At 33.8% G+C, this 65,451-nt stretch overlaps 4 protein-coding genes across 4 annotated transcripts; 3 read left to right on the top strand and 1 right to left on the bottom strand.

The window, feature by feature from the left end:
- The first annotated feature begins 5,349 nt into the window (after nucleotides 1-5,349).
- Nucleotides 5,350-27,164, top strand: LOC133322949 (alanine aminotransferase 2-like). The gene is made up of 6 exons (XM_061531935.1): nucleotides 5,350-5,800; nucleotides 20,012-20,101; nucleotides 22,223-22,482; nucleotides 22,544-23,108; nucleotides 26,667-26,925; nucleotides 26,995-27,164. Exons 1-6 carry the CDS (start codon nucleotides 5,675-5,677, stop codon nucleotides 27,141-27,143), a joined length of 1,449 nt encoding a protein of 482 aa, XP_061387919.1. The 5' UTR covers nucleotides 5,350-5,674; the 3' UTR covers nucleotides 27,144-27,164.
- Nucleotides 27,165-30,087: 2,923 nt separating this feature from the next.
- Nucleotides 30,088-30,698, bottom strand: LOC133322736 (B-cell CLL/lymphoma 7 protein family member A). Its single transcript, XM_061531734.1, has 2 exons — nucleotides 30,384-30,698; nucleotides 30,088-30,206 (listed from the first exon to the last, which is right to left on the bottom strand). Exons 1-2 carry the CDS (start codon nucleotides 30,688-30,690, stop codon nucleotides 30,088-30,090), a joined length of 426 nt encoding a protein of 141 aa, XP_061387718.1. The 5' UTR covers nucleotides 30,691-30,698.
- Nucleotides 30,699-33,866: 3,168 nt separating this feature from the next.
- LOC133323052 (uncharacterized) lies at nucleotides 33,867-34,162 on the top strand. The gene has a single exon (XM_061532045.1). The coding sequence runs from the start codon at nucleotides 33,875-33,877 to the stop codon at nucleotides 34,160-34,162; it is 288 nt and encodes a 95-aa protein (XP_061388029.1). The 5' UTR covers nucleotides 33,867-33,874.
- A 78-nt stretch (nucleotides 34,163-34,240) lies between these two features.
- LOC133322846 (molybdopterin synthase catalytic subunit-like) lies at nucleotides 34,241-42,316 on the top strand (the record flags this gene model as incomplete). The annotated part of the gene is made up of 2 exons (XM_061531832.1): nucleotides 34,241-34,692; nucleotides 41,894-42,316. Coding segments are annotated over exons 1-2 (872 nt in total), but the record flags the coding sequence as incomplete, so codon positions are not given.
- Nucleotides 42,317-65,451: the final 23,135 nt, after the last annotated feature.

The following is a 65,451-nucleotide window of genomic DNA, read 5'->3' as shown; positions in this document are numbered from 1 at the left end:
AAATATCATATTTTTGTTGGATGTTTTGTGAAAGGTATATCAAATCCGTTACGACCGAATAAAATGTCGTGTTTACTTGTTTACAAAAAAAGATTTTTTGGAAAATTTTCGATTTTATGCCAAGTCACTGTGTTATTTTCATACGTGTACCCGCATTTCTTTCTTTTATTTCAAAGTCACCATATGTTCAAACAAATTATAGGATTGTTTGTTATTGCTTTTTGCTAGCAATTACGAAAATAATGACAAAAATTTTACTTTTCTGTTTTGAGTGGTTGCCAAAAATTCGAAATGCCAATACATATACTGTTTATGTATACACAACAAACATTAGGTCTTAACAAATTTTCTATAGCTTTTCTGACTTTTAACATAATACAATAATATATTCAAAACAAAATCTTTTCAGTTTGAACTAATGTATCACCAGTTTTTTGCTACTACCACTTTACACCTTTCGTTTATCTATTTGTTTCTTTTTTGATAAACAACGCTAAAAATGTTCTTGTTATTCTTTATTTATTATCATACCCCGCCCCTCTCAATCAACTTAGAGTTAAGTAGATAAGTTTTGCCATTTGTCATTGATGATCTACCCAAAAACCTAAAAAAAACACACACGCCTCTCTTTTTTGAATAGATATTGGTGAAAATTTTCATTTTGGGGGCAAATCCAACTCATGGAAAAGAATTGTTTGCGGCTAACACGTCAAACAACAAATCTCACTTTTATATACATTTAAAAATGTTCTTGTTGTTCTTTATTTATTATCATACCCCGCCCCTCTCAATCAACTTAGAGTTAAGTAGATAAGTTTTGCCATTTGTCATTGATGATCTACCCAAAAACCTAAAAAAATCACACACGCCTCTCTTTTTTGAATAGATATTGGTGAAAATTTTCATTTTGGGGGCAAATCCAACTCATGCAAAAGAATTGTTTGCGGCTAACACGTCAAACAACAAATCTCACTTTTATATACATTTAGTATTTGCGAAAAAACAAATATTTCCTATTAACTTGTTGTCATAAAACAATAACAACAATGATGGCTGGCTGGCATACTGTGCTAACCAAAATAATAATAAACACGAAATCCCATTACCTTTGTCAGCTGCTTTATTATGCAAAAAAATATATGGAAATGTGCGATTATTATTATAAATGTCTAATATCTAATCAAATCGTTTATTTCTTCACCTATAGTCAAAGGGGTATACGATTTTGTGTGTGACTGATTTAATAAATGATAAGGATTATAATCAGTAGCAGTATCAGAAGAGGACAAGTGTTGATATGTTGCTATATGTATATGTGTGGGAGGGAAGAATAAGAATCTATTATTTTTAGGAGGAAGGTGAGAATAGTTTCGAAGGCTAAGGAAATTGCACAGAAAAATATATTACGTGCTAAGGTTGCTCTTTCCTTACCATTTTAGGTTTCTAATGATGTAGTAGATTAACCCTAACCAAAAACCCAAAAAAGCATACAACTTCATACCACAGATTGAGCTTCCTCTCAAACGATTGTTGCACCCCCGAGAACCTCATACTGTTTTTAATATAACACGGGTTTTCACACGTTTTGCAATTAAATTGATTGTATTTTTATATGTTGGGTTTTCATTGGATATAAAACGAGGAACAAGTAGTATTGATCCAATCCTCCCATTTATATTTTGTAACAATTTGCTTCAACTTGGTATTTATTTCAGTGTGTTAAAAAAATCTACTTAGAAAGCATGGTCGATATAGCTGCACTTTCTTGCAAAAGTTGTTCGTTTTAAACTTTATACCTTTTGTACTTGTTCTAGTATCAAAACATCATTTATTTTCATCTATATAGCATTCTACGTCATACACTGTTTAGATTTTTTTAATAGAATTGATTTTGTTTGGAATGTATTGAGTTACATACGTACGAGTGTAAATAATCAAATTGTGAACAACACATCTTCCTGATTAAATGTCGTCCATCAGAATATTGCAATTTATTTATTTTGGTTTTCTGTTATCAATTTGCTAGGACGCATTAGATGCAATTGTATTTTCATTCAAACAAAAGCAACAGCAACAAAAAAACAATGGTCAAATTTCAATAGAAATAATGTATTAATGTAATCGATCGTTTTTTTTCAATATTCAATGTCTTATTTTTTCATGTTTTTGTTTTCGTTCCGGTAAACGAAAGCTGTCGTTGTTAAACTTTGGAATTTGTATTTCAATTAATGTTATATTTAAAAAAAAAATTATACAGGCAAGTGCTATTGTAACCTCGACCATGGTCGTTAAGGATTCATTTTAATGAATACCATATACACGAAAAGAAGGATTTTGAGGGATTTTGTATACATATACATGTACATTCGGTAAAGCTCAATGTGAATGTATTCGATTGGGTCATTAAAATACATTTATTTATGAAAAATCAATAGCAATGGTAAATTTTTCAAAGGTTAGGGTTTCGTGGTAACTTATTGAATTTTACAGAAACAAGCAGTAAATAAATAGTTTTCTAAGGTCAACTATTAATAGTTAATAATTTTAAAGTAATTGTCAATGATAACTGCCTTGAGAAATTCCAAATGTTTAATTAGAACTGAAAACAGATGTCGAAAGTATTAGTAGGTATTTCTAATTTTTTAAAATTGTGGTGGTTTGGGGGAAGGTGCCAGATATGATGGATCTATATCGCCGATAGTTGAATTAAAAATTTTGTCCATCTGTTTCGGAAAATAATAAGGTCAGAGAATAGGAAGGATAAGACACAGCAGTATTTTGGCGGAATGCGGAATCCCATATGAGGGATGGAAGAAGTCCGTGAAAATAAATTTAAATAATTTTAATGAAAATAAATTTCCATTTTTACGTTTTCCAACACTGTATTTTTCAACGAGTTAAATTTAAATGTGAGTGCTACTGGGAAAAGGGGTTTGGTCCCACTGTAGAAACAAATGTTGTGGTATGCATTTAAAGGAAAGGAAATCAACAATCCTTCTATGCCAATTTTTTCCTGGTGCTCAACTATTTTTTAGTTTCACAGTTGCCTGACAAATTCCATATAAAGTGAAAATAGGTTAGGTCCCACTGTAGAAAAACGGCGAGACGTACCACTTTGTGGTATGCATTTTCGAAAAGCGCATCGAAAATGCTTCTATTTTCTGCAACTCTAACCTATTTTTTTAGGTCCACAGTGGCCTGACTTAAATTCCAAAAGAAGGGAAAATAGGTTAGGTCCTACTGTAGGAAAACGGCTAGGCCTACAACTTTTTGGTATGAATGTTCGGAAAAAACGCAATGTTTCGAAGGACATTTATAAGATAGTCACGGTTAAAACATCAATCTATATGAGCCCGAAACAAAATAACATTCGTTAAAGTGATGACGGGAATCATCACTGGTCACTGCAACATCAGGGCTTTCACTAGTAAATGGGATCTTGATGCAATTGATTACTGTAGACTCTGTGTTTACAAGGAGGAGACGGAGACAATTGAACATCTCCTGTGTCATTGCCCAGCCCTGGCTTACAGGCGGCACAGACTAGTGGGTGCTCATTTTCTACCGAGTCTCAGCTTCTTCTCAACAACCGAACCTGCTTTTATCTACAGCATAATTAGAAACATAAAGTGGTTAGGAACATACAACCTTGGCACGTAACACATCTTCTGTCTGACTCATAGAACCATCGACCTTCATTCTTCTTTCATTCATCTATGTAAGATTCTCAACTCTCCTTTAATTCACTAATCTTCTCTCCCCTATAGATCTGTCTGTTGTCTCTTCTCTTCACCGTATCTCTTCTTGTGGATGATCACAACGGACCTAAACTTTCTACAAAGCCCAATCCTATACCCCAAACAGTGACCCTAACATCAAATTTCAAGATTCCAGCCCTATAGGTTCACCCCAATCCAAATTTGATACCTTTTAGTACACATTAGTATGAATTTCCAATACGTTCTCTCCAATCCTACACCCCAACAATGATTCTAACTCCAAATTTTAGGATCACAGCTCTATCGGATCATCCAAAATTCAAATTGTACCAAATTTAGTACACAGTAGTACCATTTTCCAAAACCTCCTACATACCCCAAACCCACACCTCCACAGTGATCCAAAATCAAAATTTAAGGGTTTCAACTCTATCGATTCATCCACAAATTAAATTGTATCAAATTTAGTACCATTTAGTACCGATAAGTATTAATTTCTTAAACTGAATCCTGACCCCAATCCTACACCCCTACAGTGATCCTGACTCCAAATTTTATTGTTCCCGCTCTATTGGTTCACACAAATCCAAATTGTACCAATTATAGTACGATTTAGTACTTTTAGTACACATAAGTAACACATTTCCAAACGGTAATGTTGATTTCAAATTTTAGGATTTTAGCTCGATTTGTATCTCCAAATTAAATTTGTACCAAATATAGTACCATATAGTACTTTTCTTACACATGAGTACACGCTTTCAAAAAAATCTCTTTAAATGGACCCTACATCTCAACACCAAATTTCAAGTTTTTAGCTCTATCCATTCACATGCTACGAACTTGTACCAAAGTACATTTTAGTATTTTTCGCATACATATAGTTGAGTGTTCTACACTCCATCATTTAAAAGTTCTAGCTCTACCGGTTCGCCATATTCAAATTGTATCACATTTAGTACTATTTAGTACTTTTCGTACCGTTCTAGTATGAATTACCAAAAACCCAGCCTTATCTGTCACCTTTGGACCAAGAGTGACCCTCACCCAAAATTACAAGATGTTTTTCCTTAAAACACATTAAGCAAAAATCTCCCACTGTCATGGTTTGTGCCTGTGATAAGTTTATTTCTATACAAAAAAGCTTTTTTGATAATATAAGCATTGACTTATTTTAAAAATAAAACTGTTGACACTTTTTATCAAATGAGTTTTGTTCACAAGAATTGACGATGGGTATTAAATCCCAACAATACGAAGACAAATATTGCTGCTGTTAATAAATGGTCAATCACTCACTTTCCGATAAGGTCCAAATCAAATATTTATCTTAGAAAATGTATGTTTGTTATTCTCTTTTAATATTGGTAGAGTCGTATATCAATCGAAAACCAACAACAACAACATCGAAAATCTTATCACCAACAACCAAACAAACATTAACCATACTCACATTTACTCTTTGTTCTCTTTACAGTATTCGACAACAACAAGAATAAACAACAACAACGAACTACCAGACAGCTGTGGAACAATAACAAAGCTTTCCAAGCATATTAAAACCAACCACCATCCCCACCGTCTTTTGTTAAACACTCGTTGCTCGTTATTCCAAACAAACAACAACAATGAGTCGTCTCTTGCTTAGCAATTCCAATGCCGCTATCCAGCGTGCCACTGCTGTCGCTGGCAGCGCTGGTAGTAATGCATTGAGAGCACCAGCTACTACCTCCTCATCGCCGGCAATTTCCAATAGCCAGAATATATCTCGTCGTTGGAAATCATTGTTGATACACACCAACAAACTGCAGCAGTACAAACAACAACGTAGCCAACTCTCCTCATTCAGTCCGGCTCAGACCTTTAGCGCGCGCTGTAGTCGTGTCAGTAATAATTTGTATGTACCGAAATATTGTCGCGCTCTAAGTACCTCCGCCGTAGATTATCAAGCAAAAATGTCGGAAAATACCTCAAAATGTTTACAATTGGATAATATCAATCCAAATTTCATTACTATGGAATATGCTGTGCGTGGTCCATTGGTGATAAGGGCTGGTGAAATTGAAAAAGAACTGAAACAGGTATGTCCATTAGACTTTTTGCGCTTCTTTCTGTGGTTTCGTCTCAAAATGTGTGTATTGAAATTTTGGCGAAAAAGAAGACTACTAAATCAACCCCTCTATCAGTGGCGAAATTATCCCATCTCAATTCTTCTTGGGAGAAGAGTAATTGAGAGAAAACATCCTGATTCTTACATTCATAATAAAACGTAATACGTACGTACATAGTGAGTGACTGGCAGACAGATGTTATTGTTGTGATAGTTTTTTTTTTATACCCTTCACCACACTGTGGTACAGGGTATTATGTCTTTGTGCATATGTTTGTAACAGGCAAAAGGAAACGAGATAGACCCATAGTTCCTTTTGAGAATATGCATAGAATCACTTTCTGAGTCGATTTATGCATGTCCGTCCGTCCGTCCGTCTGTCCGTCTGTTGGTGTTAAATTGTAAACAAAGTACAGGTCGTATTTATAATCCGATTTAGATGAAATTTGGCATAGGTCACTTATTCGGCCCAAGGACGAACCCTATTGAAATTGGGAAAAATCGGTTCAGATTTAGATATAGCTCCCATATATATATTTAACCGATTTAATGTAAACGGTCCCTATATATCTTTCGATATGCACGAAATTTGGTACAGCCTAATCAATTAGGTCTAGAATGATGTCTGCCAAGTTTCGTGAAAATCGGTCCAGATTTAGATATAGCTCCCATATATAGTGTCGTCCGATTTCAGGTAAATGGTGCTCCAAAGTCCCTATATATCTTTCGATTTGCACCAAATTTGGCATGACGTACTGAATTGAGCATAGAATTATGTCTGCCAAGTTTCGAGAAAATCGGTCCAGATTTAGATATAGCTCCCATGTATAGTTTCGTCCGATTTCATGTAAATGGTGCCCCAAAGTCCCTATATATCCTTAGATATGCACGAAATTTGGTACAGCCTAATCAATTAGGTCTAGAATGATGTCTGCCAAGTTTCGTGAAAATCGGTCCAGATTTAGATATAGCTCCCATATATAGTTTCGTCCGATTTCAGGTAAATGGTGCTCCAAAGTCCCTATGTATCTTTCGATTTGCACCAAATTTGGCATGACGTACTGAATTGAGCATAGAATTATGTCTGCCAAGTTTCGAGAAAATCGGTCCAGATTTAGATATAGCTCCCATGTATAGTTTCGTCCTATTTCATGTAAATGGTGCCCCAAAGTCCCTATATATCTTTCGATTTGCAAGAAATTTGGCATAACGTACTGAATTGCGCCTTGAATGATGTCTGCCAAGTTTCGTGAAAATCGGTCCAGATTTAGATATAGCTCCCATATATAGTTTCGTCCGATTTCAGGTAAATGGTGCTCCAAAGTCCCTATATATCTTTCGATTTGCACCAAATTTGGCATGACTTACTGAATTGAGCATAGAATTATGTCTGCCAAGTTTCGAGAAAATCGGTCCAGATTTAGATATAGCTCCCATGTATAGTTTCGTCCGATTTCATGTAAATGGTGCCCCAAAGTCCCTATATATCTTTCGATTTGCACGAAATTTGGCATAACGTACTGAATTGAGCCTTGAATGATGTCTGCCAAGTTTCGAAAAAATCGGTCCAGATTTAGATATAGCTCCCATGTATAGATTCGTCCGATTTCATGTAAATGGTGGACCAAAGTCGCTATATATCTTTCGATTTGCACGAAATTTGGTACAGCCTAATCAATTAGGTCTAGAATGATGTCTGCCAAGTTTCGAGAAAATCGGTTCAGATTTAGATATAGCTCCCATATATAGTTTCGTCCGATTTCATGTAAATGGTGCTCCAAAGTCCCTATATATCTTTCGATTTGCACCAAATTTGGCATAACGTACTGAATTGAGCCTAGAATTATGTCTGCCAAGTTTCGAGAAAATCGGTCCAGATTTAGATATAGCTCCCATGTAAAGTTTCGTCCGATTTCATGTAAATGGTGTCCCAAAGTCCTTATATATCTTTCGATTTGCACGTAATTTGGCATAACGTACTGAATTGAGCCTAGAATGATGTCTGCCAAGTTTCGAGAAAATCGGTCCAGATTTAGATATAGCTCCCATATATAGTTTCGTCCGATTTCATGTAAATGGTGGACCAAAGTCGCTATATATCTTTCGATTTGCACGACATTTGACAGACATAGCCCAACGGATGACCTATTTATATTTGTTTGAAGTCGATTTACATACTTTATGGATAGATCTAGGTAGATTCACATTTAGATAAATATCACATATTTTATTTCATCCAATTTCATGTTAATAGTCCTGTTTAATATACCCATGGTGGTGAAGGGTATCATATAGTCGGCCCCGTCCGACTTTACTACTTTCCTTACTGGTTTTTTTTGAAATCTAGCCTATTCACAATGTGAATCTTAATGAGCACCCTCGAACCATATGTGGAGTATAAAAATTACGTTTGTAGTTTTTTTTTTTGCAAACTGGTTTATTTACGGTACACCACACGCCATAGTTATTAGAAACTTGCCCAAACAAGTTGTAGAAAATTGAGGCAGTTTTGAATGGTATCCAAATAAATAATAATAACAAAATAAACAAAATACGCCAGCAAAACACAACAAATGTCGTGTAGGATAATGTTATTGTTTACATTTATTTTATATAAAAAATCTGCCTCACAAGGTCTAGGGAATTACTAATTTTCGTCAGAATTATATTCATTTACAAGAATTTATCCAATAAAAAATATTTGTCTTTTTTTATTCATCCCCTAAAATAAATGACATTGTTATATCCACAGTCTTAGGGATAATTGGGGTACGAGGGCTACTATCTATATATTTCCAGCCTAATAATTTCAAGTAACAAGTTGCCGACAAATATATACCCTCAGTCTATGGTTTGAAACTATAATTATTGGGGTAGGTACTAGAGATGATGGACCTATACAGCCAATAATTTCATTAAATCTATATTCATTCCAAATATAAAGACCAAGGTATATTTTTTCATCAATGAGCTAACCATATGCGAGGAGGTACCGAAAGAAGTTGCTCTATAGACCCCATTTTTTGGGCTTGATCTAGGCTTGTTAAAAATATTGGAACAAATGTACTTTACGGACACCTCTAAGAACAGTTTGAAATTTTTACAATAGGTACCCCTTCTGTCAGTACTTCTAGAGATATGGGGCTCCATAGTTCCAAAAATACCCCAATTTTTTTTATTAAATTTCTTTAAGAATATCACTCCGACTCCGGGTATTTAGAAATTTTTCTTATGGACAGGAGGAAAAGTTAGCTACTCTAAACTTCACATATGAAGTATAAAATTATCCTCCAAAAAATAATTTGATTTTAATCAGTATCAAAAGGACTATATCTAGTAAAATTCTCAAACGTTTCGGAGTGGAAATCTTAAAAATATTTAATAAATAGTAGTGATATTTTCGGGAAGTAGTGATTTTCACCCGAAAAAACTTTTGTTATCGTAATCATAAATTTCTGATAAAAATTTCATAAAGTTTATGAATTTTTATAATATTATGATATTGCATTAAATTTGAATATTTCCTTCGCTTCATATGAGATTTATAAATTTTCAAATTTTGACCTTTTGCGGGAAAGTTAATAGGAGTGGATCGATGTATCCTGTCTTCGGACCTAACATAGAGTTGCTAAAAATACTACTATGTGCAGAGTTTGGATTAAATCGTTCACTCAATTCGCTTAATATGGGATGAGTGGATCAATGGGTACCTAATTCGAACGTGATATAGGCTTGGTAAAAAATTACAATGTGCAAAGATTGAATGAAATTCGCTTTATAAGAAATTTTAAAATTTTCAAAATATTGAAACTTTTTGTGGGTGATAATAGAAGGAGTGGACCGACTAGTCCCATATTCTAAATTTTGATTCAAAACGCATACTCCGCTTGCATGAACTTCCCAACAAAGCTCCCGAAGTTTCTGGCGAGTCACTGTTGATTTATGTGGCCTAGCGTTGTCCTAGTGGAACACGACATATTTCCTGTTGGCCAATTCTGGCCGTTTCTAGTCAATTGCTATCTGCAAACGGCCCAGTTGTTGGCAGTAGAGATCAGAATTTAGCGTTTGGCCATATGGAAACAACTCATTCTAAATAATCTCCTTCCAGTCCCACCATATGCATATCAGAAACTTCCTGGCCGTTAGTCCTGGTTTGGCCACCGTGCTTCACCGCTCTTTGACCACGATCGTTTTCGCACAGGGTTTATGTGATCCATTTCTCATCTCCAGTCACCATCCGTTTAAGAAATGGGTCTATCTCATTGCGATTGACCAAGGCTTCGCAGATGGAATTTCGATCCATCCTATTGTTTTTCCTGTTAATTGGTGTGACATCCAAACATCGAGCCTCTTTTTGAATCAATTTGTATAAATGGTTTAAAACTGTTCTATGATCGATTTTTAGCTCCTGGGCGATGTTACGACTGCAAACATGCCGGTCAACTTCGATCATTTCTCCTATTTTTCGACATTTTCGACGACCGGCCTAATGGATTTCTTTTTCCCCAACCTAATATTACCATGGATAAAAACGGTTACTGTCTTCGAGTAGTTGTATTATTCTGATCAAAAATATACGGGATGACAAATTTAATACACACTGCACCTTGGAGTACGGTGGAACTATGGGCCTATCTTCTTTCTATTGTTATTTTCTATCACCGTTTTTTTCATATCAACTTACGGGTCACCATATTTTATGGCAGATGAGATTTATATAATTTCAAATTTATCAAAAACAAGTTTTGTATAACATTTTAATTAAGAAGTTTTTAATCTCTAATATTTTTTTTGCAAGTTTGAGTATAAATTTGAATATTAACAAGTATGTGAAGTATGACTTCGAAAATTAAATATTTTGCTAAATTCTCAAAAATCTAACTAATTTCATAGTAGAAACTAGTATATATGTATGAATATATAATTAAATTTTGAATCGTTCCCGTTCAATTTTCTCTTCCATTTTGTTTAGTTTTTTTTTCATTCGTTTGTTTTTATTATAATGTTTTTTTGTTCATTTTTCTTTAGACGTTAAATTGTGCTAATTTAATGTTTATGGCCTAAATAATACATATTTGTTGTTTCTGTGTTTTACAATAATAATTTTACCATGTATATACTTGGTGATACTATGTAGTCGTATTTTTTTCATATTGGCATTTTCGTGTTTTCAAAACAGGCAAAAAAAAAAGATTGTTGTTCATATACTCGATAAGGTCTATTGAATGTTGATTATATAAAGATTAGTTCAATATCTCAAAGAAAATTAATATGTCGTTGACAACTAAAATTATTGTTACTAACCTAGATTCAAATGCCGGACATTTATTTTTGATTTTAACAAAAATATAACTGAACTTAAACCTGTAATTTACATAGTTCGTACACATGCCCTTTTCATGTTTTGCACATGAAGGATATGTGCTGGCCCTGAAGAAATGTGTCTTCAACTTTTAACCTACCCATCAAAAGGTCAAACAGGATATTTATTTTATTGTCGATAACATACAAAATTATCATACGGACTTTTTCAAAATTAAATTAAAATTTAATGTACATGTTAATCCTTAAGCGAAAGAGTGCATCAGCTGTTCTACCATACCGACCATAACACTCATATAATCGTTTTCCATTTAGAAAAACCTTGGTTGTTGTGGTTTTTTACAAATGCATCATGCCTATCGCGTTCTAAAACCAAACATGCAAGTGTTCTAATTTTCATCTCAAATATCATCATCGACGCCCCATAATCACCATACATATTACACATCGTTCCACAACGTTTTCTTCCGTTCTCCCTTCAAAACAGTCAATCTTTATAAGGCTGGCTGGCATCGCATTGCATTTTGAATAGCCAGCTAATTGGTTGGTACAAGTGTTCCCATTTTCAAACGTGTGTCGTCTACACACTTATATGTTAATTAAACATACATACATTTATACAATGCATGGACTATGAGTCCATCGGCATTGACGTTTCGAGAAACAATTTCTAATATTTTTTAAAAAATAAAAGAATGGGAAATGATCTACTATTTTATATACATACATATGTATGTAGACGACACTTATTTGTTTGTTTAATTTTTTTTTATCTCGTCAAATGGTCCACAATTGTGGATAATTCTCCTAATGCCGTGACTGTAGAACTTGTGTTTTTTTTTTAGATTTAAATTTATTCCCACATGCAAGTTTATTTTATTTAAACTATTTGTTACAAAGCCCGACTGTGGTCATTGACCCACTAATGCATTATTGATAAGCAGACACAGCTTGGAAATATCGGACGATTCCGGTCATTAATCACTCGAACTACCTTTTTATAACCTTTACCACACTGTGGTACAGGGTATTATGTCTTTGTGCATATGTTTATAACAGCAAAAGTAAAGAGGTAGACACATGGTTCCTTTTGAGAATATTCATAGAATCACTTTCTGAGTCGATTTTGTGCATCTCCGTCCCTCCGTCTGTCCATGTTAAATGGTAAACAAAGTACAGGTCGCATTTATTATCCGATTTGGATGAAATTTGGCACACTTATTGTGCTCAATGACGAACCCTTTTGAAATTGCAGAAAATTGGTTCAGATTTAGATATAGCTCCCATATATATTTTCGTCCAATTTTATGTAAACTATGCACCAAACTCCCAAAACTTATTCGATTCATACAAAATTTTGCGCAACGTACTAAACTATGACCAATTTGATGTCTGTGAAGTTTTGTTGAAATAGTAGATATACCTCCCATATATAGTTTCGTCCGATTTTAGGTGAATGGTGTACCAAACTCTCAAGGTTTGTCCGATTGAAGCAATATATTGCGCTGCATACTGAGTTAGGTCCAGATAGACGTATGCGAAGTTTTGTTGAAATCGGTTCAGATTTAGATATAGCTCTCATATATGATTTCGTCCGATTTTATGCGAATCATGCACCAAACTCCCAATATTTGTCCGATTGGGACAACATTTTGAACAGGGTACTGAATTAGGTCCAGATTGATATATGTGAAGTTTTGTTGAAATCGGTTTAGATTTAGATATAACTCTCATATATAGTTTCGTCGATTTTTTTGTAAAAACCCGATTCAAACAAAATTTTGCACAGCGTAACGTAAAATTTTTTGAAATCGGTTGATATTTAAATATAGCTCCGATATGTATTTTCGACCCATTTTTTGCAAATGGTGCACCAAGCACCCACTATTTGTCCGATTTAGACAAAAAATTGTACAGCATCCTGAAATAGGTCCATATTGATGTATGCGAAGTTTTGTGGAAATCGGTTTAGAATTAGATATAGCTCCCATATATAGTTTCGTGCGATTTTATCTAAATGGTGCACCAAACTCCCAAGGATTGTCCGAATGAGATAAAATCATGCACAGCATACTGAATTAAGATCAGTTTAATGTCTGTGGAGTTTTTTTGAAATCAGTTTAGATTTAGATAACTCTCACATATAGTTTCGTCCGATTTTTTGTAAATGGTGTACCAAGCTCTCATTATTTGTCCGATAGAGACAAAATCTTGCACCGTGTACGGATAGACGTATGCGAAGTATTGTTGAAATCGGTTCAGATTTAGTTATAGCTCCTATAAATATTTTCGTGCGATTTTATGTAAATGATGCACCAAAGAGCCTATGTTTATTCGATTTACACAAAATTTGACACGAGATAAAATTGTGGACAACGCTTTGTGCTGCAGCATACCAAATGATATAGCCCACGGTTACTTAATTAAGTCCAGATTTACATATAGCTACACATACATTATTTTGCTCGATTTCATACAAAGAATCCGATTAACATGCAATTTGTCATAGATTTCAGAATAGGTTTTTTAATTGGTTCAAATATCTATGTAGATCACACATTTGGTTTCGCCCGATTCCATTTCAATGGTCCACTAAAGATTATATGTCTGTTCTATCTACAGGATATTGAATATTAGTATCTCTTGTAGTATCCAAAGTGGTGAAGGGTATCATATAGTCGGTCCAATCAAACTTTTGAACTTTCTTTACTCGTTTGTACTGCATATGGTCTGAAATGATTATTTTGGGGAGATACAATTGGAATGACAAAATTTTTATAAATTCTATATTGAAGTGAGGGTAATAAAAACTTTTTAAAATTCCGAATACCGATACACTTGTTCTATAAAATTTGTTTTATTCCCTTTTCCTTTCACTTTTCCATTACAAACTCTTAAACATTATGCATGGACATATGTTCTCAATGGCAGGAACAGTCATGTAAACGTACGATTATATAATATATGTACATATATTACATTTTTAGTAAAAAAAAAACTTTTAGTTTGTGGTCACTACTAAAATGATTGATTTGTCAACGTAAACACAACAAAAAACTATGACAAGCCCTCTCATATCAACAACAACAATATTTTTCATTGCTCACTATATATTTTTTTTTAATTTAGTCGTAGTTTTTTTGCTTTATAACTAGCGGCGGAACATTTTATTGAAACAGAGCAGCAGGTTCAATTGTCACGCAGAGACAAAGTTGCAGAACTTTTACTGTGTTTTCATTTCCTCCTAACCACATTTTTAAACATTTTACTGTTCTCCACCATCCATCATCAATGAGACGGCGACGACGAGATGGTGGGAAAAAATGTGGCGCACTCTATTTGCTTGATTTATAAAAAATATATATCCCACCATTACCGCCATCAACATCATCATCATCCACATTGGATGACTACTGAATGAAAATGACTGGAAGTAATGTGTGCACGTAGCACAAAGAATCACATCCTACACCAAACAAAGATGAGGAAGTCGTCGTACCGTCATCGTATTCAGATTGGGTATGTGGAGGTATGTATATCAGAAGCTTCGCAACCACCACCGCCACCACCCGGCTTTGAACTACGACAACAAAACAAACAGTAGTCTCTTCTATTGGAATGTTATGGTGAACTGCGCACGTTGAATGTGTCAGCAGCAGCAGCTCTCTGTGTGACACTCCTCCAAAAAGCCAAAAAATGCAGAGAGAACCAGGAGGAGGCCAAAGTTGAAGTAACTCTCAAAATGTGTTATATTTTGTGCATTTTTTGAGTATGACGTTTGATGTGGTATTCTTCTTCTTCATGGTAATGAAATATTACTAAAAGTGCATTTTGTGCTTGTTTGGTTTTTGTTTTTTAGTTGTCGTGTCTCGATTGGCATTGAAAAGACACACAGAAGAAATAATAAAAAAACAACAAAATGTAGAACATATGGTGTGCGAATGTGTTATAAAGAAACGTATTAAATTGATTACACAGTGGTTCAAAGTAATTTAACACAAATTTAGGAAATTGGGGGAGGTTGAAAAGAATTATATTTCAATGCGTTGTATAGAATTGTGACGTGACAAAACTAGACAAATACGTATATTGTAATTGCGCAGCTATGTAATACAAAGAGTATACACTGCGTAATATAATAAAACAATCTGTTGAATGAGCTTTCAACCCCATTTTGACAAACTTCGCACAGACCATTGACAACTTTAAACGGCGTAGTTAGAATATGGTCGGCATTAAGGATGAAAGGGGGTGTCACAATATGCGTAACGGCTTTTGTGTAGGAATTTGCGTAAAGAATAAAATAAATAGAGAACAATTAAACTACCAGCGATGATTTAAAATGAAGGCACAAGAATGCACCCTTTCCCATTTTTTTAATTTCGTTAAATTATATATTTCATTTATATGATGCACAAAGAAATATTCGTAAAAATTTTATTTTTAAAAAAGTTGAACTTTGTTCGCTTTAACCAATGTATTTTTATTTTAAATGGTTGCTTGTGACAAGTGTGTCGCGCCGTCGTTTCTTTCGGTCATGGTTAATGTTGTCTCTGTTTGACTTTTAATGAATTTTGCATTTACTTTGTCTGCCTTAATGTCTATCTAGTTAGCAATGCATATACATTTCAATAGATATGTATGCATGTATATAATCGAGAACACATTTTGAAGTATACGTTTCAAAACATTCACCAAATTTGTACATTTTCTAAATTCGTACTAACGTTTTTTGAAAGTTTGAGCTTAAATTTTGAAACATAGATAGTTTTGGTAATGGTTTTGTCCAATATTGTATTACTTATTTTTATACTCTTCACCACACAGTGGTACAGGGTATTATGTATTTGTGTATATGTTTGTAACAGGCAAAAGGAATCGAGATAGATACATGGTTCCTTTTGAGAATATGCATAGAATCACTTTCTAAGTCGATTTATGCATGTCCATCCATCGGTCTGCCTGTCCATGTTAAATTGTAAACACAGTACATGTCGCATTTATGATCCGAATTGGATGAAATTTTGCGCAGCTGTTTTATTTGGCCCAAGGACGAACCCTATTGAAATTGGGGAAAATTGTTCTAGATTTAGATAAAGCTCCCATATATATTTTTATCCGATTTAATGCAAATTGTGCACCAAAGTCCCTATATATCTATCGATTTGCCCGAAATTTTGCACAGCGTACTGAATTAATTGTAAAGAGTAACACCCATCTCTTTCGTGAAAATTGGTAAAGATTTAGATATAGCTCACATATATATTTTCGTCCGATTTAAGGTAAATAGTGCACCAAAGTCCCTATATATTTTTCGAATTACACGAAATTTGGCATATTGTTATGTTTCGTGAAAATCGGTTCAGATTTAGGTATAGCTTATATATATATATATATATATATACGTCCGATTTAATGTAAATGGTGCACCAAAGTATCTTTCGATTTGCACAATATTGGGCATGGCGTTCTGAATTAAGTCTGGAATGATGTGTGCTAAGTTTCGTGGAATTCGGTTCAGATTTAGATATAGCTCCTATATATTTTTTCTTCCGATATTATGTAAATTGTGCACTAAAGAACCAAAGTTTGCCACACAATTGTGTATAATGTGCTGATGTTACTATAAATTCATCTCTTGCAAGTGTCCTTAAAATCAGTTCAGATTTATATATAGCTCCCACATATATACTTTCATCCGATTTTAGGTAAATGATGCACCTAATTCCTACTGTTTGTCAGATGGGCACGAAATTTTCGAAGGAAAATTGACATGAAATTGTTAGGATACATATGTAAAATATACCCAAACTGGTGGAGATTATCATATAGTCGGCTCAGTCCGACTTTACCATTTTCGTTACGGTTTTTATTTAGGATTGTGAAACTAACTATACTATTTCATACATACAATTTTTATTCCACATAATTGATTGTAGCGACCCCATAAAATTTCGATACAATTTTTCCTTTGCTTCAAAAAGGCACCAGTTTTGAGGATTTTGGTTTCGTAGATTCCGTTCAGGAATTTTTGAAGTTAAAGATGCACTTCGCAAAGGTAGGCCGTCGTCGAAAATGTCGAAAAAATCGGAGAAATTATCGAAGTTGACCGGCATGTTAGCAGTCGTAACATCGCCCAGGAGCTAAATGTCTACCATAAAACTGTTTTAAACCATTTACAATTGTTGTGTTCCACCAGGACAACGCTAGGCCACACACATCTACAGTGACTCGCCCGAAATTTCGGGAGCTTGGTTGGGAAGTTTTAATGCATCCGCCATTACAGTCCGGACTTGGTACCAAACGATTGTCATATTTTTCTTGCATTGCAAAATTTTTTAATGATAAAAAATTGGTATCTATGTGGGATTGTGAAAATCGACTACTAGAATTTTTTTTCCAAATAGAGAGCAGGATGTGTATGAGAGAGGGATTATGAAATTACCTTTAAAATGGCAACAAATTATAAAACAAAACGGGTCATATTTGGCCCAAATCGGACATTTCGAAGCATGTTAAATAAAGTCCTATAGTTTATATAAAAATAAAGGATTTCTTTTTCCCCAACCTAATATAGAGAATTAGTGGATAGTGCACAAAAAGTATTATATTACATTCTACCATCTCTATTCCAAAGAAGAAACAGTTTTTATATTTATTAAATTATTCTATCCACACACCTACAACAAACAGAAGTACCTGTCAGCTGATAAACCAATAACAATATGGTGTGAATGTCTATTGCAAAAAATACTTATCATATCTTCATATATATACACACAATATATTCTAAATAATATACAAACAATAAAATATACAAGTATGTGCTAAAAATGGGTTATCGCAATTCCGAACAGAACACTGGAAAAAAAAACTTCTACGGTCCAAGTGATTTTCTCATTTTTTTTTCAATGAAATGAGAAAATTACAAAATTGTTGTGTTTGTTCAAATATTTGCAAATATATATATATATAAATGAATGGACAAAAATGAAAAAAAACTAAATATAAACAAATGCTGCTACATCATTCAGTAATTGGATGGATATTAAATTGTACTATTAAATTACTACCATGTCATTCAAATTATTTACTATTCAAAAATTGTTTGTTTTTTTACTGTCATTTGAATATTAAATTTATTAAAGTGACACGCTTTGTGGGTTTACCTGTATTTTGTGGTTATAGATAAATGTCTGGACTAAAATGAAGATTATTTTAAATATAATATATTAGATTTAGAACAAATCCTCATGTTCCGCAATAAAAATGATAATTCAAATTCATATGAAAAACGATAAAATAGCAATGCATTACGTTCATATATATCTACACCTTATAGGCCACCAACAGATCAACATATCAAATAGATTGGCAATTTGTTATATGACGTACTTGTCTTCTAAACTGTATCGATGTATTTACAACAAGTCTACTAAAATACACAGCTCATCTATCAACAATTCCGTTAATTTATAATTGCAAAAGTTTTTTTTTCGAAAATTACCTACAGTGAGTGTAATAAGTATTTTGCCTCAATACAAATTTGACAAAATTCCAATATATACGTATAAAGCCAGCATACTAAAGACGTAAAATGAATTATGTGTGATGGAATATGTTTGTGGATATATTTAGATCGTATTTCTGCAAGAATCATGGCGATAGACCTATTGGTCTCGAAGATATCGGCCGAAATCTATAACAACCCAAAAATTTTTATCACAAAAAAGTATTTTGCTTTTTATTATTATTTTAGAAAAAAATTGTTACATAAAACACGTTTGGTCTTTTTATAGTACAATTGCGGTTAATCACATACTATAAGGGATTTGTCGACGATTCCAATACATCACGGCATTTGTTCGTGGGTATTTTCTCACATTTACATTCAATACATTATCCATTAGTATTTCATTTAATATTTGGTATTTTTTCGTCTTAATCTTAAGATAAGAGTATTAAACATAGTCATTGCGGCTTCAAAACATCCCAAATATGTTTAGAATAATAAAAAAGAGGTTTTAGAAAATATAACGGGAGGATAGGACCTTAAAAACTATTAAAACCAAAATCCGACAAACAAATTATTAAAAAAAAAATCGCGAAACCCAATTTTTCTGACTTTTTGGGTTTTTTGTGATAAACATTTTTGGGTTGTTATAGATTTCGGCCGATATCTTCGAGACCAATAGGTCTATCGCCATGATTCTTGCAGAAATACGATCTAAATATATCCACAAACATATTCCATCACACATAATTCATTTTACGTCTTTAGTATGCTGGCTTTATACGTATATATTGGAATTTTTTCAAATTTTTATTGAGGCAAAATACTTATTACACTCACTGTACAAATATTTGTTCATGTGTTTTGTGATATTTCACAGAATTCGATACAACCACAAGCATATAGTTTTACAAAAAAAAATAACAATTTCACACACTGCTATTGCGATTCATGCATTTGATCTTATTTAGCAATCCATCCGCTTGATTTTCCCATTTAAGGTTGTTTGAATGTTATTTGTTTAGATAATTGCAATTGTTTTTCCCACTCCCCCATTCAAGTGCAACTACAAAATATTTGTAATCGGCAATCAATTATCATGCAGTTTACATAAAATTTATAATTGATATGTATGATTGGGGTTTGAATGCTGGCGTTGTGGGTATCTTAATTAAATATGAATTTACAATATGATAATTTGTTTTGTAATTCAATTTCATTTATAATTTTTATAACTTCAGTTTTCATAGGGGTAAACGATTTGCATTAATTCCAATTCGTTTATGATATTTATATTTAACAGGATATAATTAATTAATTTTATATTTTCTCTTTATTTATTTTCAGGGTGTGAAGAAACCTTTTGACTATGTCATCCGTGCCAATATTGGTGATTGCCATGCTATGGGCCAAAAGCCCATTACTTTCCTCAGACAGGTAAGTGTCTATTACTAAAAATTAATGTTATTTCTTGCTTTTTTATATCCTATACAACTATGTTGTCAGGGTATTATATCTTTGTAACGTCGCGAAATATTGGTCTTGGACCAATCGTCACGAAATTTTGAATGTAGGGTGGGTTCTGGGCCAAGAAGACCCCTACTGTATTGGTAATGATCAATTAATATTTAGGGAAAGAAATGGACCAAGTACTTCTTTATATCATTCACCACACTGTGGTACAGGGTATTATGTCTTTGTGTTTGTAACAGGCAAAAGGAAACGAGATAGACACATGGTTCCTTTTGAGAATATGCATAGAATCACTTTTTAAGTCGATTTATGCATGTCAGTCCATCCCTCTGTCCATGTTAAATTGTAAACAAAGGTCGCATTTATGATCCGATTTGGATGAAATTTGGCACAGCTCATTAATTTGGTCAAAAGACAAACTCTATTGAAATTGGGAAAAATCGGTTCAGATTTACATATAGCTCCTATATATATTTTCGTCCGATTTAAGGTAAATGGTTCACCAAGGTCCCTACATATCTTTCGATTTGCATGAAATTTGGCATAGCGTATTGAATCAGGCCTAGAATGACGTACGTAAAGTTTCGTTCAGATTTAGATGTAGCTCCCATATATATTTTCTGCCGATTTAATGTAAATGGTGCACCAAAGTCCATATATTTATCTTTAGATTTGGCATAGCGTACTGAATTAGGTGTAGAATGACGTGTGCCAAGTTCCGTGAAAATCGAGTCAGATTTGGATATAGCTCACATATATTTTTTCGTCCGATTTTAGGTAAATGGTGCACCAAAGGCACAAAGTTAAGCCGATTGACACAGCGTACTGAAGTTAGTATAGCCTAACGTTTGTCAACGTTTGTTGAAATCAGTTCAGTAGGCCTATTCTGTAACTTTTTAACAAATTTCGACATTGTTTATTTTACAACAATTTCATTTGTTTGTGTTGTTGTTTTTACAATAACAAAAGAAATTTAAACAATATCGAATGTTGTTAAAAGTTACAGAATAGGCCTACAGATTTGGATATAGCTCACATATATATTTTCGTCCGATTTTAAGTAAATGGTGCACCAAAGACTCAACGTAAGGCCAATTGGCACAATATTTTGCTCATTGTTCTGAAGTTAGTAGGGTCGAAAGTGTGCCAAGTTAAACATATTGAAAGATGGTCTAGCATTCATAAACTATTGCATTTCCTGTTATGTCGCTGTATCATGAAGGCCTCTCGAATGTACAGACCCATTACACTAATCACTAAAATTACTTAAAACCGAACTAATACATGAAGGGGTAGTATATACTCGTTCGCGTTCAAAGCAACCTGAGGAGTACATCTAAAACCCAACGTAAACTTGATGCGTGAGTCTTGATAATTTTCCGTACGGAAGTCTCTCCAATGCTTCCGTTGAATACACAGTTTTTCAAATTAAACTCAACCCATTCCACCAGAACATCGATTAAAGTTTGACTGCAATAAATTCTCCAAATTCTTCTCAATGAAACCGTACCTAAATCTGAATCGACTGATTGGGATGAATTTCTTTCCTCGAGGTTTCGAGAATTCGAATGAAGCATTCTCCAATATTTTCCTTTTATAGATCCTAGAAATTATAGAATTTCTTTACAGCTAACATTCTTTTGAGATCAAAATTTATTTCCACTGTTTTGGAAGTTGGACATCCTGGTTCCGATTTCAAAAACGATAATTTACCGCTAACATTCTCACAGAAAATCGAACGATGTGTGGTATTTTGTCCCTCTATTGTACTTAATTAAATTCCCTTTTAACACCATGTAAATCCTCGACACCAACAATGATATTCCGCATTTTAGCTCTATTCGTCCACACAATTTGAATAGTACTACATTTAGTACTTTTTGTACACCACAATCATATCTCAAATGTACACAATCCCAGCTATACCAATATTCGTTTATCCACAGCATTCTTCACTCATTCCAAATTTCAAAGTTTATTTGTTTTTTTGCGTGAATAACATTTCTAGTCGCAACGTTTTTACCATTTTCAAATAAAATTTTAATTTGTTGAAATTCTTCTCCTTCCTATTTATTTTATTTCCAGCTTTTGAATTTGACTTTTGATCCTGAATTGTTGAAATCTCCCAATTATCCCGAGGATGTTAAGGCTCGTGCCAAGGCTGTGCTAGAAGGCTGTCAAGGTTACTCTGTGGGATCTTATACTGATTCTGCTGGTATTGAAGTTATTCGCCGTCAGGTAGCCGACTTCATTGCTGCTCGTGATGGTGTACCCTGTGATTGGCATAACATTTTCTTGACTGCTGGTGCTTCTCCCGGTATCAAGAGTGTGTTGGCTTTGTTGAGGTAAGATGAAATAAATGTATTTCCTAAAATAGAAAAATAATGTTATTTTTCTTTTATGCAGATGCAAAGTTGATGGCAAAGCTCCCGGTATTATGGTGCCCATTCCACAATATCCATTGTATTCAGCCACCATTGCTGAATACGGTATGACCAAAGTCGATTACTATTTGGAAGAAGAGACTGGCTGGAGTTTATCCACCGCCGAATTGCAACGTTCTTATGACGAGGCCAAAAAGACCTGTAATCCACGTGCCATTGTTGTCATTAATCCTGGCAATCCTACCGGTCAAGTGCTGACCAGACAAAACATCGAAGAGATTATTAAATTCGCCCACAAGAACAAATTGGTCATTTTGGCCGATGAAGTATATCAAGATAACATTTACGATAAGGATTCGAAATTCTTCTCGTTCAAGAAAGTGATGACTGAAATGGGTTCACCTTACAGCGAAATGGAATTGGCTAGTTTTATGTCCACATCTAAGGGTTATTTGGGTGAATGTGGTATTCGTGGTGGTTATATGGAAATCATTAATATGTGCCCAAAAGTTATGGCTATGTTGACCAAATCGATTACTGCTTCGTTGTGCGGCACCACTGCTGGTCAGGTGGCTGTTAGTGCTTTGGTAAGTGGGGAATTAAGAGAATTTTAATTTCATATTTTTGAAGAACAATCGTAGACATAGTTTTCATGAATAGTCGTTAATATTTTTCAGAAACAGTTAGTCCATAGGTCTAGATTTTTAAACAGATTTTTTCGAGGATAACACTGTGCTACAAAATAACAAAAAAAATTTTTTCAGGGGTTCTAATGTACCAATTCTGTTTAGTTGGAGTCCCTGGATCACGAAAATACCTTTGGTTTTTCTGGGTCACTTCGAAAATTAATTTTATAACGGTAAATATAGAGAAAAACGTGGTTTCATGGATTTTCCATTTGAAACTTGAATAACTTATTTGCTTTATAACGGATTTATATTATTCTTTTTTTCTTTCGAAGAGTACAATTTTTCCTTTAAAACAAGATATATATTTGGTACATCGGTTGAGTATTGGCTGCGTTACAGCGGTTGAAATGTGAAAAAATACGCATAAAATGACAAAATTTATTTTTCTTCGGACTGTACGATGAAATTATGATATTAAGCCATATAAGTTTTATTATATTACGGGGAAGAAAATTAAGTTAGCTTTCGAAAATGATAAAAATCAAAAAAATCGGTTAAAAAATGGATAACTTATACACATTTTTGTATTGAATCTATGCATATTCTCTAAAGGAAATATGGGTCTGTATCGTTTCCTGTTACAAACTGTTATGTTTGCAACGGGGAAAATGAAACGAGATAGACCCATAGTTCCTTTAGAGAATATGCATAGAATCAATACAAAAATGTGTATAAGTCATACATTTTTTAACCGATTTTTTTGATTTTTATCATTTTCGAAAGCTAATTTAATTTTCTTCGCCGTAATATAATAAAACTTATATGGCTTGATATCATAATTTCATCGTACAGTCCGAAGAAAAATAAATTTTGTCATTTTATGCGTATTTTTTCACATTTCAACCGCTGTAACTCAGCCAATCCTCAACCGATGTACCAAATATATATCTTGTTTGAAAGGAAAAATTGTACTCTTCGAAATAAAAAAAGAATAATATAAATCCGTTATAAAGTAAATAAGTTATTCAAGTTTCAAATGGAAAATCCATGAAACCACGTTTTTCTCTATATTTACCGTTATAAAATTAATTTTCGAAGTGACCCAGAAAAATCAAAGGTACTGTCGTGGTCCAGGGACTCCAACTAAACAGAATTGGTACATTAGAACCCCTGAAAAATTTTCGTGTCGCACAGTGTAATTAGACCATTTAAACATATTTTTGACGGAACAATTAGTCCAATAGGCGTGGATTTTAAACCTATTTTTGGAGGCAACATTAGACCAATAGGCGTGGATTTCTTAAACATATTTTTGCCAGAACAGTTAGGCCAATAGCTGTGGATTTTTGAAACATATTTTTGAAGGCAAAATTAGGCCAAATGGCGTGGATTTTTTAAACATATTTTTTGTGGCAAAATTAGGCCAAAAGACGTGGATTTTGTTAAACATATTTTTGAAGGCCAAATGACGTGGATTTTTTTAAACATATTTTTGGAGGCAAAGTTAGGCCAATAGGCGTGTTTTTTTTTTTAAACATAGTTTTGGAAGCAAAGTTAGACCAATAGACGTGGATTTTTTAAACATAGTTTTGGAGGCAAAGTTAGGTCAATAGACGTGAATTTTTTAAACATTTTTTGCCAGGAAAACATATTTTTGGAGGCAATGTTAGGCTAATAGGCGTGGATTTTTTTAAACATAGTTTTGGAGGCAAAGTTAGACCAATAGACGTGGATTTTTTAAACATAGTTTTGGAGGCAAAGTTAGACCAATAGGCGTGGATTTTTTAAACATATTTTTGGAGGCAAAGTTAGGACAATAGACGTGAATTTTTTAAAAATTTTTTGCCAGGAAAATATATTTTTGGAGGCAAAGTTAGGCTAATAGGCGTGGATTTTTTTTAAACATAGTTTTGGAGGCAAAGTTAGACCAATAGACGTGGATTTTTGAAACATATTTTTGAAGGCAAAATTAGGCCAAATGGCGTGGATTTTTTTAAACATATTTTTGGAGGCAAAGTTAGGCCAATAGGCGTGTATTTTTTTAAACATAGTTTTGGAGGCAAATTTAGACCAATAGACGTGGATTTTTTAAACATAGTTTTGGAGGCAAAGTTAGACCAATTGGCGTGGATCTTTTAAACATATTTTTGGAGGCAAAGTTAGGCCAATAGGCGTGGATTTTTTAAACATAGTTTTGGAGGCAAAGTTAGACCAATAGGCGTGGATTTTTTAAACATAATTTTGGAGGCAATGTTAGGCCAATAGGCGTGGATTTTTAAACATAGTTTTGGAGGCAATGTTAGGCCAATAGGCGTGGATTTTTTAAACATATTTCTGGAGGCAAAGTTAGGCTAATAGGCGTGGATTTTTTTAACATATTTTTGGAGGCAAAGTTAGGCTAATAGGCGTGGATTTTTTAAATATATTTTTGGAGGCAAAGTTAGACTAATAGGCGTGGATTTTTAAACATAGTTTTTGAGGCAATGTTAGGCCAATAGGCGTGGATTTTTAAACATATTTCTGGAGGCAAAGTTAGGCTAATAGGCGTGGATTTTTTTAACATATTTTTGGAGGCAAAGTTAGGCTAATAGGCGTGGATTTTTTAAATATATTTTTGGAGGCAAAGTTAGACTAATAGGCGTGGATTTTTTAAATATATTCTTGGAGGCAAAGTAAGGACAATAGGCGGGAATTTTTAAAACATATTTTTGGAGGCAAAGTTAGGCCAATAGGCGGGAATTTTTAAAACATATTTTTGGAGGCAAAGTTAGGCCAATAGGCGGGAATTTTTAAACATATTTTTGGAGGCAAAGTTAGGCCAATAGGCGTGGATTTTTTAAACATATTTTTGGAGGCAAAGTTAGGCCAATAGGCGTGGATTTTTTAAACATAGTTTTGGAGGCAAAGTTAGACCAATAGGCGTGGATTTTTTAAACATAGTTTTGGAGGCAAAGTTAGGACAATAGGCGTGGCTTTTTTAAACATATTTTTGGAGGCAAAGTTAGGACAATAGACGTGACTTTTTTAAAAATTTTTTGCCAGGAAAGTTAGTCCAATAGGCGTGGATTTTTTAAACATTTTTTGCCAGGACAGTTTGTCGAATAGGCTTGGATTTTTTAAAAATTTTTTGCCAGGACAGTTTGTCGAATAGGCGTGGATTTTTTAAACATTTTTTGCCAGGACAGTTAGTCCAATAGGCGTGGATTTTTTAAACATTTTTTGCCAGGACAGTTAGTCCAATAGGCGTGGATTTTTTAAACATTTTTTGCCAGGACAGTTAGTCCAATAGGCGTGGATTTTTTAAACATTTTTTGCCAGGACAGTTAGTCCAATAGGCGTGGATTTTTTAAACATTTTTTGCCAGGACAGTTAGTCCAATAGGCGTGGATTTTTTAAAAATTTTTTGCCAGGACAGTTAGTCCAATAGGCGTGGATTTTTTAAACATATTTTAAGCATACATACATACATATGTTCTCAAGGAAAGTTTAACCAACATTTTTTATTGCAAATTTCAGGTAAATCCCCCCAAGCCCGGCGAGCCATCCTATGACCTATATATTAAGGAAAGAAATGGAATTTTGGGTGCTTTGAAAGAACGCGCCGAATTGGTACATAAAACTCTTAGCAGCTTTGAAGGCTACAAGGTCAACAAGGTGCAAGGCGCTATGTATGTTTTCCCTCAAGTTGTTATTCCACCCAAAGCCGTTGAAGCTGCCAAGGCTAAGGGCCTGCCCGCCGATGTTTTCTATGCATCTGAACTTTTGGAATCAACTGGTAAATATAGATAATCCTAAAAATTTTATTTATGTATATTATTATTTTTTATAATTATTTCTTTTCTAGGCATTTGCATTGTTGCCGGCAGTGGTTTCGGACAAAAACCCGGTACATATCATTTCCGCAGCACCATTTTGCCCCAGACCGATGTATTGAAGGACATGATGAACAAATTCCAAAAATTCCATGCTGAATTTATGCAAAAATACAAATAAATTACTGCACACTTCCTGCAACCTCCCTCCAACTCCTTACCGCTCCTCGACGTCCCATTTGTGTAATGTAAAAGTCCATGGTATATTCCAAAAATGTCAAATGGATTTCAACACACGGAGATCTTAAATAGTTATTGTCGTTTTAATTAATTTTCTGTTTTCCTCCTTTTTTGTTTGCCCCCCAATTTTAATGTGATCATCGTAATGCATCAAAACAAAAAAGTGTTTGTTATTTATATTTAAACAAAAAAACATATGATCTAATATATTTCATAATATATATACAATTAAATAATTAAATTCTTGTTAAGATATAAAATGCAAGACAAAGTAAAAAACAAAATCACTGAAAAATAATCAACGATATTATATAATTGTTTTATTTCTGTTCGTTCGTTCGATCATTTATTTATTTAATTTATATTTTTTGTAGCAGATTTCTTTAAGATAATGGATATATACCCAAAAGGTTTCGTAGTTGCTTTTTTTAATATTTACTCAAAATTTAAACAAAAAAAATTAGACACATACATCGTGAACATTATCTCTGTTAAAATTAATGTGGACAATAATATTGTATTGTTTTATTGACACTAAAAATAATTTATACAAAAATATAATACATATAACTTTAATTCATAATAAAAAATAATAAAGTTTTAATAACATCTAATTAAACATTTTTTAAAGAACAATTAGGCCATTAGACGTAGATTTTTAAACATATTTTTGCCAGGACAATTAGTCCAATAGGCGAGGATTTTTTAAACATATTTTCTCAATCACAATTAGGCCAATAGGCGTGGATTTTTGAAATTTATTTTCTCAACCACAATTAGGCCAATACGCATGGATTTTTTAAACATATTTTCTCATGGGCAATTAGGCCAATAGGCATGGATTTTTTAAACATATCATTTAAGGACAATTATGTCAATAGGCATGGATTTTTTAAACATATCCTTTTTAAGATATCCTGTTTTGTCTAAGGTATTCTGTCTACGGAAGAAGACAGATGCAGAATGCACAACCATTTCTGGCGAAATGACCCCATCATATATAAAAATTTGTTCAAATTGAAAAGTTGCTGCCCATTGTCTTCACATTTTGTATTCTGTCTAAATAAATCCTTTTGAAGGACTTTTGCATTCAAACCCTCGCTGAAACACTTTAATTTTTGTGTCTGTAGAATAAATTGTGGGGGTCTTCTGTCTATAAAACTTTAATCTGCTACAGATAAAATGTATTCAAAAATTCTTCTAGGGACAGAATATCCAGCAAATACCTTCCATATGTGTCTAGCCGTCAACTTTTCAAAACAATGTAGCTGTTCAAATCGACTATATTGCTTTGACCATAAAAAATTGTCGAAATGTTACATAGCTTTGAACTTTCACATAATGCTAATTTACTCTTAAATATCATTATTTTTTATATGTTTTGTCAGTATGTAATAAAACTTTAGAATTTCCTCTAACGATTTGTGTAAAAATCATGAAAATCGGTTAAGTGGTTGCTGAGTTATTTGCATTTGAAATAAACGATGTTCCGAAATATACCTACTCTGCGGTGCTGCGCACCTATTAGCTGAAAATGAAAAACCACACAAAAATCGAGTTTTTAAAAATGACAATTTTTCGTTCGTGATGGCTGCTGTTGGTTTGTAAAGAAAATCATAGCATACTTTTAGGCAGAAACAGTATCTACAAGTCGGATTACACACTTTTAAGGCCTAAAAATATGCTATAATTTTCTTTACAAACCAGAAGCAGTCATTAGGAACGAAAAATTGCAGTTTTTAAAAATTCGATTTTTGTGTGGTTTTTCTTTTTCAGGTAATAGGTGCCCAGCATCGAACAGTAAGTATATTTCGGATCATCACTGAATTCAAATGCGAATAACTCTGTGAATACGTAACCGATTTTGATAAATTTTACACAAATGAATACATGAAATTCTTAAGTTTTATTACATATTGACTATGTATTTTAAACCTACGACATGTAAGAGAAAATTAGCATTATATGAATGTTCAAAGATATGTGAAATATCGACTAATTTTTTATGAAATTTGCACAGCAGTATAGTCGATTTGGACAGCCTGTGCTATATCCATGGCAATTCAGATATGCACAAATTTTATGAAAAGAATAACATAGTACTATCATGAAAAATCGTCCATAGACAGAATATCTTGAAAATGTTGTTTACTAACAAAAGGCTGAAGACTTCTAAAGTCCGACGACCTTCAAAAGGTCCTCTCTCCAAATACAAACCTTATAAAGGGTCTCCTGTTGATAGAAGATCTTCAAATGGATATCTAAGGAAATAAAAGGGCTTCCAAAGAACTTCTATTAAAAGATCTTCAAAATATTTTTAGGACCTTTATAAAATGGATGTAAAAAACACACCTTGGTTGTAATTTGGCATTTTAGTAGGTCTTTTAAATCCCAAAAAAATGGGAGGCTTTTATCCGCTGGGTCAAGGCTTTCACAAAAACTCACTCATCCTTCAACCTAACATGCCTTGCCTAACATGTTAGAACTTCCTCTGTAAATTTGTATTTTCTCAGCCATGATTAGGCGTAAGCGTGTATTTTTTAAACATATTTTCACAAGGACAATTAGGCGAATAGGCGTGGATTTTTTTAACATATTTTCTCAAGGTCAATTAGGCCAATAGGCATGTCAAAAACACACATCTACTGATGTTTCAAAAAAAATGTATAATTTTTTTTTATGAGAAATGCAAGTCTTATTAATTGTATGTATTCTATTAAATTCAATACAAATTGCAATATAGATCGATCGTTCATCATATTCATACACATATTATTACACTATACAAATTTACATCTAAACATTGACTTAAAAATACAAAAAAAAAAAAAAAATGAATTACATATATGTATATTACGAGTAAATTAAGAATGTACTACTAAAAATTAATCGGATGTTTTAAGTCGCTTAACTGGTCCCTCACTGCCCTGGGAGTTGGAGTCTTCCGAAAATGGCATACTGCTAACAAAATCAGCACCCTGCGAATCACTGACAACGGAGAAGCCTGCAAAAAAAACAATACATTAATTTCAATCTTTACAGAAATAACAACAAAAATATATAAAAAGAATTTATGGACTCTTAATCTCTTAAAATAATTATAAAAACATCAAACATTTTGTTTCGTTGTAATGATTGCTTGCTGTTTCTTTGGGAACTCATATTCGTAGTATTCACTCACAGGTATTGGAATCCTCAGCAGTCAGACCACCTCCATAACTGGAGGTTATTTGCGGTGGCGTCGGTGTACTCTTTTGCGAATTCTCCTTGTCACTTTTGCTACCCAGGCCACCACCAACGGCGCCGTTAACACCAAGTTTCTTTTTATCGTTATTCGATATGGGAACCCATTTGAAGATTTTCATGGTCGTATCATTGATTGTAACCCATTTCTTTTCCCAATGCCTGGGCTTGTCCACTGCGGCCATTACCCGTTTAATATCATCTTTGGCACGGCTACGAGTTTCGGCTCTTACACTTCGCGACATTGTGGGGAATTTATTTGATGTATTTTCTTAATTTATTTAATTTCTTTTATTTTATTTAATAATGAAGTGCTACGTTTTCTCCGGTTGTTGGTGGTTGTTTTCTTTTTTTCGGTCTGTCACTTTCAAGGAACGCTTTGCACCGGCAATGTTTACATCAGGGTTGGAAGTGCGCAATTGCAGAGAAACATTAGTATTCATATGTTGGAACGTTAACAATTTATTAAAATAATTAGAAATATGAAACACTTTTACTTAAATATACCATTTAGCTTTCTAGTTTCTAAAAGTTAAAGAAAATGTGTATTTCTATTCATTTTTTTCAGAGAATTGAGAAACATGCATTAATCCGTCTCTGTCGTAATTACTTTGTGTATGTACCGATTACCGTAACCTTAGTAGTTAGTGAAACACGTAACGTGACGTGGCACATAAACACACATTTACACAACTTTCACATCTCACAAACCTAAAGTTTGGGGAATAAATTTTGAGTAGACAATCAAAAAAATACAAATTTCCAGTAAAGATTGATACAATTAACAATTATGATATTTATAAAAAAAGAATAAAAAATATTTAATATATAAATCCCGAGAAATAATAAAAACAATTCAGTTTATCATTTTTTTTAAATTATTTGCAAAAGCATTAGGTCCAAAAAACAATCATCTCCTCCAACAGGTTACATACCTCAGGTTCGGGTGGATCAGGCTCCAGTGGAAGCCTTCAATGCTGCAGATTATTCCTCCATTTTCTAGTTCTATAAGTTCTATAAGTCAACTTCGTCGTTCAAGAAGAGGTCTGTCATATATCGGTGATAAGCTCCGTCAGGGTCGGCTCGATCAATGATCACAACTCGCAGATCACTAGGCGCCGGGATCGGTCTCTTCGTGACGGCGATTTTGGGTTTCTCCTCCCCCTAACCACTCTTGGTAGAATTATTCTTTGTTGCTCTTCCCAGAACATAATTCTCTCATAACTCCTTCATTAGGTCCCCAGAGTAATATCCAGTACATCCACTTCGTGTTCGCCTGCTTTTGATTTCCAGCTTCAAAAGCTCAATTGTCGTAACGTTGGATTTGTGTTTTGACAATTCAATAGCAGGCGAATTGCTAGGCTTCCAGTTGTGTTTTAGCAGCCTTTTTACGTGCTTTCCTTCGAGCCGGATCCGACATTACCCTGTCCTCTTTCGCAGTGGAGGATGGTGTCAGGGACTTCCCAACATTTAGAGAGCCATTTGATGGTGCTGAGTGACCAGAAGTCCCCGACATAATCTTCCCGTTGTTCAGAAAACGAGCAGACTTCTCTTTCACTGTTCTGAGAGAACTATGTTCTGCATCAACGGTCAGTTGCCTCAAAAGTCTCGCCAGGGATTGCGTCCTTTCTCATCATCTTCGAAAAGTCACTTTATTTTGAAGGAGTCACTAGGATAGTCTTTGTGTTAATATTTTGAAGACTAAGACGAGTCCTTAACATGGTACGGATCCCAACAAAGTCAAGATCCTGACCGCAAATCTTTAACACTGATGCGTACGAAGTCGTCTAACACACCACCATTAGGAAAGCCACTTAGAAAGGAAGTGACCTAAGAAGTGAATATTTTGGAGCTGCCTTCACGACTCGTCGATCCTGGAATCATAGGCACTCGGTCATTTCCTTCGATACGTTGCCCCAGTTCACAACTTTTTATTTAAATTTACCCAATAAAAAAACGATGATGGAACGACTGTTACCAGTTAACCCCGCTCGAACGCAGAATTATCAATTCATCCTTGGAATAGAGATTCATGAGAAAATCTGTTTCCACTTCTATGGCTTCTGTTAATAAATGAGATACTGCTGAAATTCGACAACCTTAAAATAAAGGTTGTGGCGTATTCTGATGATTTCCAATATCATGGAGGGTGCCCTTTTAACCCAGTCCAACTGGGCTCATGCCAATGGTCTTGTCGTAAACCCCACTAAGACAGAAATGGTACTCTTCACTAGGAAACGTAAGATTCCAAATTTCCGCTTGCCATATTTTGGTGGAGTTACCTTAGCCTTTCCTTAGAAACAAAGTGCTTGGTACAATCCTTGACCACAAATTAACATGGAAAAGGAATTTTGATGAACGCACTAAGAAAGGAGTAATAGCACTCCATTCTGGCAAGAACTCTATAGGTAAGAGTTGGGGACCACAACCAGAAATCATACACTGGCTGTATGGATGCCTTGTGTGGTGACAAGGGGACAACAATAATGAATACAGTACAGCGCTCGGTTTCGACCCTGGTAACTGGGCGCTAAGAAGCACACCACAAGCAGTCCTGAATGCATTCGTGAACTTCCAACCACTGGACTCTTTGGTTAAATTCCTGGCTGCTAGATGTGCCCTGAGGCTCCGGGAAACGAATGTCTGGAAGTCGCTGAATTTTGACGAAAGCATCATTCACACGAAGCCATGTTGTGACTGCTCGGAGAGGTGTAAACACATCAGTGACTATATTCCCTCTCATAGAGTGATTTCTTACCTCTAACCGGTTTGTCGATTTTTGCAGACGGGTCGAAGATGAAGGAAGGTACTGGTGCAGGGAACTAGCAATCTAGAACTCATATAAACTTAACGATCTTTGCAGCGTAATTCAAGCAGAAATCCTGGCCATCACAAAATTGGCTGAGGTAGTCAAAACACTTACTATCGGTAACATAGGCCCGGTCACTATATATGACTATTAAAAATATGTTAGAATTCCAGTATCGCTTATTCTATATCAGATTCGATTAATAATAAATCGATCCGTATACCCCTACATGCAGATGATAATAGGATGGATGAGAATTTCCGTAAAGTTGTACTCTTTTAAGTACTATTTTACTTTCAAAAGTACAAAAATAACCCACGTCTTATATCAAACCACTTGCGGATATTTCTAGGCTTTGAGATAAACCAAAAATCAAAGCGATATCAGCAAAAGTTTGGCCATCTTCATTAGATGCTGTAAATTATTTTCTTCAAAAATTCAAATTTTCCCTTTAAAAAAGTACCATTTTGGTACATTCTAATATTATTGATTTTCCATCTCTGACTACAAGTGTTTTGCTTATCATTTCAATATCAGTTTATTTTCACTGGTCACCACTTAAATACTTCGAGGCAATTACAATAACATGTTAAGCTAAATAAAAAATAGAACTAATAACAATGAGTTGTGCGGATTCCGTAACGAAGCAAATCAATATTCGAATATTATTTTTTGCAAAAGCACGTGAATTGGCAGGATTGGATGAAGTGACATATAGCATCGAAACAAATACGATAACATCCCTCAAACTACTGGCAGAATTAAGTGCTGCGTATAATTTGGAATCCATTAAATCTACAATTATATTGGCCGTCAATCAAAACTATTGTAACGTCAGTGAAGAAGAACAACTCTCCTTGAAGGAAGGTGATGAAGTGGCAATTATTCCTCCCTTAAGTGGTGGATAGGCAGATAGACGAACGTAATTTTCCTGCCGCTCTCATATATTTTGTTCAAATAGTGCCTAAGTAGTTAATAAGATAAGCGAAATGAAAAACCACCTGTTGCTCACCCATGATAAACTTGATGTTGGTGCTATCAATGATTTGGTAACTGCCGGCAGCTGTGGAGCCATATCCCTATTTGTTGGTACAACTCGTGATAATTTTGAAGATAAAACTGTGGTATCCTTAGAATATGAAGCCTACGAACCAATGGCCATTAAAGAAATGGAAAGTATATGTCAACAACTTCGCCAAAATTGGCCAGATATTGTCAATATTGCCATATATCATCGTTTGGGTCTGGTTCCGGTGTGTGAAGCAAGTGTTGTTATTGCCGTTTCCTCACCACATCGTAAAACTGCCCTGGATGCTGTGGCCTTAGCCATTGAGGAGCTTAAGAAACGTGTACCAATTTGGAAGAAGGAAAAATACGAAGGCGATGAAGGTGCATGGAAGGAGAACAAAGAATGTCAGTGGTTGAGCAAGGAAAAAATGTAATATTTTAAATATGTTGTATATATTGCCACCTCTTGGATTTTTTATTGCTTCGTTGGAGGAATTGTTAAAAATTTATACATACGTATTTTTTTATAATTGTAGTGCAATAAAACAGAAATTTGTTATTGAATTTGAATACAGATTTGCGATAATTTGCTGTTGCTAACTTTTTGAAACAGCATTCAATACAAAACAAGATAAACAATAGAAGAACCCAAAAATATGTTGCATCAACCAAAACAAAATAATTATAGATATCGTTTTGCTTTAAATCGGGTTTGTCAAGCTAATAGATGACCTTGTATTAAAGTAAAATAAATTATTTTTTATATTAAGCTATGAGGTATCAATGTAGGAAGATGTTTCGATTCAAACATTTTTGGCAGACACATGTCAAACTGAAGCTAATAGCAGACGAAGGCAGGGTTATGGTCATTGCTATTACAACAATACCAACAAGAACATTTTGTTATTTATCCTCATAGTGGAGAAAGAGTGTAGTTATGATAAGTATATGATGACATGCTCGTCCACAAGATTTTCTGGGTTCTATAGAGTATTCTCTTTAAGATAAATATAGTATTACATGTTGTTGTGGAATTATAAATTACTCCCTGGAAGAATATGCCAAGAAAAAAACTGAGACAACTAATGAGGCTTTGTGGCGAAATCCAGAACTGTACCTTTACTTATACCCATCATGGAGGGTTTAAATATTTGGCTTTTCCATTTGCAATTCATCGAAATAAACATTTCCGACCCCATAAAGAATATACATATATTCCTGATTAGCGTAAAATTCTATAACGATCTAACCATGTCCGGCTGTCTGTTATAACCATATATGTTAACAAATCTCCCTACCAAATATTATTAACATTTGTCACTTTTTGGGGTAGTACCCATATGTCCGTTTTTAACCCTCATATAATACCTACGGTATTTCGATATTTTTAACATTTAGCATGAAGTTATCTTTTAGGGTAAAGTTAGTTATATGCGATGCATATTCTAATTCTGCTCATTAATGGGCTCGATGGCGTCGAATTACATGTGAAATACACGATATAAAATGAAAGTTCGGCCCGACCGAGCGTAACGCCTTTTTTACTTGTTAAATTTTAAAACAACCAAACTAGTATGGAAATTTCAAAAGACCATTGACATAGAATCGGATAAATTTAAATATGAGATCTACATAGGCATATGTAACAATTTTAATCAACCCAGCCCAATGTTTCATCTGAATCGAACAAACTTTGAGTATATATAGAAAACAATTTAATGAAATTGAAGATACATCCAAATCTGTATCCAATTAAATGATATTTAATACACTTAATTCTAGACCCATCGGCATTTAAAAATAAATAAGGGGACTTTTTTGCGCCATATATATATATATATATATATATAATTTCTAAATCTAAAACGATTTCTTCAAAATTTAACACACGTTTTTGTAGGCTCAATCAATACGATATGAAAAATTTCTTAATCGGACAAACCTTAAGATGTTGGTGCACAATTTACATGAAATTGGACGAAAATATTTGTGGGAGCTATATCTAAATCTGAACCGATTGCAATGAAACACACACTCTATCCTATACTCAATTCCATACGTTATATCAAAGTGTGTCTCAATAGAACAAAGTATATATTAGGTTGGGGGGAAAATCCATTATTTTTTCGTTATATCAAAGTGTGTTTATGCTCATGCAGTTGTGAGTTACAGGGTGTTAAAAATGGAAGTGAACAAAAAATTCGTATATATCCAGCCAAGCGGCTAAAATTGTGAATGGTGTTTATAGTTGCGATACTGTAACAGCCAATTAAATTTTGGTTTCGTAGATTCCGTTCAGGAATTTTTGATGTTAAAGAAGCACTCGCACTGGTAGGCTGATCGTCGAAAATGTCAATCATATCGGAGAAATGATCGAAGTTGTAACATCTCCCAAGAGTTAAATATCGACCATAAAACAGTTTTAAACCATTTACAATTGACCAGAAACGGCCAGAATTGGAGAACAAGAGAGGTGTCGTGTTCCACCGGGACAACGCTCGCCAGAAACTTCGGGAGCTTGCTTGGGAAGTTTTAATGCATCCGCCATACAGTCCGGACTTGGCACCAAGCGATTATCATATTTTTCTTGTCTTGCAAAATTTCTTTAATGATAAAAAATTGGTATCTAAGGAGGATTGTGAAAATCGACTACTAAAGTTTTTTTTTTCAAATAGAGAGTAGGACTTCTATGAGAGATTCATTATGAAGTTACCTTTCAAATGGCAACAAATCATACATCAAAACGGTGCATATTAGGCCCAAATCGGACATTCCGAAGCATGCATGAATTTCTTTTTCCCCAACCTAATATATGGGAGCAAAATCTAAATTGAAACCGATTTTCATATTAATTTCAATAAGGTATGTCCTTGAACCTAATAAATGAGCTGTGTTAAAATTCATTTCATTCGGATAATAAATGTGACTTGCACTTTGTTTACAATTTAACATCGACAGACATACGGACGAGCAGAAGGACGTTCATAAATATACTCAGAAAGGGATTATATATATATTCTCAAATGGACCCATGTCTATCATGTTTCCTTTTGATGTTACAAACATATGCGCGAAGATATAATGCCCTATACAACAGTGTGGAGAATGAAGGCTACTTTAGGTGCCAAGTGACAAAATATTTTTGGATTCGGTATAGATCCATTTTTAGTTTTTTTCCTTTATATCGAACCCGCACACTCCGTAAAAGTACAAATTCAATGAAGTTTTAATAAATGTTAAAATACGGACTTAGGAGAACTTACCCTATTTGTTTGGTCTCAAATCAACTACTGGATATGTACTTGTTTGGGCGTTTTTTTTTTTTTCTTCTTTCTTGATTTTGTAATGATAGTTCGAATGGACGCTGTACATGATGCGTCGAGTGCTTGTTCATTGTATTCACAATCTGATGAAATTTATCCATTTAGGTAGAATAAGGCTCTTGATACTGCACCCCCACATCGATAGTTTTAAACTAGCAGTTTAATATCTTGCCTCCACTGTCAGTCACTAAAAATTGTATTCGCCTTCTGGATGTCCTGATATTTGGGCCATGGGCCTTTCTGAATTTTGATTTTGAAGAAAGGTTGAAAATTTGTCGTTGAACGATTTCTTTAATAATATGAATCACCCTGTTAAAACACACTGCTTTATAATTTGTTCACTTACCAACACTGTTTTCAACAAAAGGTATGTTTACAGAGCATCATATTTATACTCGTTGTTTGGGTTGTTATTTTGTTTGTATATACGTCAAACAAAGTAAAACATGTTATGGTGTTTTTACACGATTTGTATTTTACATATGTGCTGTCACTTTTTTACATATGGAAATCGAACTCGTCATGTGGAACATACGGAAATTTCAATGTGTCAAAACGATATGCAATTACATATGTATTTTTTTTCCGAATAGGGCGCGCTCTATTTTCGTATGTGAAACATAAGGAAATCAGCTGTTTGAATGAAACACATTGTTGGAAGAAAATATTTCAATTGCAAGTCAAAGAAAAGGATGAATAGGCAACAATTACAAATTTTTATTTCGTTTGTAGGTGCTTAATAAAAAAATGATGTTGATTTAATATATAGGTTATGTCATATGTAAAATACATATGTTTGAACACAAAAATAAATGTTTTGTGTACGCTGCTAATTTTGACACACATAAGGAATTACATATGGATGAAATAAGTGACAGCACATATGTAAAATACATATCGTGTAAAAACGCCATTAGTTGTACATTGGACTATATAGTAAATGAAAATATCGTAAAATATATTTCATGTTAAATAAGGCGACCAGATTTTCAAAATTAAAATAGATGGACAAAAAGGAATAATAAATTTTTAATACAAATAACAGTATGTATATAAAACATACAATTAGATTTACTTATAATTATATACAAAATGAGTTACAAAGTCAATAAGTACGACCGGGCCAAATTTTCCGAAGCGAATAATCTTGGGATCTTCATATAAGGAACATAACAAAGAAGTAGACCTATGTCGACTATGTTTTGCAACACATAGGCCACAAGAAATAGTAAATTGCGGCAAAATTTAAAAAGAAATTAAAAGTTGGGTTTCTTTATATTGGGAAAGAACAAAAATTTATCGAATTAAGCGGTGTACACACTATCATTTTTGACTGTCAGCTTTTTTATCGATTACTGTCCACAAACCAAAAACCAAAATTTAAATATTTTTGTGGTTGCCTGATGAATGACAAACATGTGAGGCCACACTATCAAACAAGCAAAATTTGAGCAAGAGTACCATTCAAAAATGCTAGTATGTACACCGCATTACAGCCAACTCGGTTTTAAAACGTCTGCACAAACCCTAAAAATACCAAAATTTAATCATTAATAATTTTTTTAGCGAAATTTGTTTCCCAATTAGAATTCAAAAAATTAATGTCAATGCCTCTCGAAAAGTCGAATCAAAACTTGCCTTCAACCATTTTATTGATACATACGTCGTATTATAAATAATCTAACCTATGTTTACAGATAGTTGATAGCCATGGTATAATAATAGAAGGTAACAGCAAGTGTTGTTGTACAACAAACGATACAACAACCACATGGAAATTTGTTGTTGTAAGTTATACTAGTGTCAACGTCATTTGACAGAAAAATGTAAACAAACAAATTATATTTATTTTGAAAATGTAATATTTTCGAATCCTCAAAATAAAATTGAAAAACATGAATGAAAATCTATTAAATTTATATTTCTATCGCTTCCACATCATAATTGAGCCATTGCCACTTATATGTGTAACACATTTTTTGACATGCTTTTTGCCAGATCTCTTCAAATTATTAAAATTTGTTGTTATATAGCTCATTTATGAAAAATAATTTACAGCAATCGTAATTTATGGTATTTGTAAATTTATCGGTAGCTTAAACGACGGCTAAATTATGATTTATTATAAAACACGTATAAATATACCCAAACGTCACATACCTGACATTCTATACATCAGATACAGATACAAAATGTACCACCGATATTTAGTTCAATTGAACGATTCACTGCAAAGAGCGATAAACTAAATTTGAGGCTACTCACTGCCAACTGATTACTTATGCGCTATTCATTGCAAAATGACTATGTATTCACTGTAATATGATAACAGACTGTTCATTTTGGAACTACGTACCCCTAACAACTAACTCCAGAATTCAGTGGACGAGCAAACGAACGAAATGGATCGGAGTGTAGCGGATAAAATGAAAATTATTAAGAAATTAAGAAAAATCTATTTGTGAAATTTTTTAGTGGAAATAGTGAAAAAATTAACAAAAATCTAATCAATAGAAGTAACGTGAAATATCGTGAAACCCACAACGGCATAGAGAAAAACGTAGAAAATTATGTTTTTTCTAAGGGCCAAAAGAAAATGAGAAGAAAAAATTGGTGTGTATGAAAAAAGAAGAAAAGAAAAAAAATAAAGTGAAGCCTCTATTTGTGTACGTACGTGTGTTGCAAATGAGTTGATTGCTGCGTGTATGTGTGCAAAAAAAGCAGCAAATAAAAAGTAGAATAAAAGTTAATGAAATTCATTTTGTTGTTGTTGCTGCCTGCGATAAATAAAAGTGAAAATTTGCATGGAATTAAAAAAGGTGGCCTTTGCATCAAAATAGATTTAATTAAACAACAAAACACACATACGTGCGCACAACATCACGTCAAAACAGCAGTGGAAAAGCAGAGAAAATCTAATTGTCAATTGTTTGTTCGATTTTGTTTGTTTTGTGTGCCAGTGTGGTAACACTGAAACCGGTTACCTGAGACATAACAGTGTGTAACGCGAACATGGCAACACTGTTTACATTTTAGTTATTCCCTCATTATCATTTGTTCGTAACAAAAAAATTATAAAATCTGCTTCTAATCTTATTGTACATAAGGAGAGTGTTGTTTTTTGAATAAATAATGAAAAAATGATAAAAGAAAGTGACGTGAAATTAAAAAGTCGCTAACACGCGCCTGGTTTGCTCGGTTGTGCCGAATAACGAAAAAAGCTTGACACTTGTGAAGTTTTCCGTGTGTATCTCTCACTACGCCACCACCTAACGCCACCTAGGGCACCTCGAATGCCTCTCGGCACTTTTTACGGTTTACTATGTGTGTGTTTTGTTGTTTAATTTCATTTTTTTTTGGTATAGTTAATATAGGTAAAATTGTAGATTTTCCTACGAGTTGTCTGGAAAAGAGAGTGAATATTTTCTTTCTCATTTGAAACGGGAGAACAACAACAGTGCAAAATATATGTGTTTTTACAACAAGACAACAACAACAGCAATAGCAAACATAAATAATAACAACAACGATAACATCGTATTTTAATTGGCAACTGGGAGAGTGATAGGCAAATTGTGCAAAGAATGAATGAAAAGCGAGAGTAACAAAAAGAAGAAGCAGTACAGAGTAACAAAAGAAGACGAAACGTCAACGTGAATAAAATGTGGACTTTTTAAGAGTGCATGTGCAAATTCAAACAAGAAAAAAATAGTAGATATCTGTTTTCAAAATTTGGTTTATGTGACAAAAAAAAAAAAAATATATCCCTTGTCCTGGACACTGAATGTGCAACAAAAGTTTTTTTTTTACAAAAATAATAAACAAAACATTTTTTAAAAAAGTTTTAAGTTTTTACTAAAGTGAAACAAAAAAGAAATTGTCGTTCTCTAGTCAGTTTTGTCTGTCTGCTAGCAGACGGCGGAACACATTGCTGGAACATAAAAAAGCTAACGTATTTTTTTGGATACTTTGTTCGCCTACCACCATATTTCCTGCTCTACTAAAATAAAACAAAAACTCATCATCATCCTGTCTGGAGAATAAGACAACATTGTCTCGTCTGGTAGTTGCCTTTGTGCTCCGTCATTGTGTCTGCCAAGAAAGTGAAAAAAGCAAGCAAGGGAAGGAAATAAAAAATTGCAAGCCATCGCCCTCTTAGCACAGAACAATTTACATTAACAACCAAAGCAGACAAAGCTACTGGCAAACAAGAAACGAGGACTCATAACATATGTGTGTGTGTGTGTGAACTCTTTCTTTCGTCGGTTTTTTTAAGAGCTAAACACTTTTACACCTGTGCCCCAGTAGAACAATAAATACCGGCAATATTATTAACATCGGTAGAAAAAATAATTTGCAATCGCCATTTCATTCACATTTACATTCTTCACATCGATTGCCAAAGACGTCGACAAGAGCACAGCCTTGGTGGTCGCCATCATCGTCGTTGTCCTCCACATCACAATCATCGTCAGCATTAACCCCATCGCGGTCGTCGTCATCGTCACCAACAGTTGTATCTTCAGTGACCAAGCAGCACATTAATTCAGCCAGCATTAGCAGCATCAACGATAGCGGCAGCAGCAGCAGTGGCATTGGCGGTAGCAGTCGAGCTAGCAGCAGTACCGACAACAACAAAATGCCCAAATGCGATGTTAAAACACGTTACATTCCTGCGACTTTCGCCTGGATTTTATTATTGACCACAACATTTCTCTTCTTCTTTTATCCGTAAGTATTGCAAAAAACTGTTCTTTTTTGTTTCTTTATAATGTGGAGGATGGACATGCATTTGTTTGCAACAAACTGTTCTTTTTTGTTTCTTTATAATGTGGAGGATGGACATGCAGTTGTTTGCAACAAACTGTTCATTTTTGTTTCTTTATAATGTGGATGGACATGCATTTGTTTGCTTTTTTCATTTATTGTGGGTGATAAATATCAATAAATTTTCTATACTCGTACTCTCTTTCTCTGACTCTCACAAGAGAAGAGATGATAAATTATTACTGGCCTTAATAACTGTTGTAGTAAAGTGTTATTGTTTGTATTGTTGCTGTTTTATTATTAACTGAGGACAGTGTTTGTTTTAAACTTGTTACAAAAAATAAAAACAACAACTAATATAACAACATAAACAGTAACATAGACCAACCAATGAACAACCCATTCTATCGTGCATAACAACGTATGACTGAGTGAAGTGCTATCAAAACAAAACTTGTTTTCAAGTTCACACAATCATTAGTTTGTTTGTTGTTGCAGTAACTGCAGCAGCAGCATGCACAAACACATCACACACATCGTTTAGTGAGAGTAGTGGGTGGGAGTGATACAGGAAATAATATATGTGGGGAGAAGAAGAATAGTATTACTCTTAATGAACATGATTTTTTTGATGATTTAGTGACAATTGTGTTTTCCTGTGTGTGTGTGTCCTTGGTTGTGAATATAATTATGCAGTTATTTCATGCAGAAAGTGAACTCCTCTGTGTAATTTGACATTAAAGAGGGAAAATTAATGATTAAAAGGAAAAAAAATAATGAAATATTGCGTCTATAAGAGGAAATTGCAAAAATTATAGAAATAATCAAAGAAAATAAGGAGATAAAAAACCTTATTGGAGACCCCAAAAGCTTTTGAGACACATTTTTGTTGTGTCGTTCATATAAAGACCTTATCTGCCAAGGTGAAAGTCTTCCCCGCCCCTAAAGTCGTTGGGACATAATTTGGGGTTAGAGGGACTACATAATATATTTATTACATATCTGTGTATATGTATGTATGATATATAATGTAATTTCTATATAAGAACAATGCAACCACAAAAAATGCCATAAAAAGGGCGACGAAATGTTGTTATGACAATGGACGACGAAAATAATAACCACAATAATAATTAATATCTAATATGGCGCGGTGTGGTTGTTTTAATTACTCATCCTAATTTTTTGTTGTTGTTAATAATGACATAATATAAAAACAGAACGTAAAGGTTTTTGTAGTTGGTTTTGATGTTAATGTCATTGACATTGTATGTACCTCAGAAGAATCGGACTATTAATTTTCTTTATGGTCAATGTTTATAATGTTTATGACATCTTTCCGTTGTGCCATTTTATAACTGCAATGAAGTCATCGTCGTCATATGTCAAAATGTCTTAATAGACAAGGGAAATAACAGCAGTCATATAAAATATCTTAATAAACTTTGTGATGATCATGATGATTTCTGGTCATTTTTTTTTGATATCTTTCTCTATCAATATTGGAAGATATGAAGAAGGACTAAAAGTTAGGTATTTTAAGTAAATATTAGAAATGAAATATTCATTTAAAACACATTTTTAATTTTATTTATTCTTTCTAGATTCGTTTCTTTATAAAATTAATATTCCAGATCTGAACTCAATATTGCATTCTGCATCAAAATCAGAGAGAATAGAACAGGACATTTCAAAACAGTTTTCTGAGCCATTTGTGTCACAAAACTAATGTGGATTTCAAAATCCACATTACTTCGATAGACCCATAGGATTGATATTTTTCTACAGATTTGATTTTCATCAAAGGCGATGTGAAGACTGAATTTATTAGATCAGTATTTTAAATAAAACTCTGTTCTGGTGTCAGAATAACATCATTTGATCCTCCTACCCACTGAAATTCGTTTATTTTTCTTATATGCACCCGTAGAAGTTGGTCAGACTTCAATCATATACATAATTTCATTTGCTCCCCTTGGAATATATCCATTGTTGTTGTAACAGCCCTACTGCTGAATACAATTTTGTCAATTGGGTAGGTCACAAAATATCGTTTGGAAAACATTATCGATATAAATCCTACAATCTGGCCCGTTTGTCACTGCACCGTGGATTCAGGTCGATTTTTTTATAGAAAAAAAAATCGAAAGAATCTCAGGTCGATTTTTTTTCAATAGAAAAAAATTCAAAAGAATCTCTGGTCGTTTTTTTTCTATAGAAAAAAATTTGAAAGAGCTTCAGGTCGATTCGAAAGTCCCTCAGGTCGATTCGAAAGTCCCTCAAGTCAATTTTTTTCTATAGAGAAAAATTCGAAAGAATTCAAGTAGATTTTTTTCTATAAAAAAAAATTCAAAAGTAGATTTTTTGTGTATTCAAATCAATATCCAACATCAATACAAATCGCATTTGATAATTAGTTGAAAATCTCTATGGTGGAGGCCTCAGGTCGATTTTTTTATACAGAAAAAAAAAATCACGAGACCCTCAGGTCGTTTTTTTCTATTAAAAAAGTCGAGAAAACCTCAGAGTCGTTTTTTCTATAAAAAAAAATCGAAGGACCCTCAGGTCAATTTTTTTCAATAAAAAAAATCGAAAGGCCCTCAGGTCAATATCTAACATCTTTAGAAATCGCATTTGATAATTAGTTGCAAATCTCTCTGGTGGAGGCTATATTTGATTTGACAATTAATAGTTTTTTTTTGTATTTATTTTTTAATTTGGTGGAAAGGCGTAATGTAAATAACGCCTTTCCACCAAATTCCACATACTAATTTAAAAGTGCCACAAAGTTTTTTTTTTATTATCGTTATGAAAAATCGAAAAGTTTACATACAACAATTTTCTATAAATTTCCATTATTTTTTTCATATCGCTACTTGCGAGTTTTTTGAACCTGTGTAGGAGCAGCAACTCCACTATCATTACTATCAGCTTCATTGCAAAAAAATATCTTCATTTTTTTGTGTTACTTCGTTCCCTTGCATGCCAACAACATTCCATTCATTGTTTGTCTGTTTGTATATTTTTTTCATTTCAATTTATTTGTTTTTTTTTTTGTATGGAAAAAAGATAAAAAAATATTTTTTTTTGGATTTTCTTATTTGTACAAACGAATGATATTTATGTATGAATGAATGAATTTATGTACATAAATATAAGTAATCACAAGCACTACTGTTATTTGTTGTGGGAAGGCAGGCATTCAGTTGGAACCTACAGAAAATTCGCGAAAATAGAAAAAATACCATATAAATAAATAATAAAAAAAATCTTGAAAGACCCTCAGGGTCGATTTTTTTCTATAGAAAAAAATTTGAAAGACCCTCAGGGTCGATTTTTTTCTATAGAAAAAAATTTGAAAGACCATCAGGGTCGATTTTTTTCTATTGAAAAAAATTTGAAAGACCCTCAGGGTCGATTTTTTCTATTGAAAAAAATTTGAAAGACCCTCAGGTCGGTTTTTTTCTATTGAAAAATATTCGAAAGACCCTCAGGGTCGATTTTTTTCTATTGAAAAAAATTCGTGGTGAGACCCTCAGGGTCGATTTTTTTCTATAGAAAAAAATTCGTGGCGAGACCCTCAGGGTCGATTTTTTTCTATAGAAAAAAATTTGAAAGACCCTCAGGGTCGATTTTTTTCTATAGAAAAAAATTTGAAAGACCCTCAGGGTCGATTTTTTTCTATAGAAAAAAATTTGAAAGACCCTCAGGGTCGATTTTTTTCTATAGAAAAAAATTTGAAAGACCCTCAGGGTCGATTTTTTTCTATAGAAAAAAATTTGAAAGACCCTCAGGGTCGATTTTTTTCTATAGAAAAAAATTTGAAAGACCCTCAGGGTCGATTTTTTTCTATAGAAAAAAATTTGAAAGACCCTCAGGGTCGATTTTTTTCTATAGAAAAAAATTCGTGGGACCCTCAGGTCGATTTTTTTCTATAGAAACAATTTTGAAAGACCCTCAGGGTCGATTTTTTTCTACAGAAAAAATTTGAAAGACCCTCAGGGTCGATTTTTTTCTATAGAAAAAAATTAGAAGGACCCTCAGGGTCGATTTTTTCTATGGAAAAAAAATTGAAAGACCCTCAGGTTTTCCAATCCACCCTAACATCCCAAGCATTGAATGTTGGGTTGTGTATACCCCTGTGTGAATAATTCCACCATGCGTTGGTGTTTTCTTTTTTCTTCGTATGTGATGATGATGATTACGATGAGATTCATGCAATTTCTTCGTCAATAACACTTTTGTTGGGTGTTTTCGTTTTCATTTTCTTTTTGTTGTCATTGCTGTTGTTGTTGCTATTTTTTGTTCCACCCGTTGCGTTTTTACGACCAAAAACGCTGAGTGATTGTTTACATAAAATGTTCATTGCAAAATACTCGAACTCTATAGCAGCACTACTCCCTCCATCCCACCTCAACTGCACCTCCCTCCACCCCATTCACTCCCTATTTACCAATCGAAGTCTTCGCCTACATTTCCCTCCCATCCTCCATAGTTTTATGTTGTTACTTTATTGTTGTTGTAATTTTCACACAAATCCCATAAACATATAGATAATATTTGTTGTTGTTTTGTTTTTTGGTCTCTTCTTATTTTTTACATTTGTATGCGGGTAGCAATTTACACACCGTGAGAAAAAGAAGAAGAATATTCTTGGTTTTTCTGTCAACGTTTCTAGTTTCTGTGTTTCAATTTGTTTTTTGTCCACAGACGAGGGAAAATAGACGACGGTTGCTGATTTCCAATTTCAGATTTTTTTTTGTAATTTACCTTCTTTGTTTGTTTCGTTGACATTGTCATTTTCACTGCCATTCCATTTGAATGTGAAGAGGAATAACAAAATGTTTTAACTATATTTCCTAACAAGAGGTGGAGAATTAAAAAAATCGACGCTGAGGGTCTAGCGAATTTTTTTTCTATACGAAAAAAGTCGACCCTGAGGGTTTCGCGAATTTTTTTCTATACCAAAAAAAAAAAAAAAAATCGAACCTGAGAGTCTTGCGAATTTTTTTCTATACCAAAAAAAAATTTTTTCTAATGAAAAAAATTAACCTTATGGCATCGCTATTTTTTTTTCTGATAAAACAAATTAAAAATTTTTCTTCATTCTGATAAAACTTGACAAAATTTGTGTATTTGTGTATTTTGATATTATTCAGCTATGCTGAATTGAATTTCCATAGAGATTTCCGTAATTCAGCTGAGATAAATTAATTTTTTATTGGATTTTCTTTGCAAATCTGGAGTAAATTTTACAAAAAACTATGTTTACTGCAATTTAGCTAAGCTGAATTTGAGATTACCTTGGTTTTTTCTTCGGAAATTTAATAAAAATAAGACAATTTTCTGCAATGTAACTCTGCTGAATTATGATTTTTCTCAAGAATTTTAATTGAATACAAAGTAAACTTTCAGTTTTCTGCAATTCAGCTAAGCTGAATAAAATTCAAATATATTAAAAATGTGTAAAAACTTTTAAAAATATCATTCAGCTTAGCTGAATTAAACTTCCATTTGCGTATTTGTATATTCAGCTAAGCTAATGTAAATTTTTAGTGGATTTTTTTTTAAATATTATGTAAAAAATGTTAAAAAAAATTAAATATCCTTCAATTCAGCTGAGCTCAATAGCGAACAAATGTACACAGAATTTGTAAATTTTATTGTCTTTGAATTTTTTTGCAATTCAGATAAGCTGAATAGAATCCCAATATATGAAAAAATGTGTACAAACATCAGAATATTTTTTTCAGCTTAGCTGAATAGCACTTCCCATGCCAATTTTTATATTCAGCTAAGCCGAAATAAAAATTTAATGGATTTTATTAAAGAATCCAGCAAAAAATTGAAAATTTTTCAATTCAGCTATGATGAATAGCGAAAAATTTACGAAAATCTTGTAAATTTGAATGATTTTTTTCTTTTGACCTCATTTACAATTCTTATTGACATTAGCCAAAACATTTGTCCTTACATACACAGAAAAAAAGACTTAAATATAAATAAAGGCCAACAGATAAAAAAGTGAACATCCACAGCCCATTTTTTTGTTGTTGATAATTTCAATATTTTATTAGATTGCCTGATTTGTGTTGATTGATCCGTGCGACAACAACCGTTTTAACATTTTAATATTTCAATAATGTTGAGTATGTTTTTTTCTGTTCACCTTCCAAACCGTCATCATCTTCATCATTGGTATTGTCATCAGATTTTTCATCACATCACAGCTAGCACACACATTCACATACATTTGTGTCCACATCGAGAGAAATCATACCGTAATCATTCGAACTTTTTTATCCAAAAACTGCCATCCTTGCTTGCCTCCATCATTTAAATTTAATTTCTGTTTACATTGCGAAAAATGTGAAAGAAGAAACCTTAAATTGTTTGAGTGTGTGCGTGTGTGTACAGAAATGTTTATCTACAGATAAGGCTGGCTATAAAAACCTTGTAAAACAATCTGAAAGATTTCCAGGAAATTTCAAGAATTTTTGAGAAGGAAGATTTGCTGGCCTAATTAAAGTTTTGTATGGGGAAACATTATTCAGCAGGGGTTGAATAGAAGATTATCAATAGGAAATTGAATTCAGCTATGGTAAATTGCAAAATTTCCAACGGAAACCTTATTCAGCTAAGCTGAATTGAGAATTCTCGATAGGAAATTAATTTGAGATAAGCTTAATGTAATAAAATAGAAACCTCTTTAAACAATTCTGAATTGAAGAATTCCATTTAGAAACCCTAATCAGCTATGCTAAATTGAATATTTCATATGAGAAACATTATTCACCAAAGCTGAATTGACGATTTTTTATTGGATACCTTATTCAGCTAAGCTGAATTGAAGATTACCTATAGAAAATGGAATTTAGCTAAGCTGAATTGAAGACTAGCCACTGGAAATCTAATTCAGCTAAGCTGAATTGAGAAGCTCCTATCGGAAATTGAATTTAGCTATACTGAATGGATGATTATCCAATGGAAATCTAATTCAGCTATGCTGAATTGACAATTACCTAAAGGAAATATAAAAAATGTACAGAACGTGGTATCTATTTGCTGGATTCCAATAATATTGCACATTATTTTTTAGCCATATTGCAATATTCAAGAGCCGTCTGTGTCGTATGTGTGCGGTTTTTCACCGTTGTCACCCAGTCGTCAGGTTACAAAAAAAGGACATTTTATCAACACAAAATGTCATCATTTTAACGATAGAATATTAATGATACTTGTGCAAGATTGGTTTGGACGACCCCAGCCAGCAGCAACAACAAAAAAGGTCAACGTGATGTGATGATACCTTGCTTATTGATTTTTATGACAGAAAAAAAGGTTAACTGCGTTTTAAATAGTTAATAACGTTCATTATACGCAAAAGATAATAAAGATTAAAATTTTTATCTATAAAAATTGACGTGACGGTCAATTTTTTTCGACAGAACAAAGATTAGTCACTATCCATAGGTCAATTTTTTACAATAAAAAATCTGGTCCAATTTTTTTTCAATAGAAAAAAGTTGGTGAGTTCTTTAGGCCAATTTTTTTATAGAAAAAAAATTCGAGGGAACCTCGGATCGATTTTTTTCTAAAAAAATATAAAAATACCCTTAGGCCGATTTCTTTTTTATAAAAAAATTCGCGAGACCCTCAGGGTCGATTTTTTTTAAAGAAAACAATCGGTAAGATTTCCAGCTGAATTGAATTATTTCTATTAGTTGGCCCATTTAGTTTAATACTTAATTAATATCTGATTTTTTAAAACTTTATTTAAAAGTGGTTCAGAGTAGTCGCTTTTGTTCTCATCGGTTTGCTCATCAGTATTGTTTTCATGGTATGACCTGAATGCGATTGTTTTTGACTTGCTCGGTTTCTCCGATTCACTTCAAAGAAGACATGTGCGAAGCATTGATTGACATGATTTTTGTGTTTATCATGGATGGGTTTTCTAGACCCCTTAAGATAGGTGAATATCATCGAAAGACTTTAAATTCATCAAGACCGCAGACTTTTTTTAAAATTCGGGACTGAGTACTTTGAAGGACTTGCTTAATAATATATTGACATATAGCGGAAGGAATATATTCCTTTTCAACTTCAATTAGCCAAAGTTGAATGGTTTTACGTATGAATGTTGTCAACAGTCATACAACCCAATGTACGCTTCAGTATTACAGCTGACACAATTTACGCTCACAGTTAGAGTAACATCTTCGTAGGACTTCAGATTCATCAAATCCGCAAACTTATTACAGATGAAACAGCATATTATATTTATTATATAATCGATGGATTTGTGGAGTTCTTCATAATGTTTTCCAGAACCATGATTCATGGTCGTATGAGTATTACCAATAGTTATACATAATACCCAATTTTCTTTTAATAGTACTATTTACAATTCTTGATGAAGCTTTCTCACAATCCAAGTTCGATTCTGAACTTAGCCTACACGTAAAATGTCGTTAATATCGTCTATAACGAGGCCTTTCGAAGTCTTTTAGAAATCTTTCGAAGTTGGCGTATAAGTGTTGCCAATAGCAATACGACCCAAAGCACCCTTAAAATTGGTCTCATTTTTTTCAATATAAAAAAAATTTGGTGAGGACTTTGGGTCAGTTTTTTCTCAGGTCGATTTTTCCACATAGAAAAAAATCATGAGACCCTCAAGGTCCATTTTTTTCTATAGAAAAAAATTCGTCAGACAATCAGGTTCGATTTTTTTCTATAACAAAAAATACGTCAGACCATCAGGGTCGATTTTTTTCTATAGAAAACAATTCGTCAGATCATCAGGGTCGATTTTTTTTTACAGTTTTCTCAAAATCCAGGTTCGATCTTGAACTTAGCCTACATGCAAAATGTCGTTAATATCGTCTATAATGAGGCCTTTCGAAGTCTTTTAAAAGACTTTCGAAATTGGCGTATAAGTGTTGCCAATAGTCATACGACCCAATGCACCCTTAAATTTGGTCTCATTTTTTCAATTGAAAAAATTTGGTGAGGACTTTGGGTCAGTTTTTTCTCAGATCGATTTTTTCGTATAGAAAAAAATTGTTAGACCCTCAAGGTCCATTTTTTATAGAAAAACATTCGTCAGTCCCTAATGATTATATTAAGATATTAATATTCGTCAGACCGTTTTTTTTTCTGGAAAACAAAATTATTCTGACCCTCAGGGTCGATTTTTTATTGCCAATAGAAAAAAGTTTGTCAGGCCCTCAGGGTCGATATTTTCTATAGAAAAAATTCGTCAGGCCCTCGGGGTCGATATTTTCTATAGAAAAAATTCGTCAGGCCCTCTGGGTCGATTTTTTTCAATAGAAAAAAATTTGTGGGACCCTCAGGGTCGATTTTTTTCAATAGAAAAAAATTTGTGGGACCCTCAGGGTCGATTTTTTTTCTATAGACAAAAAGAAAATCAGGAGACCCAAAATAAAAATCCAAAACTGAACACTGATGCCAATGAAAAAAGTGAAAACATTACCAAAACATGACATTTGTGACAGACAGAATTCGTGTTGAATGGGTTATGTCTCGGCAACTAATTTTTGTATTACTGAGGCTGAAGAAAAAAATATTGCAAAGCATTAGAAAAACAAAATGCTGACCCCCACACCACCCCACCTAACAGAAAGGGAAAACATAAATTAATAATCTAAATACAAAACTAAACAAAGACCCGAAGAAGAAGAAGAGGAAAACAGAAAAGAAAAGCAAAAGTGAAGCAATGAATGGGTGAGGAATGTGAATGAATTTTTGTTTTTCCATGTTTTGTTGCTAAATAGCCTAAAACAACAGCAACAACAATAAAATTAGTGGCAAGTAAAACACATTACAGTGGTGTTGTTGTTTGTTTTCTTTTGAGTATGTTCTTTGGTTTTTTTCAGATACTCATTTTTGTTGTTTTTGTATTTTTGCTTTTGTTTCACATTTGTTGTAATTCAACAAAAGTGCTACCACCACCTCGGAATAGATTTAGATACATATCTAAAATTTACCTGGTGTAAAAAATGGTGTGTATGTGTGTTGACCTCCACTTCCCTCTAGCCCAATTTATTTATTTTTTGTTTTGAATATTATTTTCATGGTTATTATGCAAACTATTCGAATGTGCGTGTTCCCGAATAACAGAAATTTCAAGAAAATAATACCAGAAATTTGTAGGCAGGCACATGGATGGTAATTATCATCAGACCCAATAATGTTTCGAATTAATTTTCGTAACAAGTGGTTGGCCTCAATTCAATATTTTTGTAATTAAACTATTTTTAGATTTCCAAACAAATTTGAATATCAAAAGAAATGAAATCGAAAAAAATGAGGGTCTCCTGAATTTTTTTCTATACGAAAACATCGAAAAAAATTTTCTGTAAGGAAAAATCGACCCAAGGGTCTCACGAATTTTTTTCTATACGAAAAAAATGGACCCAAGGGTCTCACGAATTTTTTTCTATACGAAAAAAATTGACCCAAAGGTCTCACGAATTTTTTTCTATACGAAAAAAATTGACCCAAAGGTCTCACGAATTTTCATCTATACGAAAAAAATTGACCCTTGGGTCGATTTTTTTTCTATACGAAAAAAATCGACCCAAGGGTCTCACGATTTTTTTTCTATACGAAAAAAATCGACCCAAGGGTCTCACGAATTTTTTTCTATACGAAAAAAATCGACCCAAGGGTCTCACGAATTTTTTTCTATACGAAAAAAATAGACCCAAGGGTCTCACGAATTTTTTTCTATACGAAAAAAATAGACCCAAGGGTCTCACGAATTTTTTTCTATACGAAAAAAATGGACCCAAGGGTCTCACGAATTTTTTTCTATACGAAAAAAATGGACCCAAGGGTCTCACGAATTTTTTTCTATACGAAAAAAATGGACCCAAGGGTCTCACGAATTTTTTTCTATACGAAAAAATGGACCCAAGGGTCTCACGAATTTTTTTCTATACGAAAAAAATGGACCCAAGGGTCTCACGAATTTTTTTCTATACGAAAAAAATGGACCCAAGGGTCTCACGAATTTTTTTCTATACGAAAAAAATGGACCCAAGGGTCTCACGAATTTTTTTCTATACGAAAAAAATGGACCCAAGGGTCTCACGAATTTTTTTCTATACGAAAAAAATGGACCCAAGGGTCTCACGAATTTTTTTCTATACGAAAAAAATGGACCCAATGGTCTCACGAATTTTTTTCTATACGGAAAAAAATGGACCCAAGGGTCTCACGAATTTTTTTCTATACGAAAAAAATCGACCAAAGGGTCTCACGAATTTTTTTCTATACGAAAAAAATCGACCCAAGGGTCTCACGAATTTTTTTCTATACGAAAAAATCGACCCAAGGGTCTCACGAATTTTTTTCTATACGAAAAAAATGGACCCAAGAATCTAACGATTTTTTTTTTTATACGAAAAAAATGGAACCAAGGATGTAACGAATTTTTTTCTATACGAAAAAAATCGACCCTAAGGGTCTCGCGAATTTTTTTCTATACGAAAAAAATCGACCCTGAGGGTCTCGCGAAATTTTTTCTATACGAAAAGAATCGACCCTGAGGGTCTCGCGAATTTTTTTCTATACGAAAAAAAATCGACCCTGAGGGTCTCGCTAATTTTTTCCTATAAAGAAATATAGACCCATGAAAACAATTCTCCAGACCCTTGGGTTTTTTTATAGAAAAAAATTGAGAGACCCTAAGGGCCGATTTTTTCTTTAGAAAAATTTTGAGAACTCTCCGGATGATTTTTTATAGAGAAGATTACCTACATTTTTCGTATTGAAAATCTTATTTTAAATATCTTGTTATGTTTGCACATTTAGGTTCCACTGTATATTTCTGAATCATCATTGCCACTTGTGTGCACAGCTTGTATTTTATGTTCCTCTATGAGAGTGTATGTGTGTATGTTTATTTTTTGCAATTGCCCAACTATTCTGTGAATGACGTGATTGGTTTTTGTTGCAGATAAATTTTATCGCCCATTTATATATATTTTTTTGCCTTTTTTAAAAATAAATCGACATAAATAATTTTGCAGACTATATATTGTTACTATTAATAAATAAAATACATACATACATATGTATGTATATGTGTGTGGCGATGTGTTAAGTCCTATGCAAATAAAAGCAAATTTTGACGTCACACATTGACATAAATTTCTGACTAAATTATAAATGACAGCCGGCGGATTTTCAAATTGGATTGAGTTACATACAACAATAATTGTCACATCGAGTTGTTTTTTTTTTGTAGTAGTTGTTGTTTTTTGTTGTTACCAAATAGTATCCAATATATGGTTATTATTAATTGATATTGTGGTGGTCATAAAAAATTATGTGGTGACACATGTAAAAACTATTGAAATATGTTCATCGTAAATTCCAGAAAAGTCCGTATTATTCGGGTGTATTATTAATTGTAAATGATTTACAATGGTTCGGAAAATATGGCTCATGAAGTCGTTTCGAACTTCTACGGAAAAAAATATATTTGGGGGTTCACTATGATTTTTTATAGAAACTCGATCCGAAGGTCAAAGCAATTTTTTTTTATAAAGAACCAGAGTGCCTCCACGAATCGACATGAAGGGCTGTACTATTTGTTTTTCTATAGAAAAACAAATTTACCTTAAGGATCGCACCAACTGTTTTCCAAAAAAAAACTATTCTTCGGTTCTAACCAATTTTTTCAATATGAGGTTTACCCAAAATTCTAACTTATGGTATAATTTTGCACTTTTTATGCATGAATAATGCCGTAAGGGATATTTTCGAATTCCTATTCAAATATAGTTGCCAAAAATCGCTTATCCGTGTTTATCCGCACAACTTGAGATTTTATCCGTTTTTATCCGAATTTTTATTTAAGGTCATATTGACTCAATTTTAGATATATTTTATGTGTTTATGTCTTGTGAATAATTTTGAAACATAAAACGGTCTAGTTTTTACTTTAAAAAATACAAATTTGGACCAAATACGAATACTTGATAGAAATTTTTCGACGAAATTGAACTTTTTTCGAAATCATCAACATTTATGATTGTATAATTGTGTAAAATATATTTTTAAACTTCTAGGAGATCATAATTGCCAAGAATCAGTTATCCGTGTTTATCCGCACAACTTGAGATTTTATCCGTTTTTATCCGAATTTTTATTTGAGATCACATTGACTCAATTTTGGAAAATTATTCTTTCTTAACGTGTTTTAAAGAACTTGAGCAAAGAAATTTTTCGTCTTTTTACCTCAAAAATACCAATAAAATTTTCAAAAAAAAAATCCAGGAAAAGTTTTTGTTCAAAATTATATATATATTTAAAAAAATAACATTTTTGAAATCCTAGGAAAATAAACTTTTGTTCAAAATAGAGAGATCAGAATTTTTATTTGATATGCTATTTACTCAATTTTTGAAAAAAAAAATTTCCAAAAAATTTGAACAAAATAAATGCTTATCCGTGTTTATCCGTATAATGTGAGGCTTTATCCGTTTTTATCCGAATTTTTATTTGAGATGAGATTTTTTTGAATAATATTCTTTCTTAAAGTATTTAACATAACTTGAACAAGAAATTTGTCGCCTTTTTACCTCAAAAATACCAATATACCAAGTTTTCCGAGAAAAATTTCCAGGAAAATTAACTTTTGTTTAAAATAATACATATTTATGAATGGATAATCTTGCAAATTACAGTTTTGAACTCCCAGGAGGCTAAAGTTGCCAAAAATCGCTTATCCGTGCTTATCCGCCCAACTTGAGATTTTATCCGTTTTTATCCGAATTTTTATTTGTGGTGCTATTTGTGAAATTGTTACTAAAATCTTTTCAGAAAAGTATTGTGATTCATTTTAATAACAAATTTTGAAAGAATTATCAATTTAGATTAATGTTCCGAATTAGCCAATATATAAAGGTGTTTTTATTAATTTTAATAACAATTTTAATGAAAAGTGTATTAATAGTTCGTTCCTCACGAATTTAATACATTTTTTTACTATTTGTAAAATATTCTGCTACTGAAGCTCAATTTTTTTCCTCCCAAAAATGAAACTAAGAACCATGAGTTTTTTTTTTTAACATTTAACATCCATTTAATTTGGGCATCTGTATCGTATTTTGACATTTCTTTAATTTGTATATTGATTTCATTTGTGCGAAGTTTTTGTGATTCCATACCTTTTTTTATTTACCAAAAACGACAACATCCATATTTAATTAAAACTATATATTTCATATTCAATCATTTACACATCGAATTAATAACACAATGGATTAAATTAAAATGCATCCGAAACGTAAAAACAAACATTTGGAAGAGTTATTTAATTTTTATAGCAATTAATATGAGAACACTGATGTGGAAGGTTTTTATTTGGAGCGATTTTTTTCGTATAGAAAAAAATTCGTTCGAGAGACCCTTGGGTCGATTTTAAAAAAAAAATCGCGACACCCTTGGAGCGATTTTTTTCGTATAGAAAAAAATTCGCGACACCCTTGGAGCGATTTTTTTTCGTATAGAAAAAAATTCGCGACACCCTTGGAGCGATTTTTTTTCGTATAGAAAAAAATTCGCGACACCCTTGGAGCGATTTTTTTTCGTATAGAAAAAAATTCGCGACACCCTTGGAGCGATTTTTTTTCGTATAGAAAAAAATTCGCGACACCCTTGGAGCGATTTTTTTTCGTATAGAAAAAAATTCGCGACACCCTTGGAGCGATTTTTTTTCGTATAGAAAAAAATTCGCGACACCCTTGGAGCGATTTTTTTCGTATAGAAAAAAATTCGCGACACCCTTGGAGCGATTTTTTTCGTATAGAAAAAAATTCGCGACACCCTTGGAGCGATTTTTTTCGTATAGAAAAAAATTCGCGACACCCTTGGAGCGATTTTTTTTCGTATAGAAAAAAATTCGCGACACCCTTGGAGCGATTTTTTTTCGTATAGAAAAAAATTCGCGACACCCTTGGAGCGATTTTTTTTCGTATAGAAAAAAATTCGCGACACCCTTGGAGCGATTTTTTTTCGTATAGAAAAAAATTCGCGACACCCTTGGAGCGATTTTTTTTCGTATAGAAAAAAATTCGCGACACCCTTGGAGCGATTTTTTTTCGTATAGAAAAAAATTCGCGACACCCTTGGAGCGATTTTTTTCGTATAGAAAAAAATTCGCGACACCCTTGGAGCGATTTTTTTTCGTATAGAAAAAAATTCGCGACACCCTTGGAGCGATTTTTTTCGTATAGAAAAAAATTCGCGACACCCTTGGAGCGATTTTTTTCGTATAGAAAAAAATTCGCGACACCCTTGGAGCGATTTTTTTTCGTATAGAAAAAAATTCGCGACACCCTTGGAGCGATTTTTTTTCGTATAGAAAAAAATTCGCGACACCCTTGGAGCGATTTTTTTCGTATAGAAAAAAATTCGCGACACCCTTGGAGCGATTTTTTTTCGTATAGAAAAAAATTCGCGACACCCTTGGAGCGATTTTTTTTCGTATAGAAAAAAATTCGCGACACCCTTGGAGCGATTTTTTTTCGTATAGAAAAAAATTCGCGACACCCTTGGAGCGATTTTTTTCGTATAGAAAAAAATTCGCGACACCCTTGGAGCGATTTTTTTTCGTATAGAAAAAAAAATTCGCGACACCCTTGGAGCGATTTTTTTTCGTATAGAAAAAAATTCGCGACACCCTTGGAGCGATTTTTTTTCGTATAGAAAAAAATTCGCGACACCCTTGGAGCGATTTTTTTTCGTATAGAAAAAATTCGCGACACCCTTGGAGAGCGATTTTTTTCGTATAGAAAAAAAATCGCGAGACCCTTGGGTCGATTTTTCTGTTTCATATTCTCCATATTATCAAATTCGCCAACATATCTGTCCCTACCAGACAACCTACCACCTTTCTAATAATATTAGTTTCAATTACACCAAGTGTTAGCGACCCCAATGCAATATTGACCCTGTCCTCCAATAACAAAAAAGTGTATCTATGTTGGAAGCCCAAGGTGGTGCTTCTGCTGCTGTTGGGGGTATTAGATAATTTGTTGCTTTGACTGTCAATGCCTTTGGCGGCATCGACAGCGGCAGTGTCATTTCTCTTTCGAGGCTAAATTAAGTCGATAGACAATTCGTCATACTCGAACGAGAATGGCCGATGGTGGTCAATGGTGATGACAACAGGGGCTTATGACACAGGTAACCGACACTCTCAGCTGGGCACACCGAATGACTGATGGGTTCTTTGGTGGTTATGGTGCCAATATGGCTTGAGGCCATACAACAAAAACAATAGGCCGACTGACCTACACAGTAGTAGTTGTGTGTGTGTGAGTTATTATTGCCTTTGCGGTAGTTCTCTCTCCCAATCACAATAATAATAATCATATTCCTATAAAACTTTGAGTAGTTCAATGATGGTGGGCACTAAAACTCATATCGGAACGGGAGTGGGTTGGGTATTTAAACATTACTGAGAGTGTTTCCTTTGTGTGTGTGTGTGTCGATGTGTTTTTTTCTTTCTACTTCAAAATTTGGGAAACCACAATGAGAAGTGGGTCAAGGTTTACTTTGTTATGATGTCATGCCATTTATTTTTGTAGACACAAGACAAGGACTTCTTGTTGTGACGTTTACTTGCCACCACCCTCTATATATGCTATAAAGCATCAGAATTACAACCTACTTCCTTAAAATATCAATATTTTAATAGAACATTTTCTTCTTCTTTTTTTCAGGTAAGTGTTTGAAATTTTATACCTTTTAAAAGAAAGTTGCTGTAAGTAAAATCAATTAAATATTTTAAATAAAAAATGAATTCTATTTTTTTAAAAAAATCTTACATACTTAGCTGGCTTGTTACAGAACGGTTGTTGCATTAGCCGAGCTTAAAAAAGATTTCCAAACGCGTCGGTTTTGTGCGCATCGCCTCCAATTTGAAAGACCATGCTCCGAGATGTTGTCTTCTACTTGATCTTTTCATCTATTTCGTGACCTTCCCATTCTGTGTGAATCATCAGTAGGCTTGCTTTTTATATGCCTTTTGAGCCTAGCCATCGTAGTCGCTGCAGCTCAATACGACTGTCTATGTCGATGTCCGCGTATAAATTGTAGAGCTCGTGGTTCACCGTCAGCGCAGATCGCCCAGTAGATCTTTCGGAGATTTCTTCTTTCAAACACCCCAAGAGCTGCCTCATCTGCTTGCGCAACGGCTAGTATCAGCGTCTTGTAAAGTGTGAGGTGGCCTTGTTTCTAAACTGCTTGCTTTGACCATAGTAGCATCTGTTGGCCATCACAATCCTTCTCCGAATTTCAAAACTGATGTCATTCGTTTTATTTATGGTATATAAAATCTTTAACTACCTCGAAGCTGTAGTTGCCAAATTCCACAGTTGGTCCGAGTCTACTGGACGCGTTGATACCATCAGCTTGGCATCCATCAGCTTAACTGCCAGACACACTTTGGCAGACTCCTTTTTAAATTTGTTCAAAGGTGGATGTTACCGCTCGCAATGTTCGACTCATTATATTGATTTCATCGGCGTAGGCGAGTAACATGTTTCTGTTCACCTTTGCATCTCGTATGACCTTTTCCAGCAGGAAGTTAAAAAAATCGCACGACAAACTGTCACCTTGTCTGATTCCATGTTCGTTATTAAAGGGCTCCGAGATGTCCCTTCCGACTTTAACTGCTGACCTTGTGCCACACATAGTTATCCTGCATAGCCGTATTAATTTTGCAGGAATGGCGAACGCAGACATGGCTTAAAGCATCTCTGAACGGCTAGGGGTGTAGAATGTGGCTTTTAGTCGACGATGTGTTTTTCTTGTCGGTGTGTTTTTCTTGGGTTTTTATGGTTTCAGGTCTGAAGCCGCATTGGTATGGTCCAATAATGTCATTGACCATTGGCTTCAGTCAATCACACAGCACACTGAATAGAACTTTATATGCGATGGGAAGAAGGCTAATTCCACTATAGTTGACATATATTGTCTTGTCTCCTTTTTTGTGCACGGGACACAGGATGCTGAGAGGTTACAATCATTGGGCATGCATTCCTCTAGCCAAATTGTACTAATCAGCTGGTGCATGCTCCTGACCACTATCTGACCACCAGTCTTGAATAGTTCGGCTGGTAACCCATAGACTCCTGCTGCTTTATTGTTCTTCAGCCGATTAATTGTTATTCTGACCTCATCTTGGCTAGATGGTATACACTCTATACCATGGACGTACGCAGGGGGGCGGCCCGGGGCCCGAAGCTTTTCAAAATCCTCCTTCCAGATCCTCAACACGTTGTCTGTATCTGTCACCAGGTTTCCTTCTTCACCTCTACAGGAGGAGATGAAACCTTCGGTTTGGTGTTTTGATCGTTGGTAAAATTTCCGGACTTCATTCTGACTCCTGTACATTTCGATTTGCTCACGTTTTTCTTGTTCTTTCTTCATTTTTGTTCTGAAAATAAGTTTCTTCTTTCTCCATTTCTCCCGATAATTCTCCATCACATTACGTGTTGCTATTGTCTGCAGGGTTGCCCTATACGCAGCGTTTTTCACATTAGTAGCATTAGGACACTCCTGGTCTTACCATGGGTTGGTTTTTGGTACCCAAGTGTTGCTTTTGCTGCAGTTTGTAGTCAATGGCCAATTCTTTGCCATTGTGCTTCTATACTAATATCGGGACAAAAAGTGCTTTCGTCAAGCAGGTGGGTAAGTTGAGCGAAGTAGGCCTCGGCTACCTGTTGTGTTTGCAGCTTTTCGACGTCGAGCTTCCGTGTTGTGTTAGATCTGCTACATTAAGGCGTGTGAGTACCTTGGCTGCCACAAGGTAATGGTCCGAATCGATATTCGCTCATTGGATCGATCGAACGTCTAATACATTGGATTAATGCCTCCCGTCTTTCACAACATGATCAATTTGATTTCTCGTTCCTTGATTAGGAGAAATCCAAGTGGCCTTGTGTATATCGAGATGCTTGAAACTGGTGCTGCTAACTACCACGTTTTTTTGCTGCCGCGAAGTCAATCAACCTCATGCCGTTGTAGGATGTTTCTTCATGAAGGCATTGCTCATGGCCCAAATATATTTTCCCTTCCGATTTTTGCATTAAAATCTCCTAGCAGAATTTTAATGTCATGGCCAGGGCAGCGGTCATATGCTGTTTCTAGGCGCTCGTAAAAATGTCTTTGGTCTGCTCATCTTTGTCTTCGATCGGAGCATGGGTGCAAATAAGACTGATGTAGAAGAACTTCGCTTTTGTACGGATTATAGCAATTCGCTCATCTACTGAATCTGGAGACGAGGTCTTTTATTCTTCTGCTAACCATAAATCCGCAGCCAAACTCATCTCTCGTTTCATGGCAGCTGTAATACAGTGCGTAATCGTCTGATTTACTTACGCCCTTTCCCTTTTCATCGCATTTCTTGTAAGGCAATAATATCGGCTTTGTACTTCTTGAGTATATCCGCCAAAGCGAGAACTGCGTCTGTTCTGTACAACGTGCGCACATTCCAAGTGCAGATTCGCATATCGTGGTCCTTTATACGTGTGCGAATTCTTGAAAAAATATTTTTTAAAAAATTCAAGCCTTGTGGTTATTTGAAAAAATATTTTTTTTTAAATCCAGCCCTTGTGGTTATTAAAAAAATATATTTTTTTAATATTTGAACTTTTTTTAAATTATTCTAGTTTCGAAAAAATGTCCTTCGACAACTTCCTTCCTTACATTCGCAAATGTAACAGGATCTCTCTGTCCTCTGCCAAACGAAGCGTAAATTCTTCCGCACATTTCCTTTTGCCTAATTGAATCGAATATCTGACGACCTCGTTCTCCTTCTTTTTTCTTTTTTTTGGTACTGACTTTGTGTAAATTTAGCCTTCTGCAGTTTGAAACTCACAACAAAGTTCGTTTTCGCTTTTTTTGTTTAATGAAAGATAATGTAAACAGAGAGCGAGCCAAGGAAACTGGAGGAAGATAAACGAAAAAACCCAAACTAGAATAAAAAGAGAGGTCATGCCGATGTGAATGAAGAAAAACGATCTCTTTTTCAAGGTTTTAGTTTTCTTCCAAAAAACACCACCATCAAATTTTCCATTTGACTGCCCTACCATAAAAACTAAAAACGTTCACACACACATCCGATTCCCATGTTCCGCACACCCACCAGAGTATTGTCCTTAAGTATTAATGAGCCAAAAAAAGGAGAAGAACGAGAGGAAGAAGAAGAAGAATGAGGATGCCACCAAAAATCTACCATCTACAACATAAACCACAATAAAGGACTATTGTTTGAGTTGGTGTGAATGTAAGTGAGAGTGTGTGTGTGTGTGGTGGGTGTTCAGTCACAAAGCTCCCATAAAAGGACAATTTATTGCACAAGTCAGTCGTCTGCTTGTTCGCAACAATTGGGGACTATTTTTTTTTGTCCTCCTCCCCCTCGTTCCGATATAATGGCTGCTAATGTGTGCGCGTGGTGTGCACTGACATATGAGACAGAGATTATTTTTATTTTGTTTGGCTGTAACAGCATTAACCGATAATCCCCTTTCTCACACATAATTAAGTTAAGGAGAAGTAGGAGGGACAGGGTCAGGGGAGGTAGCCGCAAAGCCAACCATAAGGAAATTTGTAATACACAAATTTATGGCTAATAATGGTTAATCTCTGTTCGGTCAGGAAACTAAAAAAAACAAAAAAAAAACTTTGGAAAATCCTAGAAAGTTCATAGCAGGAAGGAGGCAGAGAGGGGAGACACATTTGTGGATTAAAAAAAAACATTTTTGTAATAACCACAAGCCTTGGATTTTAAAAAAGAATATTTTGAGGAGCCTTTCATCAAGGCGTGGATTTTTTAAAAGAATATTTTGAGGAGCCTAGCATCAAGGCGTGGATTTTTTAAAAGAATATTTTCAGAGGCCTAGCATCAAGGCGTGGATTTTTTAAAAGAATATTTTTAGAGGCCTAGCATCAAGGCGTGGATTTTTTAAAAGAATATTTTTAGAGGCCTAGCATCAAGGCTTGGATTTTTTAAAAGAATATTTTTAGAAGCCTAGCATCAAGGCTTGGATTTTTAAAAGAATATTTTAGAGGCCATCAAGGAGTGGATTTTTTAAAAGAATATTTTTAGAGGCTTAGCATCAAGGCGTGGATTTTTTAAAAGAATATTTTTAGAGGCTTAGCATCAAGGCGTGGATTTTTTAAAAGAATATTTTTAGAGGCTTAGCATCAAGGCGTGGATTTTTTAAAAGAATATTTTTAGAGGCCTGGCATCAAGGCGTGGATTTTTTAAAAGAATATTTTGAGGAGCCTATCATCAAGGCGTGGGTTTTTTAAAAGAATATTTTGAGGAGCCTATCATCAAGGCGTGGGTTTTTTAAAAGAATATTTTGAGGAGCCTATCATCAAGGCGTGGGTTTTTTAAAAGAATATTTTGAGGAGCCTATCATCAAGGCGTGGATTTTTTAAAAGAATATTTTTAGAGGCCTAGCATCAAGGCGTGGATTTTTTAAAAGAATATTTTTAGAGGCCTAGTATCAAGGCGTGGATTTTTTAAAAGAATATTTTTAGAGGCCTAGCATCAGGCATGGATTTTTAAAAAAAAATATTTTTAGAGGCCTAGCATCAAGGCGTGGATTTTTTAAAAGAATATTTTTAGAGGCCTAGCATCGAGGCGTGGATTTTTTAAAAGAATATTTTTTCAAAGCCTGTTTTTTTTTAAAAGAATATTTTTAGAGGCCTAGCATCAAGGCGTGGATTTTTTAAAAGAATATTTTTAGAGGCCTAGCATCAAGGCGTGGATTTTTTAAAAGAATATTTTTAGAGGCCTAGCATCAAGGCGTGGATTTTTTAAAAGAATATTTTTAGAGGCCTAGCATCAAGGCGTGGATTTTTTAAAAGAATATTTTTAGAGGCCTAGCATCAAGGCGTGGATTTTTTAAAAGAATATTTTTAGAGGCCTAGCATCAAGGCGTGGATTTTTTAAAAGAATATTTTTAGAGGCCTAGCATCAAGGCGTGGATTTTTTAAAAGAATATTTTTAGAGGCCTAGCATCAAGGCGTGGATTTTTTAAAAGAATATTTTTAGAGGCCTAGCATCAAGGCGTGGATTTTTTAAAAGAATATTTTTAGAGGCCTAGCATCAAGGCGTGGATTTTTTAAAAGAATATTTTTAGAGGCCTAGCATCAAGGCGTGGATTTTTTAAAAGAATATTTTTAGAGGCCTAGCATCAAGGCGTGGATTTTTTAAAAGAATATTTTGAGGAGCCTATCATCAAGGCGTGGATTTTTTAAAAGAATATTTTGAGGAGCCTATCATCAAGGCGTGGATTTTTTAAAAGAATATTTTGAGGAGCCTATCATCAAGGCGTGGATTTTTTAAAAGAATATTTTGAGGAGCCTATCATCAAGGCGTGGATTTTTTAAAAGAATAGTTTGAGGAGCCTATCATCAAGGCGTGGATTTTTTAAAAGAATATTTTTTTAAAAGAATATTTTTTCAAGGCTTCCATAAAGCGCGGATTTTTTAAAAGAATATTTTGAGGAGCCTATCATCAAGGCGTGGATTTTTTAAAAGAATATTTTGAGGAGCCTATCATCAAGGCGTGGATTTTTTAAAAGAATATTTTGAGGAGCCTATCATCAAGGCGTGGATTTTTTAAAAGAATATTTTGAGGAGCCTATCATCATGGATTTTTAAAAGAATATTTTGAGGAGCCTATCATCAAGGCGTGGATTTTTTAAAAGAATATTTTGAGGAGCCTATCATCAAGGCGTGGATTTTTTAAAAGAATATTTTGAGGAGCCTATCATCAAGGCGTGGATTTTTTAAAAGAATATTTTGAGGAGCCTATCATCAAGGCGTGGATTTTTTAAAAGAATATTTTGAGGAGCCTATCATCAAGGCGTGGATTTTTTAAAAGAATATTTTGAGGAGCCTATCATCAAGGCGTGGATTTTTTAAAAGAATATTTTGAGGAGCCTATCATCAAGGCGTGGATTTTTTAAAAGAATATTTTGAGGAGCCTATCATCAGGGAGTGGATTTTTTAAAAGAATATTTTGAGGAGCCTATCATCAA

The sequence above is a fragment of the Musca vetustissima genome, unplaced genomic scaffold (assembly GCF_032173495.1).
Source record: "Musca vetustissima isolate MV318-11 ecotype Yass unplaced genomic scaffold, APGP_CSIRO_Mvet_v1 utg148617, whole genome shotgun sequence".
Classification (NCBI taxonomy): domain Eukaryota; kingdom Metazoa; phylum Arthropoda; class Insecta; order Diptera; family Muscidae; genus Musca; species Musca vetustissima.
This window is presented reverse-complemented; position numbering and strand designations above follow the sequence as displayed.

Excerpts from the sequence above, each read along its gene's own strand:
- LOC133322949 (XM_061531935.1), top strand. The coding sequence starts at position 5,675 with ATGTCGGAAAATACCTCAAAATGTTTACAATTGGATAATATCAATCCA. Across the intron at positions 22,483-22,543 it reads AGTGTGTTGGCTTTGTTGAG|ATGCAAAGTTGATGGCAAAG; the intron begins GTAAGATGAAAT and ends TCTTTTATGCAG. Across the intron at positions 23,109-26,666 it reads AGGTGGCTGTTAGTGCTTTG|GTAAATCCCCCCAAGCCCGG; the intron begins GTAAGTGGGGAA and ends TGCAAATTTCAG.
- LOC133322736 (XM_061531734.1), bottom strand. The coding sequence starts at position 30,690 with ATGTCGCGAAGTGTAAGAGCCGAAACTCGTAGCCGTGCCAAAGATGAT. Across the intron at positions 30,207-30,383 it reads TGCTGAGGATTCCAATACCT|GCTTCTCCGTTGTCAGTGAT; the intron begins GTGAGTGAATAC and ends TTTTTTTTGCAG.
- LOC133323052 (XM_061532045.1), top strand. The coding sequence starts at position 33,875 with ATGAGTTGTGCGGATTCCGTAACGAAGCAAATCAATATTCGAATATTA.